We start from the raw sequence: 62,806 nt of genomic DNA, 5'->3' as shown, positions 1-62,806 counted from the left end.
ACCAGGTAAAAATTGGGGCAAATAACGAAAATAGCGTAAGTCTCGTTAAGGTTTATTAATGCAACAATCACATTTTAATGTGAATTAATTATGTACTTATCAAGAAGAATTGGGGTTTAAAATTTATTTCTAGATAGGTAAGTATTAATTTATTTTTGATAATTCCGAAAAAAAAAATTACTACAACAGAACAACTTTCAATTCTCATCTAATAGGTACTTATGCTGAAACATCATTAGTCCATCGATTTAAACCAGAGAATAAGTACTGGTATTATACAAACCTAAAAGCCTATATACATAAAACTATCCAACGAAAAATAAGCGTCCAATGACTAAGCAAATCCCTGATAATGGAGCGAAATCAAAAAGAATCCTGAAACATAATATTTGCATTAGCACTTACTCAATGTCGTTCGCCGCAAACCCTGTTACCCACACAACGGCCCAATAAAAGTTACGAGTACCCGCGACCATACGATACCTACCTCGTAGGCAGTTCAGAAAACGGATATCGGAGTGGTACACCATGGACAAAGTAAACTCTCCCACTCTGTTTGCTTTTAATTAACCAATAGTCAACAAACGGCTTTGCCCCATACACTTTTCATGAAACAATTTTGCTGCACTTTATAACAGCTGTTTGCTTAATGTAACACGCGTAAATTAGTAACGGTACTTTCCAGTCTGAAAGTATCGATTAAAACTCGTTTATTCGCTATCGATGATACAGCAAAGAGCGTTTGACGGACATTAATAATTGCGTCTTCAATCAATTCGATTCACTGCTAATGATGAATCGATTTTGATACATCGCGAAAAGGCCTATTGGAAGCGCTTTAATGTAATTACGCGAAATAGGTAAGTGAGAAGCAACATGTTCTTAAACTCATTAAGCTTAATAAGATTGCTACGTTTAATGAATAGGTAAATATTTCTTTACAATGTTTGCAGGAGAGCTAAGTCAGACTGCGAAGTTTTTTCTTCGAAGGAACTGCAAACACTGCTTGTCTGGGGCAGTTTTATGAGATAGTAAGTCAACCAGATTTCTGTGTGAGCGAAGAGCCTTTTTACTTTGGAAACTGGATCAATTTAACGTCTCTTATATGGCCTCTGCCATTGGTGTGCGTGTAAATGCTTAGGTACCCAGTTACCAACATGTGCAGTTACGCACACCTTAACATATTTTGCGACGATACCGTAGCGTTTATGAAGTTGTAACACAGACATCTAAATGTATCTATCCCGGCTAAATAAAGTGCTGGGTGTAAAAAGTGCGTGCGTAATAATAGCAGCGTTTTACCTGAAATAAAACGCATATTAAATACTTACCTTATTTGAAGCTTACTAGTTTGAGATAGGCACCTACGTGTTTTCCGCTTTTATCTCTGTCCTTTTCTACCCCATATCTTGCATCTCTCTCGCACACCGACCAGTTTCACTCCCCACCAGGCAGGAGGCGACGAGTGTTCTCGGCGGCCACAGTTCGTCATTGAGTCGAAAACACCAGGCAGAAATTAAAATGTAAGCTTCAAATAAGGTAAGTATTTAATATGCGTTTTATTTCAGGTAAAACGCTGCTATTAAATTCTTGACCGTTATTTGAAGCTTACTAGTTTGAGACGTGTTTGTTATCGCCTGGTGGAAGTGGACGCCAATGTGAGCAAAAGCACAATGAAATTGTGTATGTAAATAGGTACTTAGGTACACGAGTAATCACATGTAAGTATGTGTATTGCGTCCTGGAATACTAATGTAATCAAAGTTAACTGGTACTGGTACTCAGCTACATCCTGTTAGACTGGAAGCCGACCCCAAAATAGTTGGGAAAGGGGCTCGAAGGATGAGTAATAAAAATTAAAAGAGAGATGCAAGAACAAAAGCAAAAATTGATTTCATTTTCTAATAGTAATTAACAAAAACATTGCGATACTTCTTAATAACAATAGTAACAAAAATATAGACATTAATCAGCTGGATTAATTAAATAATCGAGATAACTTGCTACTTCTATTTAGTGGGTATCTTTCCCTTCTGTAAAAATGGGCAAATGTATTGCCTGATCGCCAATTACCCTTTGCTAATATATCGTCCAAAGGTATATTGTCAACACAGATTTTGACGCTACCGCCGAGTGGAAGCTTCCTGGGGTTGTAGTTATTCCTGCCCCTTTTAACAATGTCTTAATCCACCCGTATCATCGTTCGGGTGCCTGCCTTTGGTTGGCCTCTAACGGATATAAATAAATTTAAGGAATTAGCCGATGTCCGTCTATCTTCTAACAAGGCTTTAGTCTTTCTGACCCAATACACTGGACTTAGATTTATATTTTCCTGATTATCCATCAAACAACAACCCGACTGCCTATGACTAGAACTGTCGGTCTTAGAGCCAAAGACTGGCCATAAGATTAAATTATCTTTGTTGTTTTTGAAATGTTCTGGGTCTATTGCAAGCAAGGAAAGATCATGGACTCGCCTTTCCGAAACAAGCTAGCAAAAGAAAGAGCAGCAGTGTGCCTGGAAGTTGCAAATGGATTATTCTCGTCTACGTTTACTGCACTTAAGTAGGTTACCAATTGGTCAATATTCCAGATGGACGGCTTCCCGGGGAACAGGTTTGCTCAGCGCTATTGATTTTAAAATGTGTCCGACTAGAACGTGTGAACCTAGCTCTAGAGTGGTTTCTGCATTGCATAGTGTAGCTATAACTGACTTGTGTAATAAAATAGTATTGTATGCTAGTTTATTTACTATGTGTAAGTCCGCTAAAAATTGGGTAAGTATAGGTCCAAATAGGGATTCAAGGATTCATAGGATCCAATTTCATACTTTTCGCCCCAATTTAACCATCGACTCCAAGCTGATTGATAAGTGTTGCGTGTGGATTGAAGAAGACTTCAGTCGGAGAGACTCCTTGTCCCTCCCCCCCCCCCCCCATTTCCTTGACCTTGGCAGGGGGTATCCCCGTTGCTGTGTCTATCGGTTTCTGCTCGAGGTTCATCAGTGTGTAGGGTACTGCTAATGATCGGGACTTCGGGAATCTGCTCGCCAAAATACCTGGTGCCACCGAAGGAACTACTATGAGATTAACTCCCGTTCCTGAATTGAGATGACTGAGGACCTACGGTATAAGGTAAGGTGGCGGTAATACCCATGCTAGCGGGTAAGTCAAAACTTGAGAAAAATGCATCGTGGAACCCCGCTTTCGGGTCCTTCAGATCTAGGGGCACGTAGTACACAACTATGTGTCCCTGGGCTCGCTTCGAGGCAAATAGGTCCACTGCTGATACAAGATGCCACTCCGGTGGAGGTTTGTGTCGGGAGAGATGGTCTGCCTGACTGTTGAATAGGGCTGGTATATGATTCACGACGTGATAGATTTGATACAGCTCAAGATAACTGAATACTCTGTACGTCAAGTTCGGTAGGCTCCTTGATCGGGTGCCACCTTGATTTCTTAGATATGACACCACAGTCCCATTTCTGCATTGAAAAATGGCTGTTGATCTCTTTAGCAACTTGCCGTGATTTTCCAGTTAATACTGCAAGCATCTCTTTCAGATCGCAGTGAAAGCCTTTTTCTCTCTCGTTCCATGAACCCATTACGGGAGTTCCGTTCAGTTGTGCCCCCATCCTACATCGGAGGCGTCCGTGGTTATAAGGTGACAGGGAAGTGGCGAATGAATATCCAAGGTTTGGTGGCAGCTGACCAGCCACCACTTTAGATCTGCTAAGGTATCTGCTGGTAGGTTCAACATTGCTATACTCCATTCACCGAGCCGTGAGCCCACAATGTAACCAAAGAATGACACTTTTTCAAAATGGTGGGTATAACCCGACCGATGACAAAAACGTCACATTTTTATGTAAAATGTTCTTAGTATCTGTGGTCTTTAATTAAGTAGGGTTCTATGTATGACAGTCAAGACTTCTAGGTTCATTTTACATGTAAACGATTTACTACATATTTCATTAAAATTAAGAAAATAATTTACGGCATTTATTATACATATTTGATTTCAATTAAGTTTGAAAAGATTGCATAAGTTCCACAGACATCGTTCTAAAATATCATTTCTAATGTTGTCAGTATATTACTTTCGTAGTTATTTTTATAAAATATGATCATTACGTCAATCGTGACATAAGAACCCTTTTTATGGTTTGTTCACCGTTTGGCTCACGGTTCCATGAATAGGGTAGGTATAGATTGCTGTTCAACACTGCATTGAGGAAAGTGAGGAGAGCCCGGTAATGCAGTCTGCCGTATGGAACAACGAAAACTTGCGAAGTTTAAAAGTCCTATCAAGCTATGCAGGTCTTCTAAGTTTGTCGTGCTGTTTGTCACGTAGTGCGTTTTGTCATTATCTTGTTGATAATGCTTGCGATTTATTCACTTGCCATCCAAAACATGGTGCAAATGATCCCAAAGTAGGCAAATATATCTTGGTGAGCCACCAGAAAATCGAGATACACAATTATGAGTAACCCTTGAGTTTTCAAAGTTTGAGCCACCCAAATTGGTCACTGTGGCGAAGGTCTTGGGTGCCGTGCTTAAGCCAAATGGTAGGCACGTAATCTGAAGCAGTCTTCTTCTGTATACTAGTCGAAGAACATATCTGTGACCTTCGGCTACCGGAAGGTAGAAGTAAGCCTGGGCGAGATCCACTTGCACAGCCATTCGTCTTTCTGAAGAAACTCTAGCACCCGAAAAACATTTATTAAACTGAAGGGTTCCGTAATTATGAACTTGTTGAGAACCTTGAGATTGAGTATTGGACGGTTCTTTCCGTCGCCTTTTGGGCACAAGAAACATATTGGAAAGAAAGCTGGCAGAATTTGCAGCTATCAATAGAACTTTTTGTTTTATCATTTGGGATATGACGACATCCATCTCTTTGGACTCTCTGGTCAAATCTGGCATTATCTATCAAAGGTGGCTTTTGGCCAATGGTATGCGATACCCAGTTATTATTTTTAACAAGAAAGGCGGAGCTCCCATTTCTTTCCATTGGTCTTGATATAATGTTAGGCAACCCGCCTGGAAAGTCATAACTTACGTGCCTTGTTGGACGCATCAAAGTCCGCCTGCGGTCCTGGACGCTTTCTGTTTCCTCTGTTGGACATGGTTCCTATTGTAATTTACTCGTGATATCCCAAGAGAGCTTTTAGAGTTTTGCGTCACACGCCATTCAGCGTGAGTGTGATTACCATTTCCCTTCGAGGGAAGGTTATAATGGCGACTCTTCGAAAGTCGATCCAAAAAGCCACCCTGCGAGGGTAGATTGCAATGATGGTACGACCCGCAACATGCATGATTGGCACCCTGCGAGGGTCCGTGATAATGAGCCGACCCCTGCGGGGGATGGCTAGTATACTTACTGGTCCCTGCTTTGTAATGATGCTGCTACTCGCAACATGCAAGATTGGTACCCTGCGCGGGTCCGTGATAATGAACCGACCCCTGCGGGGGGTGGCTAGTATACTTACTGGTCCCTGCTTTGTAATGATGCTGCGACTCGCAAAATGCAAGATTGGTACCCTGCGCGGGTCCGTGATAATGAACCGACCCCTGCGGGGGGTGGCTAGTATACTTACTGGCAGTCCTAGGCGGAGCGTACCAAGTCTTTCAAGGCCGAAAACCATCACACGCCGTGATAATGAGCCGACCCCTACGGGGGGTGGCTAACAGACTTACTGGCAGTCCGAGGGGAGCGTACCAAGTCTTTCAAGGCCGAAAACCATCACACGCCGTGATAATGAGCCGACCCCCATGGGGGGTGGCTAACAGACTTACTGGCAGTCCGAGGGGAGCGTACCAAGTCTTTCAAGGCCGAAAACCATCACACGCCGTGATAATGAGCCGACCCCCATGGGGGGTGGCTAACAGACTTACTGGCAGTCCGAGGGGAGCGTACCAAGTCTTTCAAGGCCGAAAAGCTTTCTTGACACCACCAGCCCTCTTCAAGTGCGGTAGTGACCAGTCCGAACTAAGGAGATGCTGGTTGGACCGCACCTCACACCATTCTTTTTTGTCAAAAAGTTGAATGCCTTGCAGGATTGAACTAGGGCCACAGGTGCCTTAGGAACTTCGGGCTTGCTTTCTTTTCCATAGTCACGTGCACGGGCTGTGGTAGCTTTATTATTTACCGCATCCGTATTTGCTTTATAAGTCACTCATTCTGAAAACAAATTACTGAAAAAAAAAAGTACACGGAAGAAACTCGTGACAAAAAAGGGGTAGATGTACAAAATATTAACACTTGATTTCGCAAAATCGAATATCGAACGGTAAAACCGTTAACAAATTGTATAAAATATTATAAACTCACCTGTGTTCTGCGAGAGCACTGAGTTTATTTTTCAACGAAATACTACAGCGGTTGGTTAGACCAACCTTCTCGGGCGGAAAACAAGACGCCAATGACGAACTGTGGCCGCCGAGAACACTCGTCGCCTCCTGCCTGGTGGGGAGTGAAACTGGTCGGTGTGCGAGAGAGATGCAAGATATGGGGTAGAAAAGGACAGAGATAAAAGCGGAAAACACGTAGGTGCCTATCTCAAACTAGTAAGCTTCAAATAACGGTCAAGAATTTAATAGTTGGTACTAGCCCATCACGCGAACCGTTCAAAGTTTTACGACTTGCGCAGGTTTCTCTTCTACTTCCTTGTACATAGTTTATGACTTCCCTTTCTTTCCCAAAATTATTAACATGAAAGTTTATGAATATATTGTTCAAGGGCAACACTGAAGAAATATGGGGTTGTCTCAGAGACTGTTTCTCTCAGACTGCCTTAACTATGTAGGTATATTAAAATTATCCCATTGACGCTATCATATCCTTTTTTCATTTAACCATCTTAGCAGAAGACAATCCTTCATAGGAACAGTGCCAATACCAAATAGGTACCTATTAATTTTCACTTAGGTAAGTGAAAAGTTGAATTTAGTATATAAAACAAATACCAAATCTATTCAAAATGAAACACAAATAATATAATGAATAAAAGTTATTTTATTTTTATGCACCAACAGTTAATTTACTAGATATTAAGTTAAATACCCAGTGGACGTTGTCAAGAGGTCGCCCGCGCCTCGCCCACCGCCGCTTTATGAAGATTCAACTTTCAACTGAAAAAGTTAAATGGCGCGGAATAAAGCATCGGTAATAGAAAATGGACGACAATCCTCATTTCCTTGTTCTATATTCTGATTAAAAAATAATAGTTTAAAAAAAACTAAAAAAACACGCTTTTTATAGAAAAACGAACCAAAAAATAGAAAATAAATTTTAATGAATTTAAATTAAGAAAACAGTGTTAAAAATTTCAATGAATATAAATTAATAATAGTGTGAATACAAAAAAAAATATTTAAAAAAAGCGTGGGGTGCGTGGTGTCAATAGTTATAAATATTTTATTGACAGATATGAGTACAGTGATTTTCATTTCGATAATATCTTAAAAAGCACCCCACGCTTTTTTTAAATATTTTTTTTTGTATTCACACTATTATTAATTTATATTCATTGAAATTTTTAACACTGTTTTCTTAATTTAAATTCATTAAAATTTATTTTCTATTTTTTGGTTCGTTTTTCTATAAAAAGCGTGTTTTTTTAGTTTTTTTTAAACTATTATTTATTTTCTACTTTTTAGTTTGTTTTAAAACTATTATTTGTTTTGTAGAATTAAAATTCTCTTTAGTATACAAAAATTTGTCAATATTACAGAAAACTGCTAAAGATAATTATTGGAAATAAAAATTAACATCGAGTCCTGCCTTATCGACTGTAGAGAAAAATTCTAGAAAATTTTAATTAATTTTCTTACCTTATCGACTATAGATGAAAATTATATAAATTAACAAAAATCATATTTTGCAAATTGAAAAGCCTAGAAGTCGGTGTCTATATAATGGATGTTACTAAGTTAATTTTGCCACCGACTTCTAGGCCGATGCACCTAAAATTAGTTTTTTTTTTGCTTTTTAGTGTTTTGGGAAGTCGGTTTATTTTTTTTGTAAAAAGGTTATTTATTTAAAGCTTTACAGTGATATGAATAGTTGTCACTATCCATACAAGTCCAAACGAGGTATTTTACATATTCAATTGTCGAGTTCCCTCGACTTTCTCTGGTCTCCATCATCAGGTCAGCTCCAAACCTTCACTGTTGCATAGGTCTTGTCAATACGCATAATTTAAGCCCAAACACGAGGTAGTTTACATATTCAGTTGTCGAGTTCCCTCGACTTTCTCAGGTCTCCATCATCAGGTCAGCTCCAAACCTTCACTGTTGCAAAGGTCTTGTCAATACAAATAATTTAAGCCCAAACACGAGGTAGTTTACATATTCAGTTGTCGAATTCCCTCGACCCTCTCTGGTCTCCATCATCAGGTCAGCTCCAAATCTTCACAGTTGAATAGTGCTTTTAGGCGTACACCTGGGTGTCAAGTTTTTACCCTATGTATGCCTACAACTTTTGAAGGTTGCCCTCGATTTCTCAGGGTTTCCATCATCAGATCCTGACCTGATGACTATGGGACCAACTGGCAGCTATTCCGAGTCGAACAAAAAAAGAATCACGTAAATCGGTCTATAAACCTCGGAGTAATCGATGTTTATGTGTAACCTCCTCCTTTTTGGGAAGTCGGTTAAAAATGGAATTATTTTATCAAATTATTGTATTGTCATCGGTCGTCAATAAATCTACAAAGTTTGAACGAAATCTGGCCGTTTAAAGTGGGTCAAAATCGCGTCCAAAGAAGTCGGTTACAAACATACAGGTGAAGCTAATAAAAAGCGTGTAAAAACTTCGATAAAATATTCAAGAATTATGTGTCTGGCGCTTTGCATGTGTGATTAAGGTTTTATAAAAAGTGTTATAGGAAAATCTGAAAATATATTACTCCTATTTTTTAAATAAAAATGTATCTTGTTAATTTGGTTGCCTTACGAACAAATAGTAGAAATATTTTATTTACATTTTTGAGTAGAATTAAACCAAATAGGTTTTCTCTTAGTGTTAGAGCTCGCAGACTTATTTTTCCTGTCGGTAGGTGCCTAAAATAGAAAGGTATGAGCATGCGGTGAAAATTACTAAAAACCTATTAGGTTAGTGGGTCACTATCGCTCGTGCATGTAAATGCAAATAACGATACGTTAGTTCTTATACTGCAGGTGGAGAACATACTTAACATCTCCCAAAAATATCACCATATTCGCGAATTCGAATTTGATCATTGTATCTCTTCGGGTCTCTAGATAATGAGAAACGTGCTTCAAAAGCTATATACGCAATTAATTACAATTATATTTCTCAAGTGTAGAATAGACATGTATTTATTTAATTATCGTAGGTCCCCATGGTTTGTTTGAAGCCGTACATTATAACACATGTGTAGTACGTACAGACGCTACGCGCTCCGAACGCCCTCCGGAAATTAACATTTTCTAAAGCGCTTGCAAATGAAGGCGCATACACATCGAAATGACTTTTCAAAGCCTTTGTTACATCTACACATTCCTCATGAATTCTGCTCCGTCGTGAATAGCAAAAAAAAATTAAGACACATTAATGAAACGTTCGCGCTATTTGCTCAACACTCGATCCGGCTCAATAAAGGAATCGCTAAGATGCGGCGGAATTTGATAGATATTCATAATGCAAAGGAAAGGAAGCACAATCAGATTTTCATTGGAGATTCACGGCGGTCGTCGGCCGCGGCGGCGCGGGGGCGGAGAAATGAATACTTATTGCGAAAATGAAGCGGGCCATTAATGAACGCCGGCTCCGGTGAACCGATCGGCCGCGATTTAATTCCCTTCGAAAAATATTCAATAAACGCCGCAAAGACCCTCGCGCGGGATCATCCGCAAACAGGCGGAATCCAATGAAGTAGAAAAATTGCATAGACAGGGGAAAATTCATATTTTATCAAAAGAGAATAATCCTCATAAATCTTTCGTTGCTATTGAATGTTGCGCAGAACAGCTTTAAATTACTTTAGAGAAAACTTGATTAGGAGTGAATGCGTAGGTATCTACGAGCTAAATAATGAAAAGAATTCTGAATATAAGACATATAGAGGCCATTTAATATAGAAACAAGATTATTCGCATCGACTTTTATAAAAACCCACTTTTTCAATGTTCACAATAAGAAAGTATCATCTATTACGTTCCATTGTTGGGCGTGCGCTCGCACTACTACGTTTCGGTTTTTCTCTTTGTATGTACGAAAAGCTTTAGTTTGTGGTTTTTTTTTAGACTTTTTTTTACATTAAAGCTACCTACCCTCATATTTTAGGCTGCTATATTTAGGTAATCAGCAATAGGTTTACATTGTAAAAACGTCATTTTTATAAATGAAGGTAATAAGTGAAACACAAAAAACGTTTTACCATATTTTATTACATATCTTTCAAAGCTTTAACAACGCAAATGTTGTACATCAATTGGCTTTGTAACTTGGACCACGCTTTCGTCGCGGTCTCTTCTACTGAAACTAATGTTTCTCGAAGATCCTCGTTTTGAGAAATTGCCTTAGTGTGCATCTTTAGAAACAAACTCATGTACGACTGGGCTAATTCGAAATCTCTATTACTTTTCAGCATAATGTCTAACATTTTGAGGAATTGTTTCATGACATCGACGCTCCCACCGGCGTCGGGCGCCATGCTTGTCACTTCGGCTTCGATAGCCGCGGGCGGTAACGTTTTCAATTTCTCTATACATTTCTCGTAATTCTCCTCTGTCTCACAGACAATCAATTTCTTTCCGAATACTGTCAATGTTGATAGCGCATCTGGCATTAGTAATTTCGTATCGCTACTGTCCTTATCTTTCTCTAAGTCAAATTCCAGTTCAAGGCTCGGAATCGTCGGTAAGAAGAATGGAGCTGACTTAGGCACAGTTAATGGAGTTTTAGGCTTGTTCCGTTTCTTAACGATATCTAAGTGTAACAAATTCAACCATCTCGAAGTGGGCTGATCTGATAACGTTATCAGTTCTTCACTAATTTGTATCGGAGATATGTATTCTGGTTCTTCTCCTATATGTATCGTTCCTAAGTCATCAATTTCTGGTTTTTCCGGTGCTGTGCTCGGCAATCCTAGAAAATCACACCTCGTTATAGTGGATACGAGAGACAAAATATTACCTGCCAAACATCTTCAACAAGAAGGTCAAGTGATACTTACGCAATTTAGGTATATTGATTTCGCCCTTCTCAATCGGTTTGAGGAATATTCTCTCGTAAAGCAATCTGTTCGCCCATAGAAACACGCCTACTTCCCCGACATGTGCCGTTGCTAGGAAGTCGCCAGTAGGCGACATGCTGAGTGATGTGCAAGGCTGCTCCACCTAACAACAAGACATATGAAAACTTTGTCAAGAAATGTAAAACTTTATACAAAAGATCATACAATCAACTTACCGCGAAAATGTCCACTAGTTTAGCAGTTGGTATATCCCACGTACAAATAGTACAATCCATAGACGCGCTGATCAACCATCTACAACAAAATTCAATTTCAAAAAGCATGTTCTTATAAACGAACAAACCGCAAAAGACAAAAGAAGACCGCCAAGAATCTTGGAATCAAACGAAATGCAAAGAAGGTAGGTAAATTAATATATTATCTCACCGGCTCTGGGTATCAAATTCAATATCGGTTATCCTCCCGTCGTGGCCGTCGAACTTCCTTACAATATTCATGGTGTCGATATCAATGAGTGTAATGGAAAAGTCTTCGTTTGCGAGCGCTAATAACCCGCTGTCTCTGTGGCATTTTGTGCTGGACACCGACTCTTGTAATCTTATTACGTGGTAAGGGGTTGTTGCTGAAAGAATATTTTATTAACTTTACCGTTCGTCTTGTAGTTTGGTGTAAGATGACGAGGAATTTGGCCAGACTATAACAACTTTTGATGTTCAAATAAAGCGTAAAAAGTTCTGTTATTACTACATGTTGATGTTTTTATTCAATCGTTTTATATTGCATTGATAGAAATGCGATAAGTGCGTAAATGCATATAAGTTCGATAATTTCATAATTGGTTACTCCTGGACCATTAGGTACAAAAAATTATAGAACCAATATTTTGAAGAATTTTAAATCGAAATAAAAGTAAAATATTGTATTTGTGTTATTACGTAATATTAGTCTTTTTGCGTTATTTATAACAGTAGTTTTAACTTCAATAATGTTTTCAAATTCTTAAATCTTTTATCAAAAGGTAGGTAGGTACTGTAACGTAGTTAGAAACTTTTTCGTTTGTAAGGTTTTATTCGTGAGATATTTTTGATACTGACCGGGCAATCATTTCAAATGTATTCGATTTGTTCCATAGAATAAGTTTTTTATATTGAAGTGTGTCACTTCACCTCTCGAGCCCAAGCAATAAACGTCGTGATATCGAATCAGTTTTTCATTTTGAGCAAGATAATTGGTCCTGGTATAACAATTTAGATACCCAGTATAAAAAACGTATTCCTCTGCGTAATATTAATAGCAATTTAGAATTTTTAAATAGGCAGAATGTAAATAAATATAAATATAGGAAACATTGTGATTGATTTATAGTTTTTCTAATGTGTGTTTTGTAATTTCATGGTACCTGGAACGAGTTGCACGAGCATTGCCGGTGAAGGGATAAGAAGGTGAGCTACTTCATCTTCGTGAGAAGATGATGTCCACGGCAGAGCTACTTCATCTTCAATATGAAGGAAGATGAAGATAACCAATGTGGTCAAGCCTGTGTTATTTTTATAAGTTTTTTTTTTTACATTGCTCTGTAAATCTGATCCCAAAATTATTATCTGATTTGGTTTTGAAAAAAAAATATTTGGATGGTGAATTGAGGTTGAGATCAACTTCGCAATAAGGGGCATAGCCTCGCGAAGAGTGTTTGCTTGACACAGTGGTTTCTGCCGAAGATTTATGATCCCTATATTTGATTTATTTATTATTTAATATTCCAAAATTGTAAAAAATAATTATTGGGTAAGATGTTTAATTATATCACGTTAGGTGAGAAACTTTGATAACGGTGACTTATCCCTTCATCTGACACGTTAGCGTCCGGCGAAGTTGTAAGTTGTCAATACAAAGTTTTTCTTCGCTTGAAAGGTAATCCCTTCAGGACGGGTGTTCACTTTGAATATCCTTTGCTACTAGAGGCATGTTTCGGGGCTTTTTGCGTGGTTTTGCCTTGAAAAAGTTCACGATAACCTGTGTTCTCGAAGTGCAATTTGGCACAGATTAAATAACTCACAAACAGGTTATTGTAAACTATCCCGTTGTGAGGGACGTGTTTTTAATTTCCACGCATAGGTAAATTTTAAGTTAAGTTTAGGTAGGGACATTTAATATGATTGCCAGCCTACAGCTGCGCTTTTGTGATAAAGTTTCGACTTTATCCTAAGGGCGTAGCTCGTGTAACGTAGTTAGAAACTTTTTCGTTTGTAAGGTTTTATTCGTGAGATATTTTTGATACTGACCGGGCAATCATTTCAAATGTATTCGATTTGTTCCATAGAATAAGTTTTTTATATTGAAGTGTGTGACTTCACCTCTCGAGCCCAAGCAATAAACGTCGTGATATCGAATCAGTTTTTCATTTTGAGCAAGATAATTATTCCCGGTACGACAGTACCTACTACAGCATTGGATAGGAAATGCTTGCTCTTGCATTTTTATTTAGTTCAAAATACCAATTAAGCGAGTTGGAGGGAATGTGGATGAATTTACCAAAAACAAATTCAAATTAAACCGAATTAGTAACCAAAAACTACTGTTTTACGTCCGAAATACAAGTGGAGAATAAACGTAAAGTACTACGCAATTTGATTTAACTGCGTTAAAAAGAAAAAAACTAGGAATAGCCTTTTTAGTTCCAGCAAATTATTTAGCAAGCAGTTTCCGCGGTAATAAAACAATATGTAGTTTAACTATTAACGCGAAAAGGTCTATACAATCGTTTCGACAATAGTAACACTAACAGCGCTTTTATACTGTTGGATTTTCCGCTCGCCTTTCCGTACGTAACAAAACCGAGCGTAACAAAACCGAGCGTATACACTCAATTTTGTATCGGCAGATGTTAATCGCCCATATAAACTCAGCGTTGTCGTTTGTAAAAACCGAGCGGAAAATCCGCCAGTGTGAAAGCCCTGTACTATTATAAAGGTGTATTACATAGGTATGCTTGACAGCTTTTTAGCATTGTTTATTTTTAATGTTGTAAATGATGTAAAAACTGGCCTTGTTATCAAATACAATACGCGCATTATACCTATTGGTTTCTTCTAGTTGTTAGTCATACATAATATAATACTCATTGACCATTTTTGTCCATTTCCTCATATTATCAAGATAAATACTACTTCTAGCTTGATGATTTCTTATCTATCTACTTACCAGACTTAAAACGCCACAACTTCAGATTATCATCAGCCCCAACAGTGATCACCCTTTGGTTACAGAGATCTGTCTCCACCCCTCTCACGGCTCCTTTATGTGCCAATAGATCGTCTTGACCGTAGTGACCTCGATGCAAGCCGGACTGCATGTTGAATTTATGTACTTGGCCATTGTTGTAGCCTGTGTGAAAAAATAGGATGCTTAGAAATTATGAGTGTGACCATCTTCTATTGTTCTCGCCAATATTTTTGTCATATTGAGACATGGTTGATATAGGTACCAGAGGGTAACGATCGACGGCTGCTAGCGGCGTATCGCCACTGACTTTTGCGAAAACTATATGAACATCGTTATTCGTTAGTTATGTTGTCTATACCAGCTTATACGCGCGTCGACGTTCTCAGCCGCGCGGGTGGAAAAAATCGCACATACATGCGAAAAACCGGGTGTTTAGGCGCTTATAACCGAGTTAGACTCAAACTGCTTATTCAATCTTATAATATCAATTTTTTTCATAATTTAATTAAAAAGGAGCATAAGAAAAATATCAATCTATGAAGATTTTCTATCCCACAGCAATACCATTGTTAGAAATAAAACAAAACTTACCAATAACAACAAAGTTTCCACAGTGGGTGACAGTCAAACATGTAGCCACAACTCCTTTGTCCATTCCTGGGGGTTTTAGCTTATGGTCTCCCATCCTCATTTTGTTGTAAGACCAAGTTGTAGCCATGAAGAATCCTTCATGCAGTGACGCAATGCTGTCCCACTGTTTGTCACGTTGCATACATGAACTTATCTTGGTGATTGGAGGTAATATGAGGTTGTCAATTTGCAGTCTCTCTAAAAAGAAATTACATTAATATTATAAAATTGAAAATCTGTGTGATTTTTTAAGTATGTGTCATTACTTCTTTTTACACAATTGGATAAAGTCTTTAAGCAGTTTTTAATTAAAAATCATTGGCAAAAATTATAAATATAAAATGTAGATCTTGCAAATAAGTACAGAGTGCTATGTTTTGTATCAAGATATTATAATTTAAGAAATAAACTTACTTTTCTTCTTTGAAGCTTTTCTGTTATGTGAAGCCTTTCCAAGGCTTTTGTTGAAGGTTTCGGACACTGTGTTCATTATATGCAAACTACTATCACTGCCTGCTGCCAAAATGTTGTTACCACTTGGTTCACAGTGGCAAACCATACTGGGGGGTTGTGAATGTCCTTCCCTACAACATAATAATTAGATTTAAAATCTTCTTTGACAAATATTTCAAATAAATTGATTAATTGATATAGAAATAGGGAGTTACAACAAATATAGGACTTGTAACCTTTTGAATGAAGAAACATACAGTAAAAAGTGCATACATCTCACCTTTTCCTCAAAAGCCTAGCACCACCATCAGGCATATCAAATATCCAAAGCTTCAATGAATTGTCTTCAGAGTTAGTCACCATTAATGGTTCGGACATCAAACACTTCAGGCCAGATATTTTACCATAATGGGCAGACTGTACTTGAGACAATACCCTCTGTTCTTCTAAGTCCCACATGACTATATGGCCCTCAGAGCTGCCAGTCACCATCACAGGGGCTCCGTCAAGCCTAAATGACAACGCACTCACCATCCCCCAGTCATGAACAAATTCCATTACTGTTTGATCAAATTTTAAATTACGTAGAACTATTTTCCCATTGGCCAGCCCCACTGCCACCACATCTACGGCTGGTGCAGGCTCCGTGACCGTTACTGCTGAATCCCATCCTTGGAAAGTGTACACCAACTTGGAAGTACGGAGATTCCATAGCTGCAACTGACCTTGCTGGCTACCAAGCAAAACTTTATTCAAATAGGTAGGAAGATGGCATAAAGTAGTTATTTTAAAACTGTCTTCATCAAAACCAAGTTCAAGGAACTCAGATTCGTTCTTGATGTCAAATATCTTGAGTATGTTGTCTTCATCTACAGATATGAGATGTATTCCAAACGGAAACAGCAAATGCACTGGAGCATTGTGGCCTTTGTAAACATGTTTGAGTTCACAACCTCGCCTCCATGCGTAAATATTATTCTCACTGGCTGTATAGACGTGGTAACTGTCTCCGCTCATGCAAGTGATAGGACCCGGGTGCTCACCGCTGACACTTAACAAACGGAATTTATCACACCCGTAGGTGTGGAACCACTTGCCAACACTAGTACATAGCAGTGTTTCGCCTCGTCTCTTGATAAATCGAGCAACAAAGGGCACATGTGTACTAACATAACCTAACACCCTGGAGCCGGTAAATATACGGCTATTCGACCCCTCCGGCATGATTGAGCACTGTCCAAATGTGGAGTTTTTATTTATAACAATCAACTGCAATCTTTCACTAAGATATCACTTCATTATTTCGAAATTATTTCACAGAACAACACGCGTGCGTTTGTTGTTAAAATAATGTCACTGTCAGGAAGACATTTACAAATTTGACACTGACATTGACATGACTAAAAACCGAACACTTCTATAACCACAGATATAAAATTAGGTAAGTGGATGCTACCTCTGTGGTTAAATATTATAACGGCAATACATTTGGACCACGAAGGAGAAAAGACTAGCGGAGATGCCCTAACGCAGGTAGGTCACGCGCCTTCAGGTAGGTCAAATACGTCACGACTACGTCACGGCAGGCGTGGCTGGACACCGCCCATATATCGTCCTTTACATCAAACTGACATCTTGTCATGGTTGTATTTTTACCACAATTTCAACAGATTTTATTTGTTACTCGATTAAAACGATGAAATGCGCTATCATTAATTGTAGAAATTGCTCAGGATCCAAACTCAAACATACCATAGGATAACATTTCACGTGTAAGTAATATTTTAGCTTTAAAACATATTTTTGCTAGAGACATCTGTCGTCGAATAGCTGCATTTCTAGAACCTCTAAGTGAATTTGTATTATTTTCGTATCAATCTTGTATCAATGTATATTATTGGTACCAATTTTTGCCTTAAAAAGCAGCTTCATTTTTCCTTGCATCCTACAAGTTTTTTTATAGATTATTTACAAACCAAAACATATGATATATTATCATGAAAATTTAATATTATAAAAACACCATCTTTCGGTAAGTAGTCGACTTACGTATATTTGAAGTAAAATTGTGTTCATCAAGACAGAGAGACCCGTTACAAAATTAAGTGCTACCAGACATCGAAAATGCAATCACCCATTCTTAAAAAAGGTCTTATTTAAAAAAGCTGCAATTATCTTAAAATTAATCATAACTCTTACTATGTAGATTTATTTATATTCATCACTAGCCGTTTTCCCGCGGTTTCACCCGCGTACCGTGGGAGCTACTGCCCGCACCGGGATAAAATATAGCCTATGTTACTTGCAGATAATATAGCTTTCTAATGGTGAAAGAATATTTAAAATCGGTCCAGTAGTTTTTGAGTTTATCCATTACAACCAAACAAACAAACAAAGTTTTCCTCTTTATAATATTAATAGATCAGCAATGTTTTACATAGGTATATCTCTCTTGCCGTACATAGTTTTTGAATGTACCTTTACTCAGAGCAACATCGGACACACATAATGTCAGCCACTTAGTGGATGCGCCGTTATGATATAGTTGTGAAAACTCTAATTTGATAAACACTGTCCCTATAATTTTAATTCCCATTTTTCTTGGTGAATTTCGTAATGTGGCAACATCGAAAATAACAACAGTCATCGCAGCACGGTTTTAGACATGTTCTAGAACAAATAGAACGAATTTTCGTGCTTGTGATGCCATAGTGGCTAGTAGACGAACTAACACAATGCCATAAGTTGATACTTAAATTACACCATGGGGGTATTTTAGACCCGTGGTGAATAAAAATGATTTTTCATCGAGTCTCCGTTTAATGGTTCCTATATAGATACCTATTTCATTTCTGGAGGAGTAAATAAATTGTTGTGGGGCAAGTTCTCTGCACAAAATAATACTTATATAACAATTAATTTTCTAACTTTTTTATCTCTCTCTTTTTCTTCGTTCATTTCAAATGAATGCTTCTTTAAACTTTCTAATTGAATTACTATTTTAAAAGAATTATTAATTTTGAGTATTTACTTTACTTTTGAGTATGTCACTAGTGGTCGATGTTAGTTTAGGGTTAGATTTTAATCATCCTATTCCACGCTAGATGGATTTACAAAAAATGGGTGGCTTCCCATAAAAGGCGTATAAGGGTGGAGCACGGGTGGAGACAGTAACGTTCCTCGTCCCCCGCTCACCCGAATTTTGGCGCGCTGCTTTGTTAGGAGATTTTTCGTTAGGGCATCTCCGCTAGTCTTTTCTCCTCCGTGATTTGGACCATAACTATAATTTGGACACCCCTTAGTTGTAACCTCAGGCAGAAATATGGCTTGCTATGTTAGAGGGTAAATCGTTTACTCTGGAAGACATTGATTCTGAACTACAAATCTAAATTGAATGACATCGGGCATTACAAAAATAATTATATAGGGATTTTTTTTTTTTTTTTTTTCGACGTCAAAAATCATCAAATGACCCCTCCCGCTGTGGGTTAGCAGCGGTGAGGGAGTGTCAGACTCTTACTGACTAAAAACCGTCGTGTTCCGTCATAGGCCTTTTATGTACCAGGGCCGCGGTATCTCTTTCGAACAACCCGCAGCCCCGGCAGATTATATAGGGATCCGTTTTTTCCTTTTGGTGATGGAGGTTTTAAGGAATAAGAAAATATACGATATTTGTTTTTTTTCTCAGGATTCAGGATAAGCGATATAACCATAATAATAATAAGAAAATATGAGCTATAACTTTATGTTTATTACTTATTTATAAAATACATGTTTGTAAATAAATGTTTATAGAAGTCCTTGTCGCTTCAAATCTTCGTACGTCTTACGATTGACGACGTTCCCTTGCGAATCTTCAAACTCTTCGTCATTTTCCGCTACAAACCTCTCATTTTCTTTTTGATGTTTGATTTTCTCCCACACTAGAAACAAAACAAGAATCATTCATTTTTTTAAAGGTGATATTTTAGTGCAAATAATATAGATCTTGCTTAAAATACTTACATGCAAGTGCATCTTCGATCTGAGTGACATTAGCAAAGTGAGCCGTGTTAGGTATGCCCAGACAACGCATGCCGTGAGCGTGGCGCCACTCTGCGAAATGTCTCTGGAACGCTTTCGGGCCCTTGTAGGTGTAGTTACCGCAAATTTCGCAAGTGTAGCTGATGTTTAGACCATGCAGCTTGTAGAGCCAGTATGGGATTGGCTGTAAATAAGAGGTTTTTGTTTAGATTTAGCCTTATATCTATCATGGAATATGAGGGAATCCTTATAAAAAAATGTAGATAGATGCTTAAGAATAATTTGTGGCATATTTTTGGTAAGGATCTTTTAATAATAAAACAAAATTATTAACTTTAACTTGATATACAGTAAAACATTTTGGACATGTCTAGTGGGCAGTTTCTAAACATCCTCATTAGTTTATCTATTCAGTTTTAAAGAATGAGTAAACCCTGATTAGCCATAGATAACAATAATTTCCAACAATTTATGGTAAATACTGATAAAAAATATAGTCACCTTTCCATCCCACCCCAGAGGCAAATTCTTAGGATTGTATGGGACTTCATCATCATCAGAATCAACATCGGGAGCGGCCGACGCATCGCTCTCGTCACCGCTGTCATCACGACGCTCGCCGGCCGCGCGGGCCGCACGACGCGTCACATTCTCTATGGTCGCCGAACGCGTACTGCTTACTATGTTTGCAAATCTGAAAATATAAGATAACATGACTTGATTTTTTAAACACAAAATAAATACATACAGCTCCAGTCAGAACGCTTTGCCCCTCCAAAATTAGCTACTGATGAATGAAATTAAAATGTAAGAGCAAAGCATTGTGCAATAACAACATCTAAACATGAAAATTTATGACTTACCTGTATACTTGCGCTTCAATTGCAGCAATATCCTTGTGCCTCTGTTGAGTTGATGCTTTTGCTTTATTGCCACCCTTCTTCGCAACCAGTGACTTGTCTAAGGATGTCTGTCCCTTAGTACTGAACAATCTACAAAGAAAAAACATAAAAAAATAACAAAACATATAACAACAATAAGTATTTGTTAAAAATAAAAGATATGCTGTGTATGTAACATACCTTTGTGCTCTCTCTTCCAAAGTTCCACCACACTTTAAACCGAGAGCCATTAGAGCAGATTTCAATCTATCCAACCCTAAAGAAGCAAGTTCTTCCCATGAAGAGAAGGCTGACAGGTCCAAATGAGCACCCACATTAGTTAGGGCACCACCAGTTTCTTTCTGAAAACGGAATACAATTTAATACAAGAACACAATACATTTTTTATTACTTTCATAAAATATTCATATATGGTGTCACCTATCACACATGGTAGTTAAGACCCATCATAAGCTATTTATGTATTAGCTTATGTTTCAGGGTGCTAAAACATCTGAGCCCAAACCACAGCATGAGCATGTCTCCTCACAGAATTGTTGACTGTGCCGGAAATCGAAAATGAGCCTTTAGACTCTATTAGCTAAGCAGTTTGGCATGGTATCTTTTACCAAGCAGTTTGGTATGGTGTCTTTTGCCAAGCAGTTTGGTATGGTGTCTTTTGCCAAGCAGTTTGGCATGGTGACCTTTGCCAAACTGCTTAGCTACGACAAAGAGATTGTCAACAACTACTGTTTAAAAAATTTCTTACAGGCCATCCAGGAAAGTTTCCAGCTTCCCATTGCTTGACAAACTCCTGATGAGCAGCGGCCATCTCCTGTGCTTGATCCTGCAGAGGTTTTACTCTATTGACAAAGTCTTTCAAGTAAGTTAGTAGAACTCTGATATAGTTTCTATATTCACTGTTCTTACGCTCACGAGGTATGTCGAAGAGGTGATCAAAGATGCTCAAGTATGTGATGTAATCCACTTTCTGTAAATGAAAAGAAAAAAATATTGGTCAAAGTATTTTTAAGATTATAGGAATAAAGTTATTTTTGCTCACTTCTCAAGGAGATTCTCAATTTTTCAGAATCTTCTTTGTTTTTCCAATTTTCTGATTACAAAATTAACAATATAATTTAGAAACCTGAGTGCAGTTTTACTACTCTAAGGAATTAAATAACAATTGCTTCACTCTTGACCAATCAATTAAGTATTTTACTCACCTCAATGCCTTTCAAATTAATATACTTTTCATAGCACTCATGCAGATCCAAATATTTGCCATATCCTTCTTCATCAGTGAACTCCACAGGAGCTAAAATCAGAAAAGTATTATTAATCATTTCTCTTTCAAATTTCCTCTGAATAAATGGAAAACAAAATGTGTTCCTAAAACTTACTTGTATAATCTTCAGCTGGATTCTCTCTAATTTTAGCCAACTCCTCAAATTCAACAGACATTGGCACACAAATCTGAAAGATAATAATAGACAAACTTTTATTAATATGCCACCTCTTTAGACAGTAATTTCTCTTAAAAAGTAAACAGTAGTACCTTTAATTAAAAACAAAGAAAACATGCTTGTTTTCCATTTCATTATAAGCGAAGATCGGGAAGTAAGTCAAATTAAGATTCTACGTTTTTTTTTCATGCATAGTTACAAGTGTGGCTAATAAGGTGTGTTAAAAATAATCACCTCATTAGGATGTTTTCTATGGAACTCTTTGATTTGTTTGAGCCTGGCATAGAACTCATTAAACTCGCTGGGACCAGACAGTGCTGCTATTTCCTCTTTGCGGAGACCATCCTTATCTTCATATAGCTCTTTCAGCCTTATTGTAGATTCTACATATCTCTGGAAGGCAATTTAAAATTACATAAAAATAAGTTCATAGATGCTAAAGTTTCTATCATGTTGAGTGCAGGCAAACCATTAATTTGTATTGTAATGTGTAAATTATTTAAAATACATGTACTTACATCATGAAGATTTTTCAAGCGGTGATCAGCATTAATAGTTTCACGGTGCTGAAAAGATAGAATAGATGATGACTATACGATATACTGTGTTAAGGTTAACTTTACGAGCTTATTTTTATTATATATATGAGCTAATAACATTTTATTTAATTAGCTCTTATTTGTTATGGTCAAATCAGAAATTCTGCCTTTTTCTCAAGGCATCAGGATGTAGGGTTATGTTTATCAAGTACAGTGTATTCAATGATGAATTCCAGACAAAACCGCTGCAAAACTCAAAATATGTTAGAATTCTACTCACCCCAGTCTTTTTATGCAGTATTTCTTTAACCATAGCATCCATTGTCCTCTCCCTCTCCTCATGATAGCTTCTTTGCTGTTCTAATATAGTTTCCATGTTGATACACTGCTGTTACTTAAATACAACCTAAAATATTTTTACTACGCATAGAGTCAAAGGGAAATGCAAATGAAACTATGTTTTTATCATGAAAAATGAGAATAAAACAATAACCCCAATAATTTCACACAAACATGAAACAAGCGCGTTTGACGTTTGTTTGACATATAGATAATATAAACTATCCATAAAGTATCGACCAACGCTCCTGTTGAACTATAGACAAAATAGACTACCCCGAAAAGTTGCCAACACTTACAAAATATTTTGCCCTGAAATTAAGCTAATAATGAATACTGACGAGCTAGTGATTAATGTGATTATATGTAGCAATGACGACAATAGCCTGATATCTTAATGATAACGACGTGTAATCAGTCATGAACTGCATATTTTCATTCAAAAATTACTGTTGCGATCTAGATTTTTTTGTTTTCAAAAATATCTAAGTCTTTCAATAGCTGTAGGCTGTAGATATACACATAATTTAAAATTACTTAACATTCTATGGATATTTTTGTAGCTATGTATGCAGTTCATACATAAAATTACGTCAATCTTGGGGTAAAGTCATTGGGCTGACAACACTCGTAAAATTTTTCCATAGACGATTTGCAAAAGTCCATTCAAAACGTTGGGAATCTGTACATGATCTGTACCATTTTTACTTTTTTTTGTTTGTGGTCGGTTTTGGTTGGGTAACGTCAGCGCTGTCACATTTCTGCTACACGTTCTCTATTTATCTATTGCAATTTCGCAAGTGACCGGTGTTTAGAAATAATAGTGTATTCTTAAATTAATCATGATCTATTCTACATGGATCAATCAGTTTCACTCAGTATTTTTAATATTTTTTTCCTTTGTCGGGTACGTTCAATCTGATGTGCCGAGACCTCGCGGGGTCTCTTTATCTAAAGCACCGCTATATTCTCCGACAAAAGATTTCACCTGTTTTGACGGAACAATTACTATACCGTTCAACTACGTAAACGACGATTACTGCGATTGCTTCGACGGAAGCGACGAGCCTGGCACCTCTGCATGTCTAAATGGCTTTTTCCATTGCACCAACGCCGGTCATCGACCGCAAAACATTCCTAGTTCGAGGGTGAATGATGGTGTCTGCGATTGTTGTGACGGTACCGATGAGTACGCGTCAGGTGAAACATGTGCTAATACGTGTGAAGAACTAGGTCGAGAGGCGAGGGCTGAAGCTCAACGCCTAGCTGAGCTGTACAAAGCAGGTAGTCACCTAAGATTAGAACTTATAGAGAAAGGAAATGCCAAACGTAATGAGATGGCAGAACAACTTCAACAGCTGGAAAAGGACAAAGCAGAGGCTGTACAAATTAAAGACGAGAAAGAGAACCTTAAGAATGACTTGGAAGCTAAAGAAAATGAGGCTTTGAAAGTTTACAGAGAAGCTGAGGAACTGGAAAAACAAAAGAAAGCAGAAGAAGAGAGACAAAACTCAATTAAAGAAGCACTGGAACACTTCAGTAAATATGATGAAAACCAAGATGGAGTATTGTCAATGGATGAAATAATAATAGCACAAGTGTTTGACAAAGATAACAATGGAAACCTTGATGAGGAAGAGATTAAATACTTCTTTGGTGAGAATGAAAATATTGACAAAGAAATTTTCACTACCGCAACATGGCCATTGCTGAAACCTCTATTGATGGTCAAGGATGGATATTTCAAGCCTGCTGGGGAAGAAGAAGACATTGAACCTGAACAAGAAGCTGATGCTGAGGAGGCTGGTGGTGACCTAGAAACTGAGTATGGAGGTCATGACGATGAGGCCAGTGAGCTAGACCTCCCTCAAGATGATGCTGAAGAGCATGAACAAGAAGTAGAAACAGAACAAGGAAATGTGTATGATGAGGAAACTCAAAAACTTGTTGATGATGCCACTGAAGCTCGCAGGCAACATACTGATGCTGAACGTACAGTTAGGGAAATAGAAGCTAACATTAGGAAAATCCAACAAAACCTTGAGAAAGATTATGGCTTGCAACAAGAGTATGCCACTTTGGATGGTGAATGTTGGGAGTATGAAGACAAGGAGTATGTGTACAAATTGTGTGTTTTCCAGAAAGTGACCCAGAAATCAAAGAATGGTGGTGCAGAAGTAGGCCTTGGAAACTGGGGAGAATGGGCAGGTGTAGACCACAATAAGTACTCTATTATGAAGTATACAAATGGTGTGGCCTGCTGGAACGGGCCGAGTAGAATGACAACAGTACATATCAGCTGTGGCTTGGAGACAAAACTCTTATCTGTCACAGAACCATTCCGCTGTGAATATAAGATGGAGTTTAGCACACCTGCAGCTTGTGATGACTCCAGCCCTACTGGACAGCACTCATCACATGATGAACTTTAATAATTCCAGTGTTGCATTTCTCACACTCATATGTGATGTGTTTAACACTTAAGTTACAAAATGTAAATCAGTCACCATGCATTATCATGTTTCTCTAAGGACAAGTCTCAAATCACACTGAATAAACACTCATTTCATGTATGTACTGGAAATCAATCGGAATTTAATGTTAGCATGATAAAGTAGGAGAATAACAAGTAGTAAATTTATTTTTGTTTAAGTGGAAGTGTTAATGATTTGGAAGATTTTTTGGTACCTTCACAGTTTATTGATCAGTGTTTTGATGTAAAGACTGAAATATTTAACATCATACATTTATTTCTCTCACATTCCTCAAATGCAAGGCTGTTTTAGTTTGAGTAGAAAAAATAAATTTTAATGAAGTGAACAAAACATTGTGAGTGATCAATAAAATTATTGTTTAATATTACCCATTCGTTTTATTTTACCTAAAAATAATTTTATTACATAATCATTGTTTTTGTGTTGAATGCTACTAACTCTTGATAAGGATATGAATTGTACTGTGTCTAAAAATAAAATAAACTCGATTACATTGCAAGTAATGTACCTGCCTAATTTTGTGGTTCAGTTCACATGGGGCTATTTTAGAAAAAGATGGTAAAAAACAATCCAATGAGCATTATATTGAAGTTCAAGGTTGGTTGTTATTTCTGTACGAATTTATACCTTATACGTATCTAGAAGAGGGTAGGTACTTATTATTTTCTTATGTCAATCTTATTGGAAAATATTCAGTAAATAGATTTCATCTGAGGCATGATGCAAATGACATGGATGTGTACTCCCAAACCTTTTTCATTTCTTGCACGCAAAAAAAATGTTTTGTATGCGTATTTCTTAGCTCGATACTAAGTAATTTCGGAATTTGAGGAAAGTTAATTACTATCATTTCTGCTTAGAACGGAACAGATTATCGCGAGCTGTCATCCTCCGCCGATGAACTGTAACTGTCAAAAAACGTAAACAAATGTGCATGTGCGTGATTGTGATTGTGCGTTGATAATTTATTTTGATAAATGAAAACTATTAAAGATTGAATAAGTTTGATTGATTCATTCAAATAAACTGTACCCAGCATAAACTGCATCTAAACGTAACTATAGTGTTCATAGTGTTGTATTAGTTCGAACCATCTGATATAATATTAACCTTGAAACATGGATGTGGATGAAATAATTTCACAGACCAGTTTTTCGATGTTAAAAGGAAAGGTTGATGGAAGAATATTGAAGGCAATAACCTCAATGGGTCTGGAGAAGCCAACACGAATACAAGCTGAAGTTTTGCCACATTTGCTCCTGGGAAAAGACTTAATAGGTGCAGCTAAAACAGGGAGCGGGAAGACTTTAGCGTTTCTTATACCAGTTGTTGATACATTGATCAAGTTGGGCTGGTCTGCCAAGTCAGGTGAGATGGCTGCTTATACATACTCTCAAAATTCAAAAGGTATATGTTTAAAGTATGCCTACAGGTCCTGTCAACAGTTAACACAGAAGATTTAGGTAATAGGTTCCCAGACTTTCCTATCTTGAATTTTTATCTTAGTCCATGCAGTTTGCATATTGATCTGTAACTTAAATAAGTCTTTTAAATATTTTTCTTTTATTCTCATCTTTGTCTTGTGTTCAGGTACTGGCTGTGTGATATTGTCACCAACAAGAGAGTTGGCTTTGCAGACTTTTGATGTATTAAAGAAACTTCTAGTTCAAATTAATTTGTCCCATTGCCTCATTGTTGGAGGAGAAAAGAGGGCCAAAGATGTAATAAAACTGAAAAAAGGTAAGCTTTCTTAAAATCTTAAAGAATATATACAACATTTTAGGGTACATTTATTTTAACAAAATGCTGCATGCACAACACTTTTGTATATTCAAATATTTTACACTTTTGTATACTTTAGTAAGTATACCTAAGTTTTTAAGTCAATAGTTACTAACACTATAGGCTTTGCCTGAAATAAATGTTAATAATAATAATGTTATATTTATAATCCAGTTATGGATCTGTTTATATATCATATCTGCTAGAACAATAATACTTCTTGGAGAGAATTACTTAACAATTGCCGATATTATAGGTGCAAATATCATAGTGAGTACACCAGGCCGCCTGCTAGACCATCTTCAAGGCACTGAAAATTTTAACTGTGATAAACTGAAATGCTTAGTGCTGGATGAGGCTGATAAACTCTTGGAATCTGGCTTTAAGAAGCACATTACAGGAATTATTAACTTATTGCCAAGTAAGTGTACAGTTTGCCTTTCACCTACTGCACAGATTTTTTGTAATCTGTTAAATCTGTCAAAAAAGCTCTAAAGTTGTATATTTAAATTACAGTTTTGAGATAAAATGTTGTTGATTCAATAGAATCAGCTGCTATTATTTTAACTTAAATTATAACATTGAGAATATTACTAAATAATTAAATTAGTAACACATATTTTAACTTAATGAGTATTTGAAATATCTTTTCAACTTTCTTCTAGCAAAAAGGCAAACAGTACTCTTCAGTGCAACAATGGGCGAAAATGTCAAGAATCTAGCCAATTTAGCAATGAGAACTGATCCAGTTATAATATCTGTAACTGATAACAAAATGTCCACAGTCTCGGGACTCCAACAAGGGTAAACAATAAACATTACTTGCTTTATATCTGTTTCATATTCAGAAACAATGTAATTTCTGGAACAAGTAAATTAATCATCATAATGGATACCACAATCATAAAATTATTTACTTTATTTGAAATAAATAAAATATTTGATAGCTATTTGATTGTATTTATTTTGCAGATACTACATATGCCCGGTAGAGAAAAGAATATCATGGTTGTACAAAATGTTGAAAAAAAGTAAGAAACTAAAAGTTATGGTGTTTTTCTCATCATGCAAATCTGTAGATTTTCACTATGAATTTTTCGGAGAACATTGTAAAGCTAATGTTTTGAGTATACATGTGAGTATAATTAGGTATTCTGTAGTTTTGGGACTTTACTCAAATTCGTCTCCTTACATAGATTTCCGGATTAGATTGTTGTTTTTTTTTATCGACGTAAAATCATCAAATGACCCCTCCCGCTGTGATGTGGTAGATTTTGCCGACTTTTTACCCAACTCCTAAAAATAGTTATTTGTATTTGCAGTAGTCTATAAAAGGCTAAACTTGCCGGAAGATTTGCGTAGTCTTGAATACAAACTATGCACATTCCTAAGGTCATTCAAAAATAAGTAATATCTGCAGTTTCTCAAAATGCTGATCTTAGAAACTGCTCTACACCAATTAATTACTCTTTAATCGCTTACTCAAGGCTTTTAACTTCCTACACAGTTCCTTAGTAGATTGTTTATATTATTGCTGCTATTAAAATATTGTTTATTGTAGGGTCAGCAAAGTCAAGCGAGGAGGAAAGAGGCATATCATAGTTTTATTGAGGCGCAAAACGGCGTATTGTTTTGTACTGACGTCGCGGCCCGGGGACTGGATATTCCCAGCGTTGATTGGATTGTTCAGTATGACCCTCCTTCGGATCCAAAGGTATAGCTTTAGTAATAAAATTGGACATTGGACACACCACAATCACGCCGGTTTCCCCGTAAATAATAATATACCTACCTATCAGAGATGTTTCTGAAGTATCTACATTTTATTGGATAAAGTATTTGTTCTATTGTTAACTTTCTTCTGCTTTAAAAGTGTCTGAAATCCGTAAGACCCTACCGTCACTCGTGGTGGGTAGTCCAAACGTTCGAGAACTTTAGGTACCTATATGTAGATCTCATTGAACTGCGTAGTTATATTAAGAATCTCATCAGATAACAAAAAAACTTGAAAATTATCATCAGGTCACGTTTGAACTTCCAGCATTCATGTAAAAGTGCAGCTGATATCATATAAGTACGAATTTCGAACACAATTCGATCGCATTGCACGGGTCGTTGCAAAAGATTGACACGCACATATTTATCTTAATATTCCAATTGACATGTTTACTATTTCGTCATTATCTTATCTTGTAGGAGTACATTCATCGAGTTGGTCGCACGGCTAGGGGACTCAACAAAAAAGGGAATGCAGTTATATTGTTGAGGCCCGAAGAGAAGAATTTTATTGAATTTCTGCAGAAAGAAAAGGTGTTTCTAGATAAATACTCTTTTGGTGATCCTCCTGATGAGGTTCAAGAAATGGTAAGTTATAAATGGGTAGGGGGTATTACCAGCGCCCTCTACACCTATCGTAGTTCTATTGTTGTCATTGAGTACCTAGGTATCTAGTAGATAAGATTTGTTTCTATGCTCTATGTTTGAAAAGCTCTCTCCAACTCCCACAAGTCCCACACTAAAAGTTCAATACCCATCCCTCAAAACCTAGATTCGTTACGCAGAGTATCTATTCTAATATTATAAAGCTGAAGTGTTTGTTTGTTTGAACGCGCTAATCTCAGGAACTACTGGTCCGATTTGAACAATTCTTTCGGTGTTAGATAGCCCATTTATGCTATTATCCGGGTTCGTGCAGAGGTTCCCACGAGATGCGGGTGAAACCGCTGGCAGAAGCTAGTACTTAATATAGAAAGACCGTGGTACCTGCGACTAAGTTGGTGTCGTAGTTCTTATCGCTGTATTTTGCCCAAAGAAAAAAAAATGTTGTAGGTAGGTATTAGATATTTTGTCTCAAAAACAAAAATGCTTAGGTTTCCCATTTTCTCTAGTTTACCAAAACTAAGAAAGAAACTAAATGTACCTATCTGATAACCAACGGTGAGTCAGTGAGTGAGTAAAGCACTTGAGATTTTAGAACAAAACCATATCGCTAGAGAGTCCTATTTTTCATCTGACGACCCTTGACCTCAAACTGCATCTACATCTCCCTATCTCATGATATTTATTAATTTTCATTTTCAGCTCGAAAATCTAATAGCCAGCAATGGCGTTATGAAGACCTTAGCAAGAAAGGCATATCTTTCGTTTCTAAGATGCTATAAAACGCATCCATTGAAAAAGATATTTGATATCAATTCCTTGGACTTGAAATTAGCAGCGAAAGCCTTTGGATTTCTGGAGCAGCCGCACGTTGATTTCCGTATCCTTTTTATATTATAAAAAAAATGTTGTCCTAAAGATCAGTAGAATCGATCATGTGTAAGTATTTATGTTCATAGCATTTGGTTCCGTCTAGCCTTACCTTACCTTACCTCAGCCGTTATATTTTTATCTTATGATATTCTGAATCCTGATCATGAGAGACATAATTTAACAAAATAAACAAGGAGTTATTAGTAGTTCATTCTGAAGTGATAGCAACGCAATCAATTTATTGACTTAGTTTTAATTGCGACAAAACTATAACTCCCGAAGTTGAATGCAAATATGTACTGGCTATTATTATCATACAGTATTTGAGCCGAAATATCGCGAGAGGACTTTGAAGGTCACAGATTAACGATGCGCAATGCACATTGTGTGAAACTGCGTGTAACCTAAACAATCTGGGTCACACGTTCATTCTAGATAAACGCAAACCCAAACAAAAATTGGGAGATAAGCAAATAACATTTTTCAATATTTCCTTAACTACGAAAATCCCAGTAACGAAAAAGAAATGAAACTGCAAGTATTTACTTGGAACACAAAGATGAGACATCTCAGATACCAGTTTATCAAACTAATGTAATCTGACTAGATTATTATTATGTCAAGATATAGACAAATTGACGAGTCGGGTTAAATAGAGCATCGGAGTGATAAGTAACATTGTAAAAGGTTATGTAATTTTACAATAAAACAAATGTTCAAAATAAAACTGATTTATTTATTTTAAGTTAGCCTACACTTTTTCTGTTATTTCCTTTTTGCCTGTAGATTTTCGTCTTCTCAGCTTTTTGCTTGAAGTTTGTTGGGGCGTTCAGAGACTTGAAATATCCGTATCCTCCACCTCCTTTCCTCTTTTGGGGAGGTCCTTTGTTGGCCACTTTAAGTTCAACAGCGGGTGGAACAGTGAAACCGAATGATTTCGATACCTTTGCCAAATCGATAGTATCGATATCGAATATGGTCTTGAGATGATGCGAGTCGTAAGCTCGCAAATAACTCTTGAACGCTTCTTTAGCTGATTGGTTCAGGAAGTAGTTTCTCGATATTAATTTCTCCAGCTGAAACAATTAAATATTTATGATATTATTGACCTAGTATAAATACAGTATACGTACTCATCTTCCTACGGACGACAAAAAGATCCAAAGCTCTAGCGCTAGAAGCTCAAAATATGGCTAGGAGGACCATGTAAAAGATATTGTTGGGAAAATGGTGTATGATGAGATGATCTGAGATGGGCATATTTATGATATCTACGATGATACGTAACTTTGGCTATAACTCTCATACAATGTCGTAATTGGCCACACACATACAAGCGACGACTCACAAGATGTGCCATTATAAGAGAAAAAAAAATACTGACCTGCAATTGTATGTCGGCAATCTTGTTCCATGAGAATTCAAACTCGTTGAGCGTGACTCTGGACTGCTTCAAAAACCTTAGGAAGCCAAGTTCTTCAGGGCGAAGGAAGAGCAACGCATGTCCACTCGTTCCCAAACCACGAGCTGTACGGCCTACGCGGTGAATGTACTCCTGTTAAATGAAAAGACCATCAATAAATAAATTATTTAGATAATCAAGAAATAAATATATACTTAATAGACTTAAATTAATGAAAAATAAATATTTGGATCGTCTTCTGGCGTAAGTAACAATAATGCAGGCACACGATTATCATAATCTATGGTCATTGAAGAATGATAATGTGACAGCTGATAAAATTAGGGAATTACCGTTGGTATTTCTCAAGAGGTGAAAAATGTGATAAACCTTATCTTTAATGAGAACTAGTTTAAGAAAGGATAGGTCAATCTTGGGTATTATTGTCACTAATTATGATAACCACATCGAATGTTTTATTAAAAACTTTACCTTAGGATCATCTGGAGGGTCGTATTGTACGATCCAATCAACGGCCGGTATATCCAGACCTCTGGCTGCGACATCCGTGCACAACAGTATTCCTGACTCCGCATTACAGAATTGGAAGAAGGTCGTCGTACGCTTTGTTTGTTGTTGTTTTCCCTGGTAAAAAAAGTTATTATGAGAATAATGTAGAAAAAGTAGTCTGCATTGGGTTTCTAAACTTAGAAACAAGTCTAGTCGAAATATCTAATAATTGTGTTTCTGATTGAATAAAAAAATATTATAAGTCAAGTTTATATACAATGGTTTTTAAGTAATTTTCTATGTGTACAACATCAAAAATTCAAAAGACGAATATGGATAGGGGCCCACATAATATACTTAGATCAATATAGATGTGAGTTTCAACAATATTTTTTTTTTCTATCTTTGGTAATGTTATTCACTATACTTCGGCCGTTCAGAGAATGCGTTCCTGACACCTATCAGTTATATATAGTCACGACTAGTGATGGGCACAACATAACACTGAGTTCGTTACCGTTCCTTCAAAATGAACCGCCGCATTATTTTAAGATTATTTTCGTTTTAAATTGGCGGAATCATTTGTTTTATATTTTAGTTATTTAAGTGGAAACCAAAAAAAGGTAATATTCATATAATAAAATTGTTTTATTTATTCTTTGTTACAAGTACATTGAATTGAATGTGCTAACAGAATATTAATCAGACTCCGAGTTGCTTGAGGAGGTGGTGTCTTCATCATCATCTTCGCCTACATGTATAATTATATTATTATCAATAACAGAATCAATCCTGATATCTCGGTCTAACAAAAGCCGGGTAATCAAATAAAAACAGATCGAAAACACTTGAAAAACGTGGTCTATGCGCACGAAACGACAACGGACGACTGTTTTAGCGTCACAAAATGGCGGCCCATAACGCCATTTGGGGTTACCATTTTTAATCTAAGTATAAAAATGCGGTTTGGTCATAGTTTTATTTTTATATTTCATAAACGTTATAATTAAGTCTTATAGTCCATTATTTTCCAATTCTTAAAAAGAAAATCAAAACGTATTATTTTATATTATAACTGTATAAGAACAGATTACGATACTTGCCTGTTATTTTTAGCACAGCACTACAAAATATAAACCGCTGACATAACCTTGTAATAGCGCAGTATAGATTTAGAAAAATATTGTTTACCAAGTTATTTGACACTCAGTTTGGCACAAAATTATAACATTCATTGATTATTGATATAATAATGTTGTTTTAATGCTCCTCAATTGTTAAAACGGTAAACAACCAGCAAAAATATTTTTATCGTAACTGCAACGCCATTGCAAAGTTACGTCGTCTCTGAATGGCCGAACTATAACTCTAGTTATTTTGTTATAATTATATAATATCAGTTACTTTTGATATAAAAATACTTACATGTATAGACATGACAGGCAAATCAATGTAATTGAAGAGCTCATGGTGGTACTTCACAGACATACAAGTTGAGAAGAACACCATCACCTTTTTCTTCCTATTCTTCTTGAGGAATGTGAATAGAACCATCATACGCTTTTCTGATGGGCATACTATGTATCTGTGAAAAAATAAAGTGTAAGAATAAATATCGTGCTTATGAAATGTTGGTCACAATTTAACTGATTGTAGTATTGCTAGGTGTGAGAAGGATTTTATTCTTCAGATGATAATATTAAAAATTGAAGCATTTCAAGAGGGTTAAAAATATAAAGTTGATAAAGACTATAAACAACAAGGTAAGCACTATTATAAAAGCAAGTACACAGTGGGCGCGCATAACTGCGTACACTTCAATAGGAATACTGGTTCTCAAAAAGCGCCTTATGTTATACGCTCTTCATCTATAACCTAGAAAATTTTTATGTAAAACAAAACTATCTTTCAGCAACCAATGAACTGGCTAGAATAAAAAATATAAATCATAAATAAATACCCTTGTTCTAGAGAGTCAACGGTAGCTTGTTCCCTGTGATCATCCACTCCAACGTAGATTGGTTCGTGTTTTACCGCAAGGGCAGTCAAAGCTTCAGTTTTCTTAGTTTGCGTGGCACTGAACAACATTGTTTGACGACGTTCTAAAAGTGAAATACACGGTTCTTTATGTTCTGAGCTGTCATAATTTCGTAAAAACTATACATAGAAAGAAAATAAAAAAATTACATCGAATTTTCGAGTAAGTAACAAGAAATAGAAAATTAAGGAATATTTCAATAGAATGAGGTAAATAAACATAAATATATCAGATTATTCTAACATACTTTAACACATACGTCTATTCATTCATAAATATGTAATGTACTTACTAGGCAGTAGTTTGATGATCTGTTTGACTTCTTCTTCAAAACCAATCTCTAATATCCTGTCAGCTTCATCAATGACAAGACATTGCAAGTTTTTGTACAAAAAGTCGGGCGTGTTTTGCAAATGATCCAGCAGACGACCTGGTGTTGCCACTAGTATATTAATACCTGCCATAAAAGAAAACAATTTAGTTTACTTGATGTAATCATGTTAAAAAATATCACTAAGGAGGATAATGATGGCACAAAAATTTCTACTAATCTACATTTAAACTTAAAATTTAAATTTAAACTAATGAATAATTTTTATTATGTTTTTAAGAACATAAAATTACCTTTAGACAGCTTCTGTGCTTCAGTACTTCTATTAGCTCCTCCCATCACCAAACCATAAGTATGATGATGATATTTCATCAACTCCATCAAAACACCAAATGTTTGCATAGCCAATTCCCTAGTTGGGGACAGGACTATCACACCAGTACCTAAAATATTCATTCAATATTCAAAAAACCGTAGCAAAGAGTATGCAAAGAGGTTTTATGGTACCAAAAAGTTCAGATATCCATTCTGTGTTCATGAAACGACTGTACACATACTCTATAGTCTATGATGGACAGCAACACAAAATGTGCCTCAACAGTTTTCACTGGAGACTCAATTCTATGTTGATGTTTACACAAACTAGTCTTGGAGTTATAGCAGTCAAGTTTTCACATTCGCCTTTTTATCATCATAACAAGAAATAAAGAAAATAAGTTAAATTAAAATATTAACTTGATAAAATATTTTAAGACAACTTCAGAGGAGGAAGTAATTCCGTAAATTCACTGTAATGCATGAGTTTTAAATGCAACATTATGTATGTAATTTTAAAAAGACATTACTGAGGTGAAAAATAATGTACTTACCATTTCTAGGCTTGAACTTCAGTTTATAGATAAGATCAATAGCTGGTATTAGGAAGGCTAGGGTTTTTCCTGAACCTGTTCTAGCAGCACCCACAAGATCCCTTCCCTCAAGAAGTGGGGGAATCGCTTTAGCCTGAATTTCAGTCATAGTGGTAAAACCCATGTCTTTGATTCCCACCAATGTTGATTCGCACACTTTTCCTTCTAGAGCGCTGAACTTTTGGTCTGATAGGATGCCAAGGCATAAACTGGACCCGGGCACTGAAAAGAGGTATTAAAATATTAATTTTAGTAAGTATATTTTGAGATATCGCTTTGGGAATATATGTACACATTGATGCAACATAGCTACTATATGCAAGATATACTTTCATAAATATTCTTCTGAAAAATGACAAAGTACTATTTTACAGGTTCCATACTCAACGGGTAAAAGAGTGCTATTCCTGAGACTTCTGTCGTCTATGAATTTTATCTGTGGATATTTATAATATCTTTACAAACATTAGTAACATGACTAACATACTAAGTAGGGCTTCCAATCTCTCAAATCGCAATACCGAGATCTCGGTATTCCGGGATCCCGCAATACCGAGATCTCGGTATTCCGGGATCCCGCATCATTTTTTAGTCCCGAGCGCTGCGGGATTACGTGTGCGGGATCCCGCTTGATTTGCGGGACTGTAAAGAAACATGCATGATCCCGCCAATACCGGGATCGAGCATGGGATGCGGGATTGGAAGCCCTAATACTAAGGTATTGTTGTTGCACTCCAAATGAAAGTTTTCAGTGACAGAAGACATTTACAGTGCCTCATATTTATCTAGAATTGGGACTTATTGATATGTATTATTGTAAAGATACAATTGGTGATTGGTGGGTGCAAAAATACAAGGCACAAAAGTTTTAACGTTAACTTACATTGACTTTCTGTGTTAGTATCATTTTCAGCATCATTATCTGCATTCTCCTCATCAGCATCAGAGTCACTGCCTTCCGACTCACTCTCTTCTTTCACTGCAACTGGTTCTGGTTTTACTTCCTTTACTTTCTTTTTCTTTTCTAAAATCACATCAAGGTTAGAGGAAGTTAAAAGATAGTAAAAGTTAAGTATATGCTATTACACTTTCTTGAGAAAGCTGACATCCAAATGTTTGTTAATTTAAATAAGCAATTTTAAACTATAGAACACTTACTTTTAGGTACTGCATTTTCACTGTCCTCACGTGGTCTTTTCTTGACTTCTATCTCAGTGTTATTCTCAGCTTCTGTGATACATAAAATGAATGGCTTATTATGTTGTAAAGAAACCCCAAATGCAGGAGCATTTTCCAATGTGCGTGAGTAGTACTATGTGCAAATCGTGTAATAGATGGAGAGTTGTTTCCAAGCGTTATTTAACTGTTAAAACGCGAAAATACTAGAATACACCATGAGCGCCCATGGTTAAGAGGTTATGTTACCTGCATTGTCTTCAGAGACTCCATTGGGCTTCTTGTTAATTAGCTTTAACTTTTTCTTCTCCCGCTTTTTTATTTTCCTCATCAAAATCTTATCTGGGGTAGGCATATTGAAGAAGTTTATGTTATATTATTTATTTTACACGATTATACACATGTTCCCGATACAATGTGTACTTAAATGACAGATGACAGCCAAATTGACAACACCAACCCCGTTCACTTTCCTAATGCTCCTGCTCCACCTACGTTAGCGTTAACGTTAATGTCAATTTTTATTTTATTTTTTTATTTTAAGGAACAGCAAACAGTTACATCATATAAACTTACAAATAATATAACAATGACTTGTTGAGGTCGTTGTAACCCACAACGCTATCCACAGGTAAACATAAAAATTTAGAGCAGAAATTCTAATCGCTAGGAACATTAATAGCAGTACGCGTAACAAATAACAAATAGGGAGAGTATAGTAGTGTAAACATGACTTTTATATAGCTAAATATATTCATAAAAAGGAAAGAGGAGTTTAAAGATACGATGCCAAAATTAAAATGTTTGTTATTAAGAGGTTTGGGTTTTAAGTAGGGAACTATGAAGGAGGCTTTTGAACTTATTTATGCTACAATTGAAAATATCAATGTTTATAAAGGTGACGATATAAGTGTCAACCATACGGCGGATAGGTGAGCGCAGGCCCGAATTAGTACGACAGGTGTTCAGCGCAAAAAGAGTGCCTGGGCGCACCTGTCGCCTGTGAATGGTTCTTGGTACAGCATAACAGATCATATTATTTAGGTTTGTACAGTTAAATTTATTTCTGACTATATTATACAAGACAGTTACCTCAAGGTATTTTCTTCGAGAGCTAAGGGGAAGGAGTTTGTATTTGCTTAGTAAAGTAGGATACGGCAGGTAAGCTTTATGACATCTATAATGCATTGCACGCAAAAAGAAGACGGATCACAATCCATACAAAATTGCCCCACGTCCTATAACAATGTGACGTATCTCAAAAAAAAGATAAAAATGTTTAAAAAAATATGGCATACTCTCTAATTCATTTTTTTTACACCTTCATACGAAAAAAATGCTTTAAAAATTGTTCAGGCGCTGTTATGAAAACATCGTTCATAGAACTATGAATGGACTATTTTATTAAATTATTTTTTTGTTTGATAGGGTATACCTCACAGGTGGTCCCATAATCATCAGGTCAGGATCTGATGATGGAAACCCTGAGAAATTCAGGGCAACTTTTGAAAGTTGTAGGCATGCGCAGGATAAAAACTTGACTATAAGATGTATGTCTTATAACACTATGCAACAGTGAAAATTCGGAGCTAACCTGATGATGGAGACGAAAGAAGGTCGAGGGAACTCGACAACTGAATATGTAAACTACCTCGTGTTTGGGCTTGTATTATTTGTATTGAATAGACCTTTGCAACAGTGAAGGTTTGGAGCTGATCCGATGATGAAGACCAGAGAAGGTCGGGGGGACTCGACAACAAAATATGTAAACTACCTCAGAAGTCGGTGTCTAATGGATGTACCTAAGTTTATATCCCCACCGACTTCTTCCTATTTTTGGCTTTTCAGTGACAAGCACAGTTGTCACTATCCGCATAAGTGGAAAGTTCTCATCAATACGAATAATATAAGCCCAAACACGAGGTAGTTCACATATTCAGTTGTCGAGTTCCCTCGCTCTTCTCTGGTCTCCATCATCAGATCAGATCCAAACCTTCACTGTTGCAAAGGTCTATTCAATACAAATAATACAAGCCCAAACACGAGGTAGTTCACATATTCAGTTGTCGAGTTCCCTCGACCTTCTTTCGTTTCCATCATCAGGTCAGCTCCAAATCTTCACTGCTGCATATTGTTATAAGACATACACCTTATAGTCAAGTTTTTATTCTTCGCATGCCTACAACTTTCAAAAGTTGCCCTGAATTTCTCAGGGTTTCCATCATCAGATCCTGACCTGATGATTATGGGACCACCTGTGAGGTATACTCTATCAAACAAAAAAACAATTTAATAAAATAGTCCATTAATAGTTCTATGAACGACGTTTTCATAACAGCGCCTGAACAATTTTTAAAGCATTTTTTTCGTATGAAGGTGTAAAAAAAATGAATTAGAGAGTATGCCATATTTTTTTAAACATTTTTATCTTTTTTTTGAGATACGTCACATTGTTATAGGACGTGGGGCAATTTTGATCCATCTTCTTTGTACTGGACATTCTCTACCATCTCAGCGTATTTTATGTAGAATGGATTCCATACCGAAACTGCGTACTCTAGTTGCGAACGAACAAGGGCTTTGTACAAACATAAATACGATGTGGTTTTTTTGAAGTCAAGAGTAGACCGCATGACAAATCCGAAAAGTTGAAAAGCTTTGCTGACTATTTTATTGATGTGTAAGTCTAGGCATAGTTTGGTGTCGAGTATAACACCAAGGTCGCGGACTGATTTCACTTGAGATAGAGGCTCATGACAAAGGTTGTAAGAGTACTTAATTATGTGTTTATTTTTAGTAAATGTGAGGAAGTTGCATTTGGGTAAACTTAGCTTAAGTTTGTTTCTATGGCAGTAATCTGTCAGTCTGTCCAGGTCTTGTTGGAATAAAGTAGAATCGTCAACACTTTGGATGGAATTATAGACCTTCAGATCGTCAGCGTACATTAGAAACTTTGTATGATGGAAACATTGACCAATATCGTTAACGAAAATGTTAATTAATAATGGCCCAAGGATAGAGCCTTGTGGGACGCCTGATGTGACCTCGCTGACCCTTGAAGCATGTCCATTGATTACTACTCTTTGACAGCGATTCAAAACATAGGAGGCAAACCACCGCAATAAATTGCCTCGAATCCCATTAAAAGATATTTTACTAAGCAGCAGTTCGTGATCCACTTTGTCAAATGCCTTGCAAGAGTCTGTGTATACGGCGTCTACTTGCAGTCCGTTGTCAAAGCTATCAAATAAAAAACTGGAGAAAGGTTAGGTTCGTAGTGGTAGATCGCTGTTTAACGAAGCCGTGTTGCTGCGGTATAATGATATTATGTAGAACCGGGTACAATTCATTGTGGACAAGTTTTTCAAAGACCTTTGACAAAGTGGATAGAAGTGAGATTGGACGGTAATTCTCCACATTACCCTTCGAACCACCCTTGTGCACAGGTGTGATGTTTGCATGTTTCCAACTTTTTGGAAACACTCTCTCTGTTATGCACTTGTTATAAATTATTGTTAAGGGTATGCAGATTTGATCAGCAGTGCGACGCAAAAAATAAGGTGGTATGCCATCCGGTCCTGGGCCTTTAGCAGGGTCCAGTGATCTTAATTCTTTTAGAATCTTTTCTTCATTAAAATATAGGGTGGAAATTATATCGCAGGCTGATGAAGTTTCTGCGGGTGGTTGCCATTGTGATAAGAGTGGTGACGCGGGTTCGTAAACAGAGTGGAAGAAATTCGAGAATACATTGCAGATATCTTCAGGTTCAGTGGCTTTAGTGTCTTTGTAATATACTTTTGCTGGGATGCTAGGTCTGTCTTTTTTGTTTGATACGTATGTCCAAATGTGTTTGATATTTCTTTTTAGGCTATCTTCTACCGAACTTATGTACTTAGAGAAGCATTCACTGCACATATCCTTAAAACTGGTTCTATGTGCAGAGAATGTTTCATAATCCGATATGTTTCCGTACTTTTTCCATTTGATCCAGGCTTTTTGTTTCTTTTTAAATATATTTATCAAAGGTCGTGAGAACCAGACTGGATAATTGGAAGATCTAGGACGTGCAAGGGGAGTATGAGAGCTGATAATCTCGTCCAGTTTATTATAGAACAATGATAGAGCTTCTTCAGATTTCTCATGTGCAAGAAGTTTATGCCAATCAGTTTTCTGTATCACATCGTTTATGTTTTCATAGTCTGCTTTATAGAAATTGTATTTTTTCAGCGGCTGCCTGTTAAGGGGAGGATCTTTGATGTTTATGTTTATATTACAAACGAATGGGGGGTGATAGATGTCAGCAGGAAGTAGAGGAGGTGATTCTAGTAGCACACTACAAGAAGCATTTGAAATTAACAGGTCCAATATTTTTCCTTTACAGTTAAATGTAAAGTTGTGCTGAGAAGCGCTTAGAAGAGACATAAAGTTGTTAAGATGGTCACAGGACGCAGTTGAACCAATGCATAAACAGGGATTAATGGGAGTATTCAAGGTAGAAGGTACTGGCCATGTTGCTTCTGGAAGGTTATAATCTCCGGCTACATAAAACAAATCAACGTTAGGGTTACAGAGGGCCTCATAGAGTGATTCAAAGTGTTTTTCGTAAACAAAAGGTGGGGTTTTAGGGGGTATGTATGCAGCTGCCACAACGTGATACTTAAATTTTTGGCTACTGGGTATTTCCACAGCAACCTGTTCTATGTAGGTGTGCAGAGAGTGTGCAGTGTTTAAGCCTATTTCAATAGGTTGGAGGTTTTTCAAGACTGCCACCAAAACGCCGCATTAATGCAATCTCATTGCACGCATGCAAGGACGAGTGTAGATACTTTGTTTAAGCGGTAACTGCATTTTATGAGCACGATAATGGAATGGTCAAATGAGAAAGCTTTAGTTTTTAGAATTATTTTGTGTGCCTAAGTTTAACCTCTTTAATGTGTGTTAACGCGTTACTTCATGAGGGATTAACTCTTGCGGCATTGTAACCTAAGTGTAGCCAACACGCGTTTTTAATGCAATAAGTAACGTGTAGTTGGCCATTGACATTAACGTTAACGCTAACGCAGGTGGAGCAGGAGCATAAGCGCGCTAAGCTACGCACTAAAACCCTTTGATGTGTCCAAGAAATTGACACCCGAGTTATCGCTTAACGTTTAATGCTATTAATAATGCCATTTGTATAAAATGCCAATAAAACGTTGGCCACATCTGCGTAACGCCAAAATTACGCGCGTTAAGACGCAGGTGGAGCAGTAGCATAAGAGGCATAGACAAACCAACTTCCAAAATTTGACGGTAAGCATGACAGTCTGTCAAGTTTATGTTGATACTTGACAGATTCATTCACGTTTGTTTTTGTAGGTATTTCTTGGTTATTTTGTGTTCCAATTTTCATTTTTAATCCCACAGGGGAGAATAACTTAGTACCCTGGTGTGTTGCTCGCATATATATTACAAAAAATTAATAAGTTGCAAAATGGAAGAGTCAACCATGGAAGACAAAAGTGTAAATCCTAGGAAGAAGTTCAAATATTTGAAAGATCAAGTTTCTGCAGCAACTTTAGAAGCTGTAAAGGGGATGGGATTTAAAATCATGACTGATATCCAGGCTGAAGTATTACCAGAAGCGTTAGACGGGTCTGATGTGGTAGCTACTGCTAAAACAGGTTCAGGCAAAACATTGGCCTTTCTCATACCAGCAGTGGAAACTGTTATCAAATGTATGGAAAAACAGATTGAAGGTACCTAGTCCAAATACTACTTTTCCAATGTTGAAATTTATTTCACCTTTTAGCTTAATAAATTACCTATAAATACTTCATCAATATTTACCATCAAAGTGTTCTCTTTTGTTTCTAGGTACATGTTGTATTATAATATCTCCAACGAGGGAGCTTGCCATACAGACATACAGTGTGCTGCAAGAACTTGTAGCACATCATGGGAACATTACTTCAGCCTTGGTTATTGGTGGAGAGAACAGGAAGAAACAAAGTCTAGAACTTTCCACAGGTAAGTAAGTTACAAACAATGAACAATGCATCATTACATTGGAGTTTGAGCCAAAACATACAAAGTACCTGTACTAATAGCAATTATATTAATAAAAATTTGGTTTATATCAATTACAGGAGTTCACATAGTAGTGGCAACACCTGGACGGCTATTCGATCATATGAGAACAAAAGAGTTTGATTACAGAAATGTCTGCTGTCTTGTATTAGATGAAGCTGATAAAATATTCCAGTATGGCTTTGAAGAAGACTTGAAACAAATTATAAATAGATTGCCGAGTAAGTATATTGTCCCATTTTAAAACAAGCCATAATATATAATTAAACTCTAAAACATTCATGCAATGAAGTAGAATTAACATTATTAATCCTTATTTTCAGAACATAGACAAACAATGTTGTTTAGTGCCACACAATCTGAGAGAACTGATGCATTGATCAAGTCAGCTATGAAGGAAAAGGTTCACAATATAAATACTGATGAGGACAATCTCAGAGCTACTGTGGAAGGATTAAAACAGGGGTAAGTGGTGCAAACCAGACTTTATTTTTAAAATATATAAATAAAGGTTGCATCAATTGTCTGCAATCAAGGTCCACCTTGATTCCTAACAGCCTTTTTGGAGATTAATAAGGGAGAACTATGACCAGCAGTGGATGTCTATGGCTGAGAAGGGACAAAAGATAGAAGAGTTCTATGATTTACTGCTATAGTCTCAAAAGTAGATTTCATTTAGCACTACATTGTAACTGAATCTCTTATTTATAGTCTTAAAATACAATTCCAGGTATGCTGTGTGTGAAACAGAATACAGATTGTGGTGGCTACACAAGTTATTAAAGAAAACGCGAAACTTCAAAATAATGGTGTTCTTCTCAAGCTGTAAGTCAGTAGAGTTTCATCATGAATTCTTTAGCAAGTATTGTGAAGCTCCAGTTTTATGTATTCATGTAAGTAAATTCGTAAGTAAGTTCGGAAATATTATAGAAAAGTTAGCGAGCAATTTAATATATAAAATAATAACAAGTGTATTATTTCAGGGAAAAATGAGCCAGTCAGATAGAACTGATGTGATATCAAATTTCTATAATGCTGAAAAGGTAGCATTATTTTGCACTGACTTAGCAGCAAGAGGGCTGGATATACCAGCTGTTGATTGGATAGTTCAATTTGATCCACCATCAGATGCCAATGTAAGTTTTGAATGAAAAAATCTGGTACAGTTCAACATTGCCAGATTAAAAAAAAAATCAACACAGCAAGCAACTCCCTGTAGCTGTAAATGATAGTACTTGTTTTGTTTATTTCAGGAATATATTCATAGAGTAGGCAGGACTGCAAGGGGCATGGGAGCTGAGGGAAATGCTGTCATGTTATTGAGACCAGATGAGATAGAATTTGTATCCTATTTGAAGGAATCCAAAATATTCTTAGACAAATATGAATCATGGGACAAGTTTTCGAATTTACAACCTAAGGTAAGAGAGTTTTTTTTTTCTTAGCCCTTATTGTCCCACTGCTGGGCAAAGGCCTCCCCATTTTGTTTCCACACCTCTCGATCCTTAGAGTGTATAAGGTCGAAAAAGGTTTCAGTCAATCTTCACATAGTGTTTTTTTATATAATTTGTAATCATTTTCAGCTTGATGCAGCTATGTCTGATCCACAATTTCATGAATTAGCAGTTGAAGCATTCCAAGGGTACATGAGAGCGTTTGAAGTAAAAAAGTTGAAGCATATTTTTAATTTGATAACAATGGATGTTGATGCAGTAGCGAGATCGTTTGGTCTCAAAGAAAGACCCGACGTCGATGTTCGTAAGTAAAATAAATTGTTTGTCAAAATATTGTTTAGAGATTAATAAGGAATATAATAAGATTTTCTGTTATTGCACGATATTCCGAATGTGTCGTCAGCCTGAGATAAATGTTATAAAATAGATTTCGGCCGCGTACCGACGTTGAAAGGAACGCAACGGCTGCTTTTATCCGCACATTTCTGATTTCGGAATACAACCTATCATCATCCTCCGAGCCTTTTTTCCCAATCATGTTGGGGTCGGCTTCCAGTCTAACCGGATTCAGCTGAGTACCAGTGCTTTACAAGAAGCGACTGCCTATCTGACCTCCTCAACCCAGTTACCCGGGCAACCCGATACCCCTGGTTTGACTGGTGTCAGACTTACTGGCTTCTGACTACCCGTAACGACTGCCAAGGATGTTCAATGACAGCCGGGACCTACAGTTTAACGTGCCATCCGAAACACAGCCAATGATGTCTAAGATATACTTAGAAAGTACATACAAACTTAAAGTTGCATTGGTACTTGCCTGACCTGGGATCGAACCCGCGCCCTCATACTTGAGAGGTTGGTCCTTTACCCACTAGGCCACCACGACTCATTACGGAATACAACCTATCGCTTACCCAAATTACATCTCAGTCGCTTTAGTCGTACATAGACGACTAAAGCGACTGAGATGTAATTTATATAATATCACTAAGGATGGGTAATGTGTACTTATGCTAATTAGTTTTTGTCGTTACAGGGATAGGATTCAGTAAAAAGCATAGGCCAAGAAAAAGAATGGCAGCCATGCTAGCTGAACAATCTACAGGAAATATAAAACGTATAAAATAATACGAGTATCAAATGAAACTTTATCTGTTAATAAAATATAATAGGTATTTTAAATGTTGAATAAAACAATTACGAAGTAAATAAACATTTTTATATTAATTATTCCTTACAGGGACAGAAATATGTTTTTTACAAGAAGAAAATAATCTATCTTCTGACTAGACAAGTCTAAAGGTATATTTACGTATAAAAACCATTCCGAAATCTATAATACAATTTTATGAGATGATCAAAGAATTTCTAAATTAAAACATAGGAACTTTTTGACCTCATTATTGAGGTTTTTGTTGAAGATCATTCCTAGCTTAGCTAAATACTAATACTTTTCGTGTGCTGAAAATTCATGATTATGGCCATGAATTTATGATGCAATATTTTCGATTTCGATAAGCTAGAAAGCCTTCATTACGCTTGCGTTTGAGGTCCACTTATATTCATAATACTATTTACATAACATTTTCTCTATTTGGGCGAAACGCACATTTCATAGATATTATTTCTGGATAATTTCTCGTAACAATCTTCATGGTTGTGTTGATGATTGATGGCGTATATCATAGAATCTATCGTTTCTACGGTGGCTGGACATCTATTTAATGAGAAGTACTGTACACAACGCCATGAGGTTTTACCGTGAGTTGTAGAATGTTTGGTATAAACGAAGTTCATATGCACTAATTGTTTGTGGCCTTTCCTACTATAAATATATTTGTAGCGAACTGGTAGCTGCTGGTTTTCATTTGATCCATTCACGACAAGTGATAGAGCACCTGTAAAAAAAGAAATCTTTTAGTTCTTAATTCACTATTTTGATCTTGTCTGTAAAAAAAAGATAGTCCCAAAATTCTAATAAAATTATAGGTACAGAATAAAGAATCATTTTTGTTTTGTTCATATATCATTTAATCAAATATGGATATAAAAATACATTCACTTATAATAATATTCATTCAAAAACACATTTTTAAGTAACATCACACATTAAAAACAGCACTTGTTCTTCTGAATCATAATAAAAAAAATTAAGTCAATGATCCACACAGGACCTTAAGAATTAAAAAAAATACGAATGTTAAAAATCAGGAATGTAAATCTCAATTTGGTTCTTATACAAATAAGGTGTAAAATCGATGTAAAATACGTGTAATAGAGATCATTTCGATATTAAAGATGTTTCATGTCAAAATACTAGTCCAAACACTATTCTAATTAATATAAAGTAGTATCAGAAAAGATTGTTGGATACCTTAAATTAGTACAATAAATAGACTAGAATATGAGCAATAAAGTCTTTAAATTTTTATGGCGAAACACGATGGCACTAATTGAAATTGTGAAATATGTAAATGCTCTAATTGATGTTTTGAGTAAGTTTATAAAAATAGCTTTATTTATTTAACAATTAATTGGCACTTGAGACCAGAGTCTCACTATCACAGTTGATTTAATTATTGTGCTTTATGATCTTTATTACTCCAAAATGTAACTGCTACTTATAAAATATAACTTATGCTACACTATATTTACGTAACTTTTAAGGTGTTTTTGCCACAATTACTCCAGTTTATAGATTTGGTCCCAAATCTTATTTGAATCTATGATTCAGTTTTCTGTTTTATAAATATGAATAGCAGGCCTCAATATTAAACTTACAGTAGATTTTATATCTACTAATAAAATGTATATAATTTTCACTTAAAAATAACTTTATACTGCCTCTATAGAGGTGTGTAGCATACTATGTAAGAAAAAGTTTTAATTAGCATAATAATCTCCTTGCAATTGAGATACTTTGAGTATATCATTAAAATGGATTCCAAAGCAAGGTGATTTGCAGAAAGGCAATTCACAAGCGCTGCACATAAACCTTGTGTCTCGTCTCCGTCCTATTTTCCAGCACAGTCGGCAAGAACGCTGTGGATACTTCTTCTTTCCATCTTCCTTTTGTGGGATAGTTACAAGCCGGTGCTCCATAGTTGGTCTAGTATACTCTTCACTTGTGTTAGTTCTCAGTGCATTGTTAGTCACCTTACCATTCACTAAGTTTTTAAGGTCGATGAATAACGAACTCAAGCTGGTATCTGAAATCACGATGGGCATTTTCATTGCACTGTATGCAAAATAAAGGCACATAAGTTGTTCATAAGATTATAAATTGTTGAAAATGCCATCGTGTTTTCATAATAAAAAGCTTTATGCAAAAGAAAACAGGAAAACTTTCAGTGAAAAATAATAAAATGATTGCATTTTCAACACAATCTCTAATCTTATTGATCAAGATGATTCTATTGAGGAAGCATTAGTAAGCAACGAAAATGATTGTAAACTAATTTCTTATGGAGGTAGAGATTATGTTACAGTGCTGGATTTTAGAGATTGTTATAAGTATTTGTATGAATGAGGTGTACTTACTGTCTTGTGGTGATGGATAGTCCATAGGTATGGACAGATCCTTTTTGCCTTCTCTTGAAGATTCATAATTTTTTGTATTGGAACATACAGCTGGGTCTGTTACGATGATATCACTGTCATCACACTCTGTCTTCAATTCCAATCCATTATCAGACAGTGATTGATCTTTACTTTTTTCACTAAAATCTTGAGTGTTTGTTTTCTGAATATGAGTGTTGTATGACGAAGAGATATCTACAGGGTTGTCATCATATAAGTTTTTTAAATTCTCATAATTATTTGCTTGATAAATCTGATTGTTTTGTGTGTAAATAGATTTTTCTTTTGTTTTTGGTCTCTTCTCAGGGTTAAGTATGTCCGAGAAGTAGTTTTTTTGGAGGAATTCATTGGATTTTCTTTTAAGATTGCTGATTCTGTGTAGTTTTTCTATTAGTTGCCTTTGTTTGAGTAGGTCTAGTTCATTGTTTTGTGTGGTTTCATCATTAATGGTGGTGTCATAAGTGTCTGACACACATGATTCAGCATCAGGAGTATTGTTCTGAGTTTCTGTTCTATGTTTGTGTACATCCTGCTCTCTTTCACTGTCCTCATCTTCTTCAGTCTGAAAAAAATTTATTAAATATAATAAAAGGTTTGAACACATGGACTTTGTATCTATGGGTTCCAACTTTGAAAAACAAGTAAAAAGTTTATAAACAAAAAAAATTGTACCTCTTTGTTTGTCAATCCTTTGATTTGCAATACTTCCGCAGTTCCTATAAAACTAGTGAGATCTTCCCGTTTCACACTAACTTCTCCATGGTACATAAACTGTAGCAGGTCTTTCATTGCTTTGTGAGTCACATCTTTTAGTACAACTGGAAACCAAAGCAAATGTCTACATATAATATGTCACTAGAGAAATAACATAAAAAGTGATAGTAATTAACAATAAAAAAACTTGATTCTAATACAATAGAGACAGTTACCAATTGGATGTTGACATGGATTCATTTGAAACATCTTCTTGAAATAAGGTGAACATATTGACAGTATCACTTTGTGTGCTTGCAGCAAATGGCCTTCGACGGCAATAGTAACGTCGACAAATTCGCCATTTCCTAATAAACCGGCGAATCCTTTAGTCAGGTTCCCGTGAAAATTATTCCAAGACAATGAGAATTGTTGGTCCATTTCTAACCACTGTTAAGTTGCATCTAAAATTGATATTACACGTTTGATTATTAATCAGAACATTTCAAGATTCATATAGACGCTTAATGTATGTAATACTAACAGTTTACTGCTGCATTTAGTGAAATTAATTTGATAAATATTTTGTGTGAGAAACGTGACAGATGTGAACGGCGCGTCGCGTATGCGTAGTGTTGGCCACAAAAATTTTAGTCTGTTTCAATGTTAGGGTTGACTGGTTCGAAAATTTGACGAATCGACTAAAAATGATCCTTCATCATATTTGTACCATAATAGGAACCGCTGTACTGTTTGCGTTGCTATAATTATATTTTTTTATACATTAGGTATTGTACGACGCTGGAGCTTATAATTGACTATTTTTTCGTGACTTTTCACTTATGTGTAGTTAATGCGCGATGTTTCAGTTTGGCAAGATGTATAGCTACATTACTTGTCTTTGGCGTTACGGCCACCCGGTTTTATGCATTTGTGCATGAATAGCATTACATTGAGTTATTTGTCTAATAACTCAAAGTTATGACTGTATTAAAATCAAACAGAAACGGATTACCTACGTTGACAAACAAAAATACTTAGGTACCGTCCTACATCACACGTTCGCAAACTTTCGAATTTATAGGTAGCATTAGTAGAATTAATAATATTCTAATGGTAATGACTAATGAAACACGTGCTCGTTGTAATGACTTGCAAAATTCCGACCTCTAACCAAGTTGGAAGTTTTGTTCATACTCCGTGCAGATGCTACCCCAGAAACAGAGAGACATTTATACATACTTTTGTGTTTACATTTATATTTTTATTTGACATTTATTTTATATAAATAAAAATATAAATTCCGCGGCACTTGACTCTGCAGCCCAAAAACAAATTGCCTATTTAGTTGCACCTCTGTTTTGGAGCACTCACTGACGTAATCTTCAAACATGTTTGTTCGAAATATTCGCTCTCAATTTATAATTTCAACGTCCTAAGCCTCCTGCAAAACTTGGCCTAACTCTGGTTGTTAAACACATTTTTCCATCACCGAGCACATACTTCTTACTTTAGGTAGATAGTTATCTATATACCTAAAACATTACGTTTCACTCAGTTGGTAGATGGCTTCCAGTTATTTAGTTCGGCTTCCATTAGTACAGAGCTTTGCTAAAACTTTCCATCAGCGGTCGTGGACTAGTCCAGCTAAATTAAGTTTCAACCAAACTTTTAGGAGTTTGTCGACGCAGTGGAATCCCAACGAAGATGTTAGTTACACTGACCAAGTTTTGTTTGTTATCTATCTACGTGCGATTTTCTATATTTTCGAAAAACTCTTGGAAAATAGTTAGCAGCTAAGGCTAAGTATCGACCTACTTTTATCTAGCTATCGGAGTGCTGTCGTCTTATTCAACTTTGAGAACACAGACATTTTCAATTAATATTGCGAAAATAATATCGACTAATTTTATTCACTAATGACTTCTATCGCCCATAGCATCATAATTTGAATAGGTATTAGAAGCAATGCGTATCTAGGGAAAATGCTACATATTTTCATCATATACATATATTATGTACCTATTTACCTAGTGCTCATTAGCCGAGACAAATGCCATATTATTCACCACCTGCTTACAGCTTGATCTCTACACGGAAATCAAACTCTAAACTTAGAGACAACTCCGACCCACTGCACCAATATAGCCTTCAAATAGTCTTCTCACGTAAAAGCTAATGAACTCGTGTAGGTGAAGTTGTACCTGTCTTGCACAGAGTTAAAGGAAGTGAGTGAGATGTACATCTTAGGTAGTAGGTGTAGGTACTAAATGGAACATACTCGTGTAGTCGGTACCTAGAGTGATTTCTGGTTACTTACATTTAAGTTTGTACCAAGAACTTTTACAAAACAATTACAGCGCTTTCACACTAGCGGATTTTCCGCTCAGTTTTTCCGCGAAGTACGCTTTACAAGTATCATCTTCCGAGCCTTTTTCCCAACTATGTTGGGGTCGGCTTCCAGTCTAACTGGATGCTGCTGAGTACCTGTGTTTTACAAGGAGTGAATGCCCTATTTGACTTCCTCCACCCAGTTTACCAGGGTAACCTATTACCTTGGTTTGACTGGTGTCAGACTTACTGGCTTCCGACTGCCAAGGATGTTCAATGACAGACTTAAAAAGTACCTACATACAAACTTAAAAAAGTTGCATTGGTACTTGCCTGACCCGGAATCGAACCCACGCCATCGTTTCGTCTATAAGTAATGTGTAGGTACCTATATGTTGTCTAAATGGACCTATCACCTATTATAGTAATCTGTGCTATCACCTAATATCTATGGTCACGATGAATAGGCTCATCATTGTCTCAACCTCTGCGTGAATTAGGTTTTATTTGGAAACAGGGTTACTGCAAACTTCACTAACCAACTTTATGAGTAACTCCAATGAATCAATCAAATCCACTAGACATGAGGTTATTGCAAAAAAAGCCTCATTATTTTCTTTGCCGCAGTCATATCGTAGGGGTCAGCGCGTCCCCTTTTACGTCAAGTAAGTAGTTGAATGCAGTCAATTAAGAACTTTACGTAGGTATCTATAGGTGTATTTTCTCTTATCTCCATATCAATACAGTTATATGAATGAATTCATTATTTCAGCGAAAGTTAATTACTTGTTATGATTGGACAAGCAAATAAAAATGCAGTAGTTACTCGTATTTAGTGTCAAAAACGTAGCTGTTGATTTAGCTTACAGAATACAAGAAAATTATATTGCTGAGCTTAAGATCGCAATTCAGGGTTCATTTCTATTTTATTTGAAAGATGTTCTTTCATAGTGTGAAGATAATTTAACGTCTTTGAAGAACTTAGGTTCTCTCCCTAAGTTCCAAGTTCATACATAAAGTCCAATGATATCGTCTGTATTCGACATGTGTTCTGTATTGATTTTTATCAATGCCATTAAACCAGTGCTAAAGCCACACGTCTCGTGCACTATCGATTATGTGTCAGTTACAGTCGGGAGAGGGCGCACCATCAATGCTTGAACATCTAAAGGGCTTTGCGGCTGTGCCTCTGTCTACGCCGGGGAGCCGCACTGTAAACTATAAACGTAGGCACTTTCCACCAAACATCATTTATATAAAGTAAACAAAAAAATAAGTACATAATTGAAGAAACTGGAATTACTTGAAGCCTAGTTTATTCTTCTCATTTCTTTTTCTGGCAAGTCATTGTGCTTACTTCTTTCGGCCAGCTCAATTCAATGTTGTTTATTGTATTTTATTTATTTAGGTATAGTCTGAACTAGATGTAACCTAACCAGTGTCACCGTCACGATATTGATTGTAGGACATGTCCAGGGACGGCTTAAGCGTCGATTAATTAAGTTCTGTAAGAGCACAGTCACCCTATTTTCTAAGATAGCCCAACCATGACACCGCGCTTTTAATTTTCTGGTGTCACGAGTTACAGCGATAAAGCCATCCCCCTTCTTCTCCAGTTCCCCACTAATGAAAAGTATGCGATGAATGGGCTTCTTGTTAAAAGTGTAGAAAAGTTTCGTCAAGACAAAGTTCTCTATTGTGTTGTTAACACCATAATATAATGAAATAGCTGTGCAGATTCTTCTGTATTTTTGTTGTGTAATATGAATTTATGAATGTTGCTCATTGTCTGGCCTGGAATATTCCTAGCAATTTTTGCAGCATATGAAAGGTCTTGTTGTCAAAAAGAATGAACGTTATTGTGTCATATTTATAAGGGTTTTAATAAAGGAAAGTATTAAATAATTAAAACGTTCGCTGTAGTCACGTAATCAGGACGGTCTCGGCTGGTCCGGCGACGCGGTCACTCCATTGGAGGCTGCCATTGACAGGTAATCGATGCGGTTTGCTAGTTTATTTGGCTATCGGTTCCGCTCTCAGCATGTGTATCTACTCGATATAATCGATACAGACCCCGGACCTTAATACGATTATGAATCGGAGCGTATTCGATTATAGCGATTCCGATATGACTGCGCGTTTAATAACGTGCGGGAAACTTGGATACTTACCTGTTTACGTTTCAGGCAGGTAGCTGTTATGTTAGGGTATGTAAACCCTTAGGATTCTTAATCCTTTTGGAGGGATGACAATTTGCCATTTTGATTTGATTAATCCAGGACGTGTTACGCTTCACGCTTTGTGGTTTGGATTATATTGTCTGCTTCAAATAATTATTTCATTAATATCACGAAGAGAATTCAAAGTACATATTTATCTTTAGTGTGTGTGCATAGTTTAAAAATGTGGTAAATATTATTTTCCTCGTAGTTAAATTAAAACAGTTCAGTCTAAACTATGATCGCAATTAATTATAATAGTCTGAAGTTTGTAGATTCTCTCGGCTTATTATACCATCTAGTTCGTGGCATGTAGTAAGTTTGCACTAAAAATGTATGCACCTCCATAATACCTAATTCCAAGAACTTATTTGATAACTTTGCCGTGGTTTGCTCTATACAGACTGCTTTAAGTTTAAGTATATTAATGAATATTTAAATTTTAAGTTGATTTTCTTTGGCCACTAATAAAAAAATGGGTAGCCTAGAATCTAGTTTTGTTGTTTCGTAGTATCTAGGGGAATCGAGACGGCAGCTGCGTCGGACGTCTGCAGTAAGTTCGGTTCGGCTTCGGCACGCGCGAGATGGGACAACTTTTAGCCGACCTATTTACTGCACAACACCGGATTGGAGTTGTACCGCGGTACCTGTAACTTTGAGTGCCGTATCTGATGGATTCAGCTGATGTAGGTTGACAATATTGCGTGTGTGACTTGTGTGCTTTGTCTTATGCAAGGCTACGAAAACTGTGGCTGTGTTATTGTATTTGGTATATGAAGGTTCACACTTGATTTGATCAAATTTATGCTTGTAATTTGCATCTACAAAAATACTGTACATGTACAAAAGAGCAACTATCTTACTATAATCCTGCAAGTTGATAACTATGTCTATTTTTCACATAGCTCACAAATACACCAGCAAAAACGAAATTATAACTTCACAAATAAAATTAGTGAGCAAAAATTATGCGGGGGGCGCACACGCTTCGAATAAATTGATGTCAGACGGTATCATTAAGTTTACCATGATTCTTCAATTGATTGGGGATTTTTCGTCGGTGGAGTTAGTCGGCGAAGTATCCGCAGAAGTCGGAAGTGCGGAGACGTGCTCTCCAGGGCTTGGAAGTTGGCGCGTGATTGGCCCCATTGTTAAACCTCAATAGTCCGTCTTGAGACCGCTAACTGAACCGTTTCATGCTTCATCCGTTGTGATAATTTCGACTTATCAGTTTGATTTTTGTTTGTATGCTGCTTGCGTGGTTAGGTAATAATATTGGATGCTATTTTGATTGCAAACAAAATTACGATCAAGCATGAACTTTTTGAACTAATATGTAGTTTTGATTCTTTTGTGATAGACCAGAGATAAATAAAGTAGTGCGCTTTATATTGCGTGAACCTAACTATCTAAGTAGGTCATCATCATCACCATCAGCCTATCGCAGTCCACTGCTGGACATAGGCCTCTCCAAGTGCACGCCACTGAGATCGATTTTCGGCTTCTCGCATCCAGCTCCTGCCAGCCGTCTTGCCCAAGTCATCACTCCACCGTGCCTGAGGACGTCCTACACTACGTTTGCCGAGGCGTGGTTTCCACTCTAGAACTCGTTTACCCCAACGGTTATCGGTTCTTCGGCTAATATGGCCAGCCCACTGCCACTTCAGCTTGCTGATTCGGTGGGCTATGTCGATGACCTTGGTTCTCTGACGGATTACCTCATTTCTGATGCGATCCCTCAGAGAAATGCCGAGCATAGCCCTTTCCATAGCCCCTTCTTCCAGTGGGTGTCGTAGAAGTCGACTAATGGAGTCAAAAATGCACCGAACACCAGTGCGAGAGAAGGAAAACTCGGAAAAAAACCCTCTGTCAACCCGTCTGGCCAGCGTGATAGTAGTAGGCTAAATACCTCTATGAGCAGCACAAACTAAGTAGGTACATACTTCTAAATGTCTCTTAACCAAGATCTAAAAGGAATATACTTAATTCAATTTTAAACCAAGAATTTCCAGTTTTCATTACAAAATAGGTAATTGAATCCGCCGATACCCGTGATTACTCTCATAATAACACAAGAAAGAGAGTTCAATCAAGCGGCCGCGCCCGCTGCCGTCGGCTGACCGTTTACCAATATCTCAGCTGAATGGACCTCAATTAAGGCTCTCTGACTAACCTAGAATAAATCTCTCACCCTTAAAATTCAATCCCTTAGAACAGATGACAATCGAAATGTAGATTACATCCTACCGCGAGATGATTTCTTATGAAATATATTTTTCAAATAAATCTTAGCTACCAATTTACTTTTGTGTCACGTTTTGGGGAGTTTGCAAGCTTTTTCGAGCTGCTGCCTCAATCATAAGCCTAGCCACTTATATGGAGTAGTGCACTTCCATGGTTATGAATCTTTTGTTCGAAGACATTTCTGCTGTGATTTTTGTTTGTATTCCAAAATATAAAAGAGCCCGTGCGTCACGGGTGCATTTATTTTCAATATGCATGCCATCAGTGTGTAGTGGCTTTTTGTCTTCGTATCGGACGGTCCGCGCGGTATTTGGGAAAGATCCAAAGAGACAATGGCCGGCTTTTACTAAAATGACTGTGAAAGCGTCAGTGCTCAGAGTACCTATTAGTAATCACCCCACCCGTTTCCTGCTTTCAAACTGCAAATGCACGGAATATCAAACGAAATGTAGAATCTTCGTATTAAAGTAGTAATATTCCCAGTGTAAGCTGCTTTGTGATTTGACCGGATTCTTAAATAACACGTCTGTGTTGGACGTTTCTAAAGAGGTTTTAGGCCAAAGGCTCCTCTCGGAAAATCTTTTACTAAAAGTTACAGGGTGCAATGACCGGAAAACAGATGTCATAACAACGCGCTATTTAAAAAGCTTTGTAAATACTTTAAGAAATGTGTGCATGACGTCATGTTTACCGCTCGTGGACGGCACAGAATATACTTACTATCCCTTCATGTCATGCGAGTGTTGCACGTGAAAGCGCTCTTAAAAACTTCAGAAGATTCAGAAGTTTACTGTACATAGGTACTACTATGAGTGAGTATCCAAGCGTGACGATTTACGCTATGATAAAATATTGTCCGAGTATATCGGTAAAATTTGAATATGGCGCAACAGGCGTTACAAGAATTGAGTCCACACACGTCACAAAGCATATCCCACGCTCTCCTTCGACTAAGTCTTTGGCACAAGAAGGCGTACGTCAAAACGCCAACACTTACAACACAATGCAGTGCTTATCCCTAGTCAGGCGGAGTCCACAGTACCATAATACCTCTTCAGTGAGAGGATTATGCCGTGAAACGATTCTACTTATCGTCGCCTACCGTCTCTGGCGCTGCACTGCCAAGTAAACAGCGCCCAGATAGTTCGCTGCCGGCTTATGATGCAATGCAAAATTGTTTCATATTTATAATCTCCGCTTTTCAGTCACACTGACATTATTAAATAACCTCGCAATTAATTTAATTTGGAATTAGTGTGGCAAAAATCGATAGCTAATGAATACCTTCTGTGTATTTTTAAATAAAGCTTAGATAGATAGAGTTACAATAAAAGTATGAAAATGCACCGTCAGGGTGTTCGAGGAGGAAGCTGGGCGGGGAGAGCCGCTAATGCCTCTCGGAGTGCGGATTACTTCATGAAATGGTCGCGCTTAGCGCCACTCCAGCGTGAAAGCTGCCTGGCGATCTGTTTGCGCCACCCACTTCACAATACAACCAAGTGTCAGTCAAAAGACATCGCTTCACGAATAATACTCTCTACACTACCACACAAGTTTAAAAATGGGGCAGTAGTAACATTGACGTTTTTCATAAAACTGATAATATGGAGGGTCAATTTATACGGGAGAGTTACTTTTATTGATGTCATTGGTTATCTACAAACAGAAACAAATCCGGGAGTCCCCCAGGGGCCAGAAACCTTTTATGCAAATTGCGGCAGTAACCCTAAAATACCTTATGTTTATCGAGTCGTATTCGAAAAAATGCGTAGGTATAGGAATCGGTGTTCCCGGAAACATTTCCTTACTCTGTCGCACGTCGATTGTTGAACTTCAGTTGACACTTGGAGCGAAGTTCGAAAGGAACTTTTTATTTTCCTTTCCTCTATTGGCTTCCTTCAGTGAAACTTTGTCTAGTGGCAATGGAAACCAACATTGATTTAAAACAGATGAAACTTGTCAGCGAGTTACTGTTACTTTACGAGTTTTATTGAGAAGTTGAAAAACGAAAAAATATAACCACGTTGGAATCTTACACCTACTATCTCATCTGTAGCGATGTTATGTTATGTTCATGTTTAAATAGATGGGATATTTATAAGGAAAATTGGATATATATTTACTTCTTACTTACGAATGGCTTAATATGATTATCTAATATTTCGACATCAGTAAAATAGGTACTTCTGATAAACGATATAAATAAAGTATCTCCATCAGTAGCATACCCAACAATAATTTAATAACCATTCTGCATGAACCACAGGCCATAGTTTTCCATTTCCCGCGAAGTTAAGGCATATTATTATCATTTGTACCATAAATTCGCCTTTTAGACATATTCCGGCAAGTTCTCCTTCCATTGCACGGTTAGACACACCCAAGCCGTCTTTACTGCAATAAAGGATCAATAAATCCAAAACAAAACCCCGGCACGTAACGGCTCAACAGAAAATGTCCCCGTACTATATTTCACGCGGGTTTTTGTTTATTTTTTTCTTTATTGCGTAAAAAACGAATCGCCATTTCCATTGACTTTACCCAGATAAAGTTGTTTGCTTTCATTTCTATAGAAAATGTAGTTTTGCTTATAGAAAGCTTATTTCTTCATCTAGTCGTTAGACACAGGCGGGGTGACTGCGAAGCCTGGATTTGTTTTGCGCTGCTGCAATTACCTTTTGTTTCTGTTGGATTTTCTCAACAGTTTCTGAAATAGGAAATGTTAAAATCATAATTTCACGTTGCCTTTGCACTTAAGCTCTTAGTATAACGAAGTTTGATGGAGGCGGAATTGTAAGCTTATCCCGTAGTCCTTGCTTACCGTAGTCTTGGAATTTTGTTACTTGTTTTTACTGCATGTGAGAGAACTTTATTAATTAGAAAGAAGATAGATAAATAATAGTCAAAGATTACAAACAAACTATTAAATAGAGGACAAAGAGGCAAGAAGTAATATTTTATTTATCAAACTTAATATTGTCGAAAGTTTACAATTCATATTCAACTAATATGACAAATATCACAACGACGCATAAGTGGCTCTCTTGTCACACAAAATGCGTTAAAGTTGGCATAAAAATAATAATATAAGTTATATTCTTTAACAAATACTTGGCTTGTTACGAGTAGTAAACATTAAACGATGTTTATTATTCATAAAACTCGCAAAGCATCTCGCTCCGAGCTATCGAGTAGAAAAGTTGCTTCCGTTTAGTTTGTTCTCAGCGCCGACCGAATGGAAAATTGCATTGTTTATATAAAGGTTAGTATAAAATACGTAAGGATTTCTATTCGTATTTGGACTAAACACAAGAAACTGTATTTTGTTTACTCCGCCGAGTATATTTTGTCGGAGCTTCAGCGTTAACAAGGTTTAAGTAGATAACGAAGTAGAAAAGCATTTCCTATTTTGAGAGTTGGTGTGTTTGGTACTTTGCTAGTCCTAAGTGAATGATTTTACTATTTTTCAGTGATAGTTATTTGGATTAGGTATATAAGTTTGGTGCACCGATGATTTGAAGAAGGTGGCAAGCAGTGGATGGATGCGAGCTGCCCGTTACCGGGATGGCGGCAATCCTTGGGGGAGGCCCACGTTCAGCAGCAGACGGCAATTGGCTGATATGATGATGATGATGATGATCACATAAGTTTGGTGGTTACTTCAAAATGTATCATTGATCTGTAATTCATGATTTTACTGCTTTATTATTTTCCTGCATTCGATTGTTTATGTTTCGAATGAGAAGTTCAATATAATGAAGGTTGTTTTTTTCAGTTGAGCTTAATTCAATTCAGAAGTTTTCTGCATGTTTAAACGGATTATTCTAAAGTGTCTTTAAACCTGTTTGGAAGTTTTCTTCCTTGTAATGTTTTTGCTGGTAGTGAAGATTATTTGGCTTAGTGAAATGCTTTCAGTCAAATATATGAGACCTTGCATTTTTACGATAAAAGGCCTACGAAGGAACACGATGGATTTTTAGTCAGTAAAAGTCTGACACTCCTCACCGCTGCCAACCAACATAATTAAAAAAAAAATAAGGCATTGGTACTCGTGTAGTATCCATTCAGAGTTATAACAAAGTCCTTTTCCTTATACGTGAATTCAAACACCGCAGATTTTAAAGAAATCTTTTATTTCAAAGTTAAAACTAACTGGTCGACAATAACTAAAGCTTTAGTGCGAGTCGAGAGTAAATAAGGGCTGAGTGATCTTTTAAGCTAGGATTGTCCTTACAGTGAAAGAGGATTATGCTGAAGTACACTGATTTTACCTGAAACAAGTTTCGAGTTAAGTAGCTGTTATGAAAAACCGTATTACCGACTTTTATTTTATTGTAGTTAATTTATTTGCTTTTTAAATGGAGGCTGTTTTTGTCTTTCAAAGAGTTTTATTAGTACCTAAGCTTGTACTTTTGTGTGAGATTTAGCGTAACGAAGCATCCTATTTAGTACCAAGGTAACATAATATGTTTTGGTTTAAGGTTAGTCCAAATACTTACTTGTCATTATTTTGCAGATTAGCTGCGACTGCGGCAATGAAATATTCAGTGAATAATTTTGGATCATATTGGCTTTTCGGATATTTTTAGTACCTATCAGTACACATAATTTTCGTATTGTAGCAAATGGAAAACGTTATCACGGCGTCGGTAGCGTTTCCTGTGATCTCCTGTAAGCCGAGATTAGGTCGGATTGAGTCGAACCGTGCCACCGAACCGGTTATATTGAAGACGTATGTAGAACGTCTGAACACACACTTAATGCCTATTAACTTGTCAAATTCATTACTGTGAATTTTCATCCGTGTGAAATATGGTCTACGAAAAGCACAGTAAACTTCATGAGATACTATTTTTATAAAAATTATGTTATAGCTTCCTAGCGCTACGAGACCTTGTACACACAAAGACAGAATGTCTTACAAATACCTGCAATGTGAGTTATGCCTCAGCTCCACATTGTATAAATTGCTAGGTAAGGCTTACTGAAATATTCCTGCAGTATAATACTGAGTGGCGTGCAATTTGAGCGGAATAATCTCCACATTTAGAATTAGAGGTTCGCTTTAAGTCGTCGTAAATATAGCGCAACATAGTTATTTTGAAAAGGCTTGCACGCCGTGCCCGCGGCGGTTCGCTTGGCGGAATATAATAATAGTCGTCGGGCCACCGCGGAATATCATCTCGGTACATTGTGAGAGGCAGGATGCTCATTAGATGAACGCCCCGGGCGCGCACCGCATGCCCCGCTTAGTGCCTACCTCCAGATACACTGCTGTGCATGCCTCCACTGCACTTCACATTCTAATTAGTTTTACTTTTTACTCGCTCGCCCTAACATTAACTGCTTGCCAAAAGCTACAAATTGGTGCCTCGCTGCCCTACTTTTTCCGTCCACTGCACCAATAATATAAATTTCAGGATCCTTTCCAACGACGTTCTGATAAGACCGAAACGAGCAACTGAAACGGAAAGTGTTCATTCTGAAGTTATATCTTACGATAAAGTTTTAGTTAGAACGTACAATAGGATATACGGCTCACGATTCTAATAGGCTTTAACCTCTTTATGTTATCGCCTAAGTTGAGAGCGGTGTTAACATTATAATTATAACGACTACTGTAACTCAACTCTGGAATAATGTCTGAGTGAGTTTGCGAAGCCGATGTAATATTTTAATCTTATCATTCGAGTCAAGTTTCATGTCTCGCGAGGAAACTTTGATCCGCGGTTCAAGTTTCGAGAAGAACGACGAGCTTACAACTGTGACTGTGAGGCTCCGATCTCTGTACTTTAATGGGACCGACACCATTATTGATGCAACTGTTTCCATACACTATGTACCGGCATTCTGACACTTATTGATACAGCTTAGATGAGTAAAATATAATACTCACAAGATAAAGACATAATATTTCACAAAAAGACAAAGTGAAGCACTTATTTTCATGTTTTGTATGTACAGCAAAATTGTTTATCTCGTCGTCGAGTGGCGTTGTTTTCTGAAACAATCTCTTTCGCACAAGCTCGGCGGTGACTAAGCATTTTCAAAGTTAAGAAGCCTTGTTTGGCCGCTTCCGATATTTGTTAAGCCCGTGTCGGTTTTACAAGATGCCAGCTTGAGATAATTAATGTGTAGCCTCGTAAAACCCTTCTTAGTAATTTAACAACTTCTAATTGAATAAAACTTAACTACCTTTGTCCTGTAATATGATTATGTAGGTAGGGGCTTTACGGCCGTCACTTTTTAATACCTAAGCTACTCTCCAACATAGTACTGGTAAATAAATTATCGTTGGTAGTTTATTTTTGTAAGTTAAATATTGAAATTTTTTGGTATTCAAAGAATCCTGAAACCACAAGAATTAAAAGAATTATGTATTAAGAATGAAATGAATATATAATTACAGCACTGTCAATGTCCAAATAGGAATGCGATTCTGCATGAAATTAAAATTATTAATTTTACATGCGGCATACATCATAATGGTGCGTTGCATACAAGGCGTCATATTAATAACGGAGCTAGTTTTCATCGCTTCATTAGTTCTAGAAGTAAATAACACCAGTATTGCAGACTAAAACCGAACAACGTTAGTCACGATTTTCATTTCAAATCAGTTTAAAACAAGTTGTTCGAACAAGGTTCAAATGTTTCGGCAGTTAGAATTCCGGCTGCATTTCAGTTGTTTCAAATTGAGAAAAATAATTGATTTAAAGTGTTCTTACCTCTAAATGCAGTGGTGAAATTATTCAAGTTTCGTGCCTAAACTTTTTTACTTTAGCGACATAATTCTCAGAACTCTCAGATATGACCATCAGTCTGGATTTCTATTTTGGATGTCCGTAGCACGCAAGTCACCTCCAAAGGTATTGTTTCGTCTGAAGCAATGAAGATAAAGTAGGTATACATTTTAAGTATTTTCATCACTATCAGTTAAATAAATGTTACCATTTTTCCATAAGTGGCCATTTTTACGTTTGCTAATTTGCATTGCGCGTGTTATTAAGTACGAACTGCACAGCGGAGAGATTGACATTGTTAAGAGGTTTAGTAACGGATGCGCTTGCTCGCTTACGCCATCAAGATGACATAATAAATGGAGGAGGGCGGCACAATTAATTGCTTCTAAGGAATGCGCCCAGCTGCACCAGTGATAACATACATATAAGATGAATAGTTTACACTACTCTCACTGCCGATTATTACAGTATTTTCATATTTTTTACTCCGAAAATTATCTTGATGCAAGGTAACAGCACCAGGGCCGGATCTAGCCCTTAAAAAAGTTTGTGGGCACATCCATCCGATGTTGCTGAAAATTCACATACATTAAATTATAGCATATTATAGAGAAGGTTCTTAGCGGAAGTATTTAGAGAGAATGCACAAGGAACCGAGTACATAGGGGTACTAGATAACGAAGTACCTATATACGAGAGTACTTAGGGAAGGAGTTTAGGGAGTTTATAGGGGAGTACATAAAAAGAGAAATTATTGCGAAGTCACAGTCCCCAGTGCCAAATACAGTATATCTGCCTCTGAA

At 36.8% G+C, this 62,806-nt stretch overlaps 7 protein-coding genes across 9 annotated transcripts; 3 read left to right on the top strand and 4 right to left on the bottom strand.

Annotated features, from left to right (window-relative positions):
• Nucleotides 1–10,395: 10,395 nt before the first annotated feature.
• Nucleotides 10,396–16,972, bottom strand: LOC124634490 (WD repeat-containing protein 36). Its single transcript, XM_047170087.1, has 8 exons — nt 15,810–16,972; nt 15,491–15,660; nt 15,038–15,274; nt 14,426–14,608; nt 11,651–11,846; nt 11,440–11,518; nt 11,204–11,366; nt 10,396–11,115 (listed from the first exon to the last, which is right to left on the bottom strand). Exons 1-8 carry the CDS (start codon nt 16,751–16,753, stop codon nt 10,415–10,417), a joined length of 2,673 nt encoding a protein of 890 aa, XP_047026043.1. The 5' UTR covers nt 16,754–16,972; the 3' UTR covers nt 10,396–10,414.
• Nucleotides 16,973–19,260: 2,288 nt separating this feature from the next.
• Nucleotides 19,261–22,993, bottom strand: LOC124634604 (splicing factor 3A subunit 3). Its single transcript, XM_047170246.1, has 11 exons — nt 22,719–22,993; nt 22,418–22,465; nt 22,134–22,292; nt 21,837–21,909; nt 21,660–21,751; nt 21,203–21,424; nt 20,635–20,795; nt 20,416–20,544; nt 20,054–20,246; nt 19,535–19,736; nt 19,261–19,452 (listed from the first exon to the last, which is right to left on the bottom strand). Exons 1-11 carry the CDS (start codon nt 22,812–22,814, stop codon nt 19,319–19,321), a joined length of 1,509 nt encoding a protein of 502 aa, XP_047026202.1. The 5' UTR covers nt 22,815–22,993; the 3' UTR covers nt 19,261–19,318.
• Nucleotides 22,994–23,495: 502 nt separating this feature from the next.
• LOC124634453 (glucosidase 2 subunit beta) lies at nt 23,496–25,639 on the top strand. Its single transcript, XM_047170036.1, has one exon. The coding sequence runs from the start codon at nt 23,620–23,622 to the stop codon at nt 25,207–25,209; it is 1,590 nt and encodes a 529-aa protein (XP_047025992.1). The 5' UTR covers nt 23,496–23,619; the 3' UTR covers nt 25,210–25,639.
• Nucleotides 25,640–26,183: 544 nt separating this feature from the next.
• Nucleotides 26,184–31,033, top strand: LOC124634451 (ATP-dependent RNA helicase DDX18-like). The gene is made up of 9 exons (XM_047170031.1): nt 26,184–26,640; nt 26,863–27,012; nt 27,311–27,475; nt 27,720–27,858; nt 28,027–28,189; nt 28,616–28,768; nt 29,251–29,418; nt 30,136–30,313; nt 30,820–31,033. Exons 1-9 carry the CDS (start codon nt 26,391–26,393, stop codon nt 30,834–30,836), a joined length of 1,383 nt encoding a protein of 460 aa, XP_047025987.1. The 5' UTR covers nt 26,184–26,390; the 3' UTR covers nt 30,837–31,033.
• Nucleotides 31,022–37,188, bottom strand: LOC124634449 (probable ATP-dependent RNA helicase pitchoune). The gene is made up of 11 exons (XM_047170030.1): nt 36,921–37,188; nt 36,654–36,725; nt 36,379–36,519; nt 35,457–35,717; nt 34,881–35,030; nt 34,549–34,713; nt 34,179–34,320; nt 33,644–33,803; nt 32,201–32,353; nt 31,691–31,861; nt 31,022–31,382 (listed from the first exon to the last, which is right to left on the bottom strand). Exons 1-11 carry the CDS (start codon nt 37,024–37,026, stop codon nt 31,053–31,055), a joined length of 1,851 nt encoding a protein of 616 aa, XP_047025986.1. The 5' UTR covers nt 37,027–37,188; the 3' UTR covers nt 31,022–31,052.
• A 4,804-nt stretch (nt 37,189–41,992) lies between these two features.
• Nucleotides 41,993–45,403, top strand: LOC124634455 (probable ATP-dependent RNA helicase pitchoune). The gene is made up of 9 exons (XM_047170038.1): nt 41,993–42,409; nt 42,528–42,680; nt 42,800–42,961; nt 43,064–43,205; nt 43,471–43,633; nt 43,724–43,876; nt 43,994–44,161; nt 44,324–44,498; nt 45,231–45,403. Exons 1-9 carry the CDS (start codon nt 42,145–42,147, stop codon nt 45,320–45,322), a joined length of 1,473 nt encoding a protein of 490 aa, XP_047025994.1. The 5' UTR covers nt 41,993–42,144; the 3' UTR covers nt 45,323–45,403.
• LOC124634456 (protein bric-a-brac 1-like) lies at nt 45,397–49,107 on the bottom strand. Of its 3 annotated transcripts, none has more exons than XM_047170041.1 (5): nt 49,011–49,107; nt 48,703–48,930; nt 48,446–48,591; nt 47,735–48,335; nt 45,397–46,092 (listed from the first exon to the last, which is right to left on the bottom strand). In XM_047170041.1, the coding sequence occupies exons 2-5, from the start codon at nt 48,905–48,907 to the stop codon at nt 45,785–45,787; spliced, it is 1,260 nt and encodes a 419-aa protein (XP_047025997.1). In that variant the 5' UTR covers nt 48,908–48,930; nt 49,011–49,107; the 3' UTR covers nt 45,397–45,784. The 3 variants fall into 3 exon arrangements, with proteins under 3 accessions (XP_047025997.1, XP_047025996.1, XP_047025995.1); XM_047170040.1 differs by lacking the exon at nt 45,397–46,092 and adding an exon at nt 46,202–47,403; XM_047170039.1 differs by lacking the exons at nt 45,397–46,092; nt 49,011–49,107 and adding an exon at nt 46,202–47,403 and having other exon boundaries at nt 48,703–48,998.
• Nucleotides 49,108–62,806: the final 13,699 nt, after the last annotated feature.

This window comes from Helicoverpa zea, chromosome 11 (assembly GCF_022581195.2).
Source record: "Helicoverpa zea isolate HzStark_Cry1AcR chromosome 11, ilHelZeax1.1, whole genome shotgun sequence".
In the NCBI taxonomy this organism is placed as follows: Eukaryota; Metazoa; Arthropoda; class Insecta; order Lepidoptera; family Noctuidae; genus Helicoverpa; species Helicoverpa zea.
The sequence above is the reverse complement of the archived record's forward strand: the minus strand, read 5'-3'. Positions and strand labels throughout refer to the sequence as shown.

What these genes read in the sequence shown, in the direction of transcription:
- LOC124634455 (XM_047170038.1), top strand. Translation starts at nt 42,145, where the DNA reads ATGGAAGAGTCAACCATGGAAGACAAAAGTGTAAATCCTAGGAAGAAG. An exon ending in AAGTCTAGAACTTTCCACAG is followed by an intron (nt 42,681 to 42,799) that starts GTAAGTAAGTTA and finishes TATCAATTACAG; the next exon opens with GAGTTCACATAGTAGTGGCA. An exon ending in GTGGAAGGATTAAAACAGGG is followed by an intron (nt 43,206 to 43,470) that starts GTAAGTGGTGCA and finishes ATACAATTCCAG; the next exon opens with GTATGCTGTGTGTGAAACAG.
- LOC124634449 (XM_047170030.1), bottom strand. Translation starts at nt 37,026, where the DNA reads ATGCCTACCCCAGATAAGATTTTGATGAGGAAAATAAAAAAGCGGGAG. An exon ending in TACTAACACAGAAAGTCAAT is followed by an intron (nt 35,718 to 36,378) that starts GTAAGTTAACGT and finishes ACCTCTTTTCAG; the next exon opens with TGCCCGGGTCCAGTTTATGC. An exon ending in GATCATCAAACTACTGCCTA is followed by an intron (nt 34,321 to 34,548) that starts GTAAGTACATTA and finishes TTTCACTTTTAG; the next exon opens with AACGTCGTCAAACAATGTTG.
- LOC124634453 (XM_047170036.1), top strand. Translation starts at nt 23,620, where the DNA reads ATGATCTATTCTACATGGATCAATCAGTTTCACTCAGTATTTTTAATA.
- LOC124634604 (XM_047170246.1), bottom strand. Translation starts at nt 22,814, where the DNA reads ATGGAAACTATATTAGAACAGCAAAGAAGCTATCATGAGGAGAGGGAG. An exon ending in TTGGAAGAGAGAGCACAAAG is followed by an intron (nt 20,545 to 20,634) that starts GTATGTTACATA and finishes TTTTCTTTGTAG; the next exon opens with ATTGTTCAGTACTAAGGGAC. An exon ending in CTCTGGGGTGGGATGGAAAG is followed by an intron (nt 19,737 to 20,053) that starts GTGACTATATTT and finishes TCTTATTTACAG; the next exon opens with CCAATCCCATACTGGCTCTA.
- LOC124634490 (XM_047170087.1), bottom strand. Translation starts at nt 16,753, where the DNA reads ATGCCGGAGGGGTCGAATAGCCGTATATTTACCGGCTCCAGGGTGTTA. An exon ending in TGGAAACTTTGTTGTTATTG is followed by an intron (nt 14,609 to 15,037) that starts GTAAGTTTTGTT and finishes TTTTTCACACAG; the next exon opens with GCTACAACAATGGCCAAGTA. An exon ending in GAATTTGATACCCAGAGCCG is followed by an intron (nt 11,519 to 11,650) that starts GTGAGATAATAT and finishes ATTTTGTTGTAG; the next exon opens with ATGGTTGATCAGCGCGTCTA.
- LOC124634456 (XM_047170040.1), bottom strand. Translation starts at nt 48,907, where the DNA reads ATGGACCAACAATTCTCATTGTCTTGGAATAATTTTCACGGGAACCTG. An exon ending in AAGGATTGACAAACAAAGAG is followed by an intron (nt 48,336 to 48,445) that starts GTACAATTTTTT and finishes AATTTTTTTCAG; the next exon opens with ACTGAAGAAGATGAGGACAG. An exon ending in CTATCCATCACCACAAGACA is followed by an intron (nt 47,404 to 47,734) that starts GTAAGTACACCT and finishes TCGTGATTTCAG; the next exon opens with ATACCAGCTTGAGTTCGTTA.
- LOC124634451 (XM_047170031.1), top strand. Translation starts at nt 26,391, where the DNA reads ATGGATGTGGATGAAATAATTTCACAGACCAGTTTTTCGATGTTAAAA. An exon ending in GGGCTGGTCTGCCAAGTCAG is followed by an intron (nt 26,641 to 26,862) that starts GTGAGATGGCTG and finishes TCTTGTGTTCAG; the next exon opens with GTACTGGCTGTGTGATATTG. An exon ending in AATTATTAACTTATTGCCAA is followed by an intron (nt 27,476 to 27,719) that starts GTAAGTGTACAG and finishes ACTTTCTTCTAG; the next exon opens with CAAAAAGGCAAACAGTACTC.